The sequence below is a fragment of the Melospiza georgiana genome, chromosome 3, assembly GCF_028018845.1.
Source record: "Melospiza georgiana isolate bMelGeo1 chromosome 3, bMelGeo1.pri, whole genome shotgun sequence".
Classification (NCBI taxonomy): Eukaryota; Metazoa; Chordata; class Aves; order Passeriformes; family Passerellidae; genus Melospiza; species Melospiza georgiana.
Genome location: NC_080432.1, coordinates 52,399,504 through 52,453,069, shown reverse-complemented (window position 1 = coordinate 52,453,069; position 53,566 = coordinate 52,399,504). Strand labels below are relative to the sequence as shown.

The 53,566-nt window shown below is 41.4% G+C and overlaps 3 protein-coding genes across 3 annotated transcripts; all 3 read left to right on the top strand.

Annotated features, from left to right (window-relative positions):
* Positions 1–13,914: 13,914 nt before the first annotated feature.
* Positions 13,915–24,751, top strand: MPC1 (mitochondrial pyruvate carrier 1). Its single transcript, XM_058020957.1, has 5 exons — positions 13,915–14,084; positions 18,985–18,988; positions 21,227–21,323; positions 22,922–23,054; positions 23,750–24,751. The coding sequence occupies exons 1-5, from the start codon at positions 14,014–14,016 to the stop codon at positions 23,766–23,768; spliced, it is 324 nt and encodes a 107-aa protein (XP_057876940.1). The 5' UTR covers positions 13,915–14,013; the 3' UTR covers positions 23,769–24,751.
* Positions 24,752–30,723: 5,972 nt separating this feature from the next.
* On the top strand, positions 30,724–49,774 carry SFT2D1 (SFT2 domain containing 1). Its single transcript, XM_058020783.1, has 8 exons — positions 30,724–30,835; positions 36,892–36,978; positions 38,725–38,807; positions 42,168–42,249; positions 44,655–44,690; positions 45,408–45,466; positions 46,829–46,858; positions 49,066–49,774. Exons 1-8 carry the CDS (start codon positions 30,773–30,775, stop codon positions 49,103–49,105), a joined length of 480 nt encoding a protein of 159 aa, XP_057876766.1. The 5' UTR covers positions 30,724–30,772; the 3' UTR covers positions 49,106–49,774.
* A 2,298-nt stretch (positions 49,775–52,072) lies between these two features.
* PRR18 (proline rich 18) lies at positions 52,073–52,930 on the top strand. Its single transcript, XM_058020707.1, has one exon. The coding sequence runs from the start codon at positions 52,111–52,113 to the stop codon at positions 52,921–52,923; it is 813 nt and encodes a 270-aa protein (XP_057876690.1). The 5' UTR covers positions 52,073–52,110; the 3' UTR covers positions 52,924–52,930.
* Positions 52,931–53,566: the final 636 nt, after the last annotated feature.

The following is a 53,566-nucleotide window of genomic DNA, read 5'->3' as shown; positions in this document are numbered from 1 at the left end:
GGGAAATAAGGAAAATGCATGCCCTCGTTGATGAAGGTGAATTTTGAAAGGAGAGGCTTCATTCACTTGAAGTGCAGAAAATAAAAAACAGTTTCTAAAATATTGTTTCTGATTTGCTACTCAGAGCTAAATCTTGCTGCCTTCATTACTGTGTCAATTCTTTAATCCACATGCACCTTCAGTGACTCTGGTGGGAGAGCTCAAAGTCCTCTTTCCTGTTGCAGTAGTGGAGTCTGGCCATTAGGTGATGATGTGTAAGGAATTTACTTGGCTAGTACTAAATTGACAAAATATGAACCATGATCTAGCACTTTGTTTACAGGCTCCATATTCATGTTTACAAAATGATGATTTCTGAGGCTCATGCTTTTTATGTTTCCTGTATGAAAAGGGCAGCCAGTGTACAGATATTTGTTATGTTTACCAGCGTTTCTGAATCGATTTTTTTTATAGTACATGGTTTTATGAAGTGTAATATTTTTATAGCAGAATGACGATCTTTGGACTTTCTATATTGTTACCTACAGTTGTTTGCAAACAAGCTCTTTGCTCCTTTTTTTCTGTGCACTGTATCCCATGTTGCTGCTGCTAATGTTGCTGGCCTCAGCTGCTGCTGCCCCACCATGACGTGGGCTGATGGTATTGTGAAACTGTGCAAACTAACTTCAAAGAGCTGTGATTGTGCTGAAGGGCTGGCTGCATGCTGGGCTCCTCCTGGCAGGAGGGATGGGGAGCTGAACCCTACCAAGGCAAGAGTTTACTGTGGATGGTCCCCAAGGAGAAGCCTCAGTGCTCATCTTTGTCTGTATTCTGCCATTTTGGTTTGGCATGCCCATCCTTTCCTTTCTTTATAAAGAAATAAAAAGAGAAACCAAAAGGATCCTGCTTGGTTTTGCATAATTTCTTTCTAGTCCCTGAGCACTGGCCATATTTTAATGCCATGTGTTGGTCACAGTAAAAGCACATGGTTACTTGTTCAAATTGTACCTGGAACTGTTATCTCTGTGCAGCCTGAGTACTCAAACCTGTGTTTTGGGAAGCAACAAGTAAGCCTTTAATGCCCATCATTCACACAGTTCACCCACTAGACAAATTTAGGATTTCAGTGCCAGACAAATGAGTGCTTTCACACAAGTTGCCTCAGCATGAATTTCCCTTGCCCCCTTGAGATCTTCCAAGGTACCATTCCTCTGGAAACTGCTGCTCTCTGGCAAGCAGCCTGCATAGCCTTTTCTGTTTGCTGGACTTACTAGTGACCACAAAAGCAAAATCAACCCCTTCTGCTCTGAGGGATTGGTTCTGCTTCCCTGGCATTATCTCTGAGCTTACACACAGTTACACTGATGTTCACATCCAGATTGTCATCAGACCTGGCAGCATCACAAAGGTGGTGAGTCTGGCTCAGGGTCCTTGCAGGAACAGCACGTGGTACCAGAGATGTAGAAACAGCACGTGAATTAGGTCCAAGCAAGCATAACTGAGCAAACTTGGACTTCAGCAATGTTGTTAATAGGATTTCTGCTCTGACCATAGGCAGTCTCGTGCTTCTTTTCTCCTGCCAGCTGCTCCTGTCCTACTCCCACTGCTGTCCTTCCTGTATTTTCTCTATTCATGAAAGTTCCTGTTCCTTTAATCCTTGTGGTCCTTCAGCTATTCCACCTTTCTCTTACCACATTTCTGCCCCACAGGCCCATCTTGTTGGTTTATAGCCTCTTCTGGCTGGAAGGCAAATAAAGCCAGCACACCTGTCTTTATAGGTCCAGCAGGTAAAAAAGGAGGCTTCTCTGGAGAACCACAGTCATATACAAGAGCATGCAAATAGGAAAACTGAAGAGGGAAAAGAAAAAAAAAATGAAAAACCAAAACCAATCTAGGCTTTCTCTTCCATTCCCACTTCTAGTTCCTCTTGTAATATGACCATGACCAGGAATGAGCCAAGTTCATCCATTGCTGGACACACATTAACTTTTCAGAGGACCTGGTTAGGAAGCCATGGGTCAGGCCAGGCCCTTGGGAGGTGGACGATAATTTCCCTCCAATGCTAGAAAATTAATAAATGAGATATCTGAGAGGAAGGCTTTTCAGAATACACTCAAGTGTCTAATCATGACACAGCCCATTTAGGAAGCTTGCTTTGGCAACCATCTTAAACCTCTGCATGTAATAAGAAAATAACCATGTTTTTTTTTCCCCTGAGATACACACTAGTTTAAAATAAAAAAAAAATTTAAAAAAATTTGCCACTTGTAATTTTGCTCTTTAGTCAACATTCATTTCTTTCTTGTATCTTTCCCCTCCTTTATCACATCCCAGTTCACTTTACCCCTTTTGTATGTCCCATAATGATGTACCATGGGAATTGTCCTGAGGCTCAGAAAGTCCTGTTATGTACCTGAATAGCATCATCTCCAAGGACAGCACGACTGCTGGCTGAGCACCTCAGGCAACACAGCAGGGCAAACAAGAGGCAGTAACAATAACAACTAATGTCTGAAAATCACAAGCAAAGATTTTGCATTAAAAGCTGTGACAAAGAGCAGAAGACAAGGATTTTAGGCTATGTCCAACTCTTCAGGTTACTCATAGATAACTTCAGTGCATTGTTTGTTAAAGGTGCTGTACTCCAGCTGTCTGGAGACAAGATAGAAAGAACAGATTATCGGTCCATTCATCTAGATGGACAGGAGCACTTTGGGGTTTTTTCTAAACAACCAAAGCTGGCCTGAGATCAATTCCATTTTTTGTTGAGGAAATTAGTTTATTAAGAGGCTGGTGACTCACAATCTGTGGTAAGTCTGTGCATTGTTTTGGCTTGGCACACTCCTGCCTAATTGATTCTTCCTGTTCTTCAGGGTCTGTGGTCACTGGTAAAAACAGCTGCAGCTGGAAAGCCTAACCCTTTCCCTACTGTAGAATTCTGCAGCTTCAATTTTAATGATAGTCTCCTTGCTAAGGCATGCAAAGGAAGACTAGTGATTCCACAAATTTACCCATATTTTCTAATTGTCACCATCTTATCTGGGCTATTGTCTCTGTTGTAAATTCTTTTAGAATCAGTTATTTACTCATCCATTTATTTATTTCACCTGTTGGTACCAAAAAAATTTACCCTGTAGGAACATCAGCTGTTACAATGGAGGCAAACACAGAGTACAGAAACAACCTGCATTTCACTTTAGAGAAGTGACAAGGGTAACCCATCAACTTTAAGAAACTATTGGCGGTGCTGATCTTTTGCTATCTGGTCTCACTTCAGCCACCAGCCTGCTGCCATATGAAGAGATTAGGAAATGTATGTTAAAGATGAGAAATTGTCATGCAACCCCCACCATTCAGGCCTGAAGTATGATTTTTAAAATGGCACCAACTAATATATCTTTAATATATTTAAACGGTCCAGAGTTCAGATGCAGGGGAAAAAAAACCCAAAATGCCTGCCATGGAGATTATTAAAGACCCTGATCTGTTCAGCTTAGCTTGGAGATGGCTAAGAGGTGACTTGATTATTGTCTACAAGAACCTTCACAGGGAGAAAAATCACATGTTCCAGAAGCAGAGACAGACCAGAGCAGAGAAGCAGGCAAATTTCTGGGTGCAAAATTCGTGCAGCTGCAGAATGGAAATAAGGTAACTGTAGTTTTAAAAGTGAGGCTGTTATTCATTGGAATAAAGCATAAAAGTAGAAAAGAGGTTTGTCATTCCCTTTGTGTCACATTTAGTAGTGTCTCTTAGCAGACAGAAGGTTAGTGCAGAAGCAAGTGGATGAGTTCAATAGCCTGCAGTAATCTGGAAATCAATTTTAAATGCTTGTGATGGTCTCTTTGTGCTTTAAATATGACATGCATTCATATCACCCTACCACAAGCAGTTGGCACTGAATGAGCAGATCAAGACTGATGGATGAACTCTAAAGATTAAAGACTTTTAAGCCACAAATAACTGGAACAATCAATTTTCTCTGTTTAAATCTATCTTTACTATAGTACATGTGGAGAATATTTGCTGTCTTTTGACAATATAGAATATCACTCTGAAATTTTGCGATGTTTATGAGAACCTACAGTGTTAATTTAGAGCAACCTGTTCCCCACAGTTGATGCAATATGGTTAAAACCTGTAACAAGATCAGGCAAATGGTGTTCCCCAAACATAACAAAAAAATCACTGCCTTAAAATCCAAATAAATTATGATAGTATAATTTTATATATTTATATATAAATATTATTTATAATTTTCTATATAAATATATATTTTTATATATAATAAATATATGTTTAAATATATATTTTATATATAAAAATATATATTTTATATATAAATATATATTTATATAGAAATTTATATATAATATATTAATATTATAATATTAATAGTGCATTAATAGTGCACTAATCCTATGAACCACAGGAAGGCCTTACAGAAATAGATGTCAAACATGAGTGATACTTTTGCAAAAAAAAGAGATATATAAGACTTTAACTTGAAATGAGATCTCAAATTATAATTAAGCTTTTAAAAGATAGTGAAAATTAGACCACAAAATCTTGAATTTTTACATTACCAAGGCCTGGAGCAGAGTGGCAACTTGTGAAATAACTGGCTTTACACAGCTTCTGAAAATCTATGAGATGTACACTGAGAGATGGTGCAAAATTCGAAGGAAGGAAGGAAGGAAGGAAGGAAGGAAGGAAGGAAGGAAGGAAGGAAGGAAGGAAGGAAGGAAGGAAGGAAGGAAGGAAGGAAGGAAGGAAGGAAGGAAGGAAGGAAGGAAGGAAGGAAGGAAGGAAGGAAGGAAGGAAGGAAGGAAGGAAGGAAGGAAGGAAGGAAGGAAGGAAGGAAGGAAGGAAGGAAGGAAGGAAGGAAGGAAGGAAGGAAGGAAGGAAGGGGTTTATCAAATGACAAGTATAAATTCTGTTCCTAATAATGCCTAGTGAGTGTTAAAGGTGTTTTTACAGGGAAAACACCACCCCACTCCTCAGCTTCAAGATGGTGAATATTAGCAATTCCCAGAAGAACTATTTTTGCTGAACCTAAACACTGTGGATTACATCTAGTGAGACTTTTTCCAGATCTGTGACAAACTCTGCTGTAGCAGCCTCCTTGAAGAAAGATGTGGCAGAAATTTGTGCAGAGCAGCCACTCAGTATGGAAGTGCTGCATAGCAAACCCCATCAGGGCACCCTCCTGCAAAGTGACAGTCCCTCTTTTAGTCCAAGGAGCATTAAATGAGCCTACACTGCTGGAAGCTTGCGTCATGCTCCCAGGAGGTTGTTGTGTGGGTCTGACCAACCCAGCCTAAGGAAGGAGCTGACCGGGTTCCCTACCCTGATCTTAGCAAGCACTGGGATCACAGGGTTTCCATGTGATGCAGAGATGGTGCTCCCACTGCCTCCTCCTGAGCTTTCAGAGAAAATAAAGAACTGCTTTCAGTAGGTTGTAAAAATGTACTTCTGCACAGCCTTCAAGAAGGACAATCTGAACAAGAAATCAGCACCAAAGTCACTGAGTGGGGGTCACAGTAAGGGCATTGATCTATTCCACATAACTTCTTGGCTTGGATTTGTTGAACTTCCTGCTATGTGTGAGAAGTTTGGTTTCCACTCTGCAAGGGCTAAACACTCCCTCTGTGTGCACGGCAGACACTGCTGTCCAGCCCAGGTGCCAAGGATCAGTGGCATTTGGATAGAGTATTTAACTTATACAGCACTTGGTGTGAAAAACAAGATATCTCTTGTAAAAAACAAGACAGCTGTAGTGAACTGAAGATGTAGCATCACCAGCTAACATTAATGTTTGTTGGAAAGATCAATACCTGTGTAAGGATGAATTCAGACATCTGTGGGACACAACTTTTTAAATCTTTCTAATAAGAAAATATCCTCTCTACATAGTTTAGAGGTTGTCTATAACCACCCAATTCAATTTGCTACATGCATATTTGGGTACATGAGGAAAGTGTATCCGTTCTTCTATAAGTATACACACTTTTTTTTTGTCTGTTAGGCCTTGTGCAAACCTAAATGACTCTGAGTCCTGAATGACTTTTTAGAAGCCCACTATGACCTATTGCTTATTTCACTTTGATCCCAGTAGCTTTGGAAAGGACTTTGGCATGTTTACCTTCCAGTTACTCATCATGTATGCCCATGGTTTGTTTATACACTGTAGCATACTGAAATGTCCCCCTTTTCTTTTACTCAAGGAAATAGGCCAAAGGTGATTTCAGGGTCCCTGTTTGGATATGCATCGCCAATTCAGAGACCTTTGGCTTCCTCTGGTAAGTCAGGGACATCTTAGAGACCATCTTGCTCTCCCATTTTTCCAGTGAGCATGAGAAATGTCAGTCCATTGAGAGGAAAACTGACCTGAAATTTAAAACAGCTGAGGATACTGTAATTATACTGAAGTGAGCCCCGGTGTAATCACGCATTTCTGTCTCAAACATTATAATCTACTTTTTTTTTTTTCCTAGAACAATATTTATGTTCGGTTTTCCACTGGCAGTAGTTTAGGTGGTTGTTCTTTAACTGGGGAAGGGCTTAAAGAGGAGAAAAACACAGAACTGTACTTTTCTGTCAGGGACAATCCCCTGCTCCTGGCCATGCTCCAGCCTCACTTAGGTTGTTTAGACCCAGAAGAGCAAAGGTTCCAGGAAAGAGCATACAGTAAGTTAATTTATTAGTAGCTGTTTAAACTATATGCAGCTCAATAAAGATCCATGAGTCCTGAAGAAAAGATTACATAGCTGAAATGATTGTCATTATTCACTACTGTCTCTCAGCTTTGACACCTCACTTTCTGCCATCAGTCAGAACCCTGACTCCTTTTCCTTATAATCAGTGGGATGTTTGTATTGGTTAAAGCACTTCAGGAAGACATACAAATCTTGGGAGAAAATCAGTGACAAAATTTCTTCATAAAGCACAAGTGTTTCAGCACGCAGATTGCTAAACAGCAATGGAGGAAGCAAATCTCCTCCTAACCTGAGAAGGCCATGTCACATCGCTGATAGTCCCTCCTCAGACACTGGAAAACTTTAAAAAGAGAATAGAAAAGTATTTTTTCCTTGTTTTTTTACTCCTGTTGGATTCATCATCAAGGCAGGTTTTCCAGGATGTGAAAACAAACTCTGCTTTGCAGCCCAGTTTGGCACCTGCTAGGAGGAACAGCCTGCTGAGAGAGCATCACCAGCCCTCCCATTCTGCTCCTCTGGACATGATAATTACAGCAATGAAGTGATTTTATGTCATTTATCTCTAGCAGAAGTTTTCCCAGCTGAGTGAAGGAGGTGAATTTTCAAGGCAATTTTACAAGAAACGGCTCTCTTACCCCAGCTGACCTGATTTAGGAGTATAAAGTACAGAGTGCACCTGACTGAGCAAGCAGCCCTCATTCCTTCCTTCCCAAACACAAGTTAATCCTCCATAATTCCTTCAAGGATACCAGTAATGCAGTGGTGTGGTAGTAGAAACAACAGTTTGGTGCTTCTTCTCACAGAGAAGTGGGCACATGACTATTAAAAATGACCAGTTATTGTAACAACTTCTTTACTTAAGAGAATTTTATGCCTTAAAAACAAAGACGCTTTAAAGGTCCGTTTATTGCATAGTAATCAACATACCCATGTAGCCCAGTACCTGTATGTACATTACCAACTGCAAATAGAAACAATTTGTGAATAAACCCATTAATCAGACTTTTCCCTATGTTTAAAAACCTGATTTCTTCTAAACAACCCTAGCAATATAGCTTTATGTTTAAAATTTGAATCTAAAATTATCTAATTTGAAGCAATAATATTTATAAGTAAACTGCAAGATGAAGTTCAGCCCAGAAAATGCCTTTAAAACACTTAGTATCAGTCTTCATGACAGTAAAACACACATCAATATAGCCATCACTGCTACATGTATTTCAGCAGGAAGTTGGCGTATACGATTTCAGTTTCAGTTTTTTCTGTCCCTTTACCATGCTGACTGAGGACTAAAAGCAGTCTCATCATATAAAGGCCTCATCCTCCAGCTGCCTGAAAGTCCTGCTGCCCTGAATCTATGCAGTGCTACTCATGCAGGGGGCCTCCTTCATCTACAGCTGGTTGACTTCTAGGAAAAAAAAAATCCCATGAGAAAACTTGCCCTTAGGAATAGCCGTGCTGTAAGTTTCAGCAGGGGAAGATACTGCGTGGGATTTTTGTTTCAGGTTGGTTTGGGGTTTTCCCACCCCTCACACAAGGTTTGGAGCTGGCTGTGAGCCCAGCAGTGGGAAGCTGCCCCACCCTTGAGCAGTGGCCTCCAGCCCTCTGGGCTGCTTCTCAGGCACTGAGAAAAAGAACAGCCTCACTACAAACCCAGCTGCCTCTCTGCCACACTGTTGTACTCTGCTTCCCCTTGTCTATAGCATTTTGGACATGAGAGCTTTTCACAGCACAGGACTTGCTGTTTCCCATGCACAGGTGTAATAGACCAGAGCCTTGAGCTTGTGTGGTTTCTACCTACAGAGTTTATAATAACTCTGTATTAGTTAAGGAATAACTATGCTAATAAAATATAGCATAGTTAAGGAATAACTATGCTAATAAAAGTTTCAAGTGTCCAGCCCCACCCACCTGTAATCTAATCACGACAAACAGGTTCTTTTCATGTAAGGCAGGGGACAGCAGTGATAATTGCAACAACTGCCTGAAATGCTCGTCCTCTATGCTGACAAAATACTTTCATTTTTCGTTGTTATAGGTAGCATCCTTGCTTTAGTTCCTGCTGCCCAACTGTTGCTTGGCTTGCCTACAATCATTGTTAATCACAATAGCTGTGAATTTGCAAATATTTGTCTTGGCAACCCAAATTTTTTCCAGATCCATTCTGCACATTTTTTACTTTTTACCTCTTGACTCTGTGTATTGCAATGCCCACATCATAGTGTTCTTTTGGCCATTCATAGAGGAGAGTCTTTTTCTAAGGATTTTGTAAGACCTATTGTCTTATTTGCTGGGCCTCAGCTGGAAATATATGTTTTATTTTGCTGTTTCATCCTACTCCAGATCCTACTAAAACTACAGATCATGAAATGCATCTAGCTCCATAATGTGCTAATTTATCCTAATTGATCAGGCTTTACCCAGAAACTGGGAATCTCTCACATGATATATACTGGTTTTGTGCAATAGTGCTCTCTATGGTCAATCACAGTGAGAACTATTACCTTCAGAAGCTGAAGTTATATTTTTCAGCACTAAGTGCTTCTGAATTTCAGAAAGTGTTTTTTTAAAAGAGGTATCAACTCTTCTTGGGTTGCTTCATTTTTAGGCATTTACTTCAGGTTTTTTTTAGACTAATACTCAAGTCATATTTCTACTAGGATGCCTTAGCAAATGTGTCAGCACTGAACATGCATTTTACAGATGTTATTCATTATTTCTGTAACACAGACTCCCTTCTTAGCATTCTCAGGTGTTCAATCTACTTAGTTACTGCTGTGTGCTCCACATGGAATAAAACTGCTCAAGCATCCTGCCAGCATGTAGGGATAATGTATCCATAATCAAAGATGCAAAGAGAAGTGCACATGTCACATCAAGCTGTGCTCTCACTTGGCTCAGTTTGAGATTGCAGCTGATTAAATGTCACAGTGGCTCCAGTCAATCTTGTGTACCTACCATGGGATTTCTGCCCACTCTCATGAACAGGTATTTCAGTACAAAGTCTAGGAAGACTGTCCAAGCAGTGTATCATTTCTTCATATTTTTCTGCAACTTTGGAGGTACTACAGCAGGGAAGTATTAACTCCTTTAGTCCTGCAGTCACAGTTTCTTCAACAGCTCATTTAATTGTTGTGCCCATGTTTGTCAAACAACATTGCAAATAACTTTTTATTGCAATTCTTTTCACAGATGAGAAAGGGCACACTTACCCTCCCAAAAATATTTGTTAATAATTTTATTAGATACATCCTTTAGCACTGATTTTTATTGTCAAGCTTCACTACTGCATTAGCAGCACTAGTAGATTGCTCTGCAATGTCCATTACTGCCAGCCAGGTGGAACACCACCATGCATGTGCCTGCAAAGGCAAGTCAAGAGGAAGACAGGAGATGCCTGAAAATGAGAAATATTGCAAGCTGCTTTACTCAGCAGCTGGATCTGAATCCACTGAGGTCAAGAAATACTGATTCCTGAGGTGCATTTCTGGGATGACAACAGGAAGTGCCATATGTCCCCTGCAGCTAGGAGGATTGTCCCTGCCACCCCCACACCCAGAAATGGGGAATGGGATATGGAGACTCCCTTCTGAGGGAGACGCAGCATTCATTTGCTGGACAGACCATGCATCCAACAGCTCACCTTCTCAGTGGGCAAAATTTAGATAATACTAAAAATTATTAAAGCTCATCCAGCCCTGACTTCCTTATGTATGTGTCCTGTGGGCAAAACCACCAGCCCTGGGTGCACTAGCACTGAAGACTTGGGGAGCCAGGAATGCTCTCCTGCACCTCCCCAGCTGCAGATAGCAGTTCAGGAGAGTGCAGACATGCTGGCAGCAAGGGATGAGGGGCTGCAGAACTGCTATCTACAGAAAGCCTCTGTTGTTAGAGTATCCCATGCAGAGTAACTGCTGCACAGTTTAGAGTCTATCAGACAAAAACCCGGAGGGGAACTCCAGCACAACAGCTTTCAAATCCAGCCAGGAAAAGTTGCAGCTTAATGACCAACAGTAACAAAAGTCAGTAAGTGAGTTAAAAATGTAGCAACCTGGCCGAAGTGTGAGGGAAAATAAGGAGAATAACGGGAGAGCCAAATAAACTTCAGAATTATCTCCTTGCAAAGGTCAGAAGTACAAGGCTAACAAGAAACAAAAGAAAGCAATGAGAATGTCAGGAAGAAATTCCAGCAAATGCCAAGCAAGGTATTTGTGAAGATAATCAAAGGGATAAAACATTGCAGAGGTCCTGTCTGTTTGAAAACCAAACCAGCTACAATTACTTGCTCTGATTAAAAGAAACACAGGAGCCATCCTTCCACTTACGTGGCTTGTCTTATTCACAAGCACATAATGACCTAAAAATTAAAAGGGGACAAGTAAATAGCCAAAAGGACATATGAAGAGATGAAAATAAAGAAATAGTGTCAGCTTGCAGACAGAATCAGAATCAGCTTGCATAACAGAATCAGAAAGGTTGAGCTATGAAATCAGTTTTAACTATCAGGGGACATAAAAGACAAGTAAAAGACTTTCATAAAAGCATTAGAAAATAAAATGAGACAAAGGAAGTTGCAGTCATTCAATAATGCAGAAAGAGTCCATGACAGATAAAAGCAGAAGTGTGGTACTAATAACTCAAAATACGTATGAATTTAGCATGAAAAAATAGGAAGAAGCATAGTTCAGACTAGGAAAAAAAAACCAGGTGGAATATATTTTAGGAAAAAAATGTGTGGCAAAACCTAATGAAACTTGCTCTGAAATGCACCAGGCCCTCACAAAAGCAATTTGAATCATCAGCTTGAGATGATTAGTGATTTTCCTCCAGGTCATGGAAGGACAGACAGGGCAGTCCCACACTGGAGAAGAGCACGTCTAAAAAGAAAAACTCAGCAAATTATAAGTAAAAAAAAAAAAAAAAAAAAAACAAAAAACCCAAACAAACAAAAAAAAAACCAAACCCAAACAAAACAAAACAAACCAAAACACACCACAAAGAAAAACCTATTTCAACAATTTATTAAACTACGAGTTAATGTTCATTCAGAGAACAACATGCTCAAAAGTACACTTAACATGGACTTCTCAAGAGCAACCCATGTCAAATCCAATCTAATTACTCTATTGAACAGGGTAAAAGGGGTAAAAGAAAAGCTATGGATACATTAAGGGGATCTTTTGTACAGTTTTTTATATCCTTTTAAAAAGCTTTAAAAATTATGCAAATAAAAGATCTATAAATTCATACAGAACAAAAGCAAACTTCAAATCCTTGCTAGCTGGTTTTGTTGTGTAACTGGTAGAGCCTGTCATGTGGGACTGCTTTCTTCTGGACACGTTTCAGGTTAATGATTTTTCCATTAACTGCTTTGAAAACAAAAAAGTAAAGTGAGATACTCTCAAAATTGGAGAAGAGTACTGCACTGCTGGTAAGGCTTTGACTGAGACATGGTGACCCTTGGCGAAGCCTTAAGAAAGCTAAACACAAATGGAGTAGGCAAAAGGTTAAAAAATGTAATAGGCACAGCCTGTGGGAAAAGGCTAAGAGAACTTGTTTACTCCAGGAAGAAAAAATGCCTCCCAATATAGACAGATTATTGTTTTTCTCCCTACATGGAGTTAAGAAAAAAAAAATACATATTTTCAGTAAAGGGGAATAAAACTACATTTTAGCCTTATTATGTAAGGCTAAAAGTTAGTTCTATAACTGTAGCTGTAATATTACTGACTGAGCCTGGCCATCGAAGATATGTGAAATCATACCACATGAGGATTGTTTGAACATACAGGACTGATTTCTACACAGCTTCTTTGTGTCAGTGGATGCCAAATCAACTGGAATAAATGATTCCTTGAGATCTCATTCAGATTCACACTCCTACTTTTAAATAGGAGTCTAAGTAGTCTACAGAAGTATGCTGGGCTCCATTTTGGCTTTTCATAATGCAATATGCCAAAGGGATTAAAATTCTTCCACTCACACAGCAAAGCGAGGCGTTGTTGCGGGGTGTCATGTCATATGCTGAATATATATAGAAGAAGGAGAGGTTACCCAATGCTCTTCCTCAAACCTGCTCCTCTCTAAGCAAGCAATGAGGGAGGACGTGTGAAGAGAAGCTTTTTGTTGGGACTTTTTGGTACAGTTTTTGAGCATTTTGGGTTTGGTGTCTCATGGTGAGTTTTTTTTTCTGTTGTTTTCATGTTTTCGTGTTTGTTTTGTTTTGTTCTGTTTTAACCTGAATTCCTGCAGGGAAGAGGGGAAAAAGAAGGAAACAATGCAGCCACGGCACTGAGGGCTTGTTGCACAGTGTAGCTGTGCCCCAGGCTGCACTCTCAGCCCAGCTCTGGACCTTAAAAACTGAGGCTGCAAGTCTTTGGAAAGCACAGGAGATAACCATCCATTTTCACTATCTCTGGTGCACTGAGCAAAGACATAAGAATTTGTTTGTACGGCCCATATTTTCTTGAGATAGCATTAGCAAGGTTAGAGTTTATCTTCCCTCCTACATAAGTAACCTCTGCTCAGGTATGAAATAGAAAGTGCTGGTCAGAGATGGGATCTTAGACCATTCCAACTAAAATTATCGAAGTACTTGTCACAGAATCACAGGATAGCTGGGGTTGGAAGGGACCTCTGGAGATCATTTAGTCCAGCTCCCCTGCCAAGGCAGGGTCACCCAGAGCAGGTGACGCAGGGACGCGTCCAGGTGGGTTTGGAATGTTTCCAGACAGGAAAACGCCACGTCCTGCCAGCTCAGTCCGTCCCGGAGCTCTGCCGCCCTCACCGTGTCACCCGCTCCCTCCCGCCCCCATTCCCCCCCCGCGCCCCGTTTTCCCCTCACGCCGCGCTCGCGCCACCAGGGGCGGAGCCCCACGCCCCGCGAGGGGCGGCGCGCGCCAATGGGGAGCCACCTGCCGCGGCCCCGCAGCCAATCGCGGCCCGCGGAGCCGCCGCGCGACGCATCCCCGCGTGCTGCGAAAGAACGCCGGCAGCTCGGCCCACGGCGACCCCTCCTCGCCGCGCTTTGCGACGCTCTGCCCCCTCCTCACGGCGCGTTGCTTTACGGCCCCTGCCTTTCCCCCTGCCCGTGACCGTCTCCGCGGGCCGGGCGCGCGCGGGGGGCGGGGCCGCCGCAGCCAATGGGCGGCGAGAGCGCCGCGGTGACGGGGCGGGGCGAGGCGGGGGGGCACGCGCAGTGCCGTAAAGCGGGCGGCGGGCGGCGCGCGGGGCAGTTGTCACCGGCGGCGGCGGCGGCGTCGTCAGGCGGCCGGGCCAGGCGGGCGATCGAGGGACACCGCACTGCCGCCGAGACGCCATGGCGGCGGCGCTGGGCCGCAAGGCCGTGGACTATGTGCGCAGCAAGGAGTTCAGGGACTATCTGATGAGGTAAGCGCGGCGCGGGGGGCGTCATCGCCGAGCCTACCGCCCTGCCCGGTCGGACGGTAGGGAGCAGCGTTCGGTCCCCGAACCCCTCAGCTTCCCGCAGCCTCGGGGCGCCCCGGACGGTTGGCACCGGCTGACCCCTAGCGAGGTCGCCCTCGCCGGCGGCTGGCCGGGGGGAAGGCAGCGAGGAGCCGGCCCGGGGGTGTCATGCGTGTCCCGTCGTTCCCCTTGTCTCGCCCGTCGTCACCTCGGCCCCCGGGGGTGGTCGGGGCTGTCGCTGTCCCGCCCCGGCCCGAGCAAACCGGCCGTGACCTTGAAGTGACGCGGCGCGCTTCGAAGCTGCCGCGGCAGCTGCGCCCCTCCGTGACCTTCCCGTCCCGGCTGCGACAGCCGCCAGGGCCGCCCCGCCGCGGGCAGGCGCTCGCTGCGGCACAGGAGCCCGGCACCGGGACAGCCTGACACAAGGGCAGAGAGGGCTCCGCTCTGCCTCTGGCAAAAGCGAGCCTGGTCACAGATACAGTCTGAAGATCGGGTATTTGAATCTCCGAGTCCGTGTAAATAGGTGTCTCTTTGCAGAGTCCCGCTGTCGTGGGAGCGTGGCTTAAGTCATTCCCGGACAGCTCAGTGCTTGTGTCAAGCGTTGTCTTGCGTGAGGGATATGGCAGTCCGCACTGCAACTATAAGACTGCCTTAAAGAACAGTTTTGGCATACTTAAATCTTGTTGAACCACTGTGCAGGAACAGTCTCGGGTAGGCAGGCTGAAGTTTCTCCAGCTGACAGGCTGTTTGACGAACTGAACAAATAAAAATGGTCTCTTCTAATAAAGGTGGTTGAGCAACCTTTCGCTGTAGCTGTTGCTTGCTGTTTTGCCTACATCTCTTGCACCTTGTGTTTGATGTTGAGCAAGCATGTAGGAGGACATCTGTTTATCTGAGAAATGTAGTCTTGGCTCAAGTAGCAGGAGGTGGTATAAGGCTGCGTGGATGAGGGATTATAATGTAAAGCCTTAGACTTCAGGAGGATAGACTTAGATTAGATATTAGGAATAAGTGCTTTATCGTGGGCATGGTGAGGCACTGGAAAGTTTGCTCAATTTGTTTGGCATTCACAAAATCAAAATCCACAGAAACAGTGGGGCAAAAATATGAGAAGCAAGAGAACAACCTTGAAGCAAAACAAAACTCCAGAGCAGGCTTCTGTGATTCCTTTTGAAAGTCTTGAGGAAGCCGTGTAAGCTTGATAGATGCATATGAGTGTTAACATTTAATTGATTGTAACACTATTCATGTGAACCATGTAGATAGCCATTAAACTAGTAATCTGCTTCATAATTAGAAAAACAAACATCCAGGTGAGATAACAGGTGCTTCCTAATGTCGTCAGTCACTGGAAATATCTCTATCCTTGCCCAAGACTGAGAAGTTTAAAAAAACAAACTTTCAGATGTGTTTCACCCAGTTTTCAAACAAGCTGTGTATGTGGCTGTATCTCAGTAAAAAGAGCATGCCACAGGTTTCTGCCATTGTGGATGGAATGGGTTTTGCCTTGCTATAACCAAGGTACCTGCTTAATTTGTACTCCTGTTACTGGGTGTGTCATGAAGAGCTAAAGCCAGTTGCTCCATCTGCTCTGGCCTTTCAGCGTTGTTTCTTGCTCACTAGGAGATGAGTGTCTAAGTTACTGGCTTTTTGTTGTGTTTAAAATTTAAATAGCTGTCCATAAAGACTTGTCTGTCTTCTGCATGAGAAGAATTGGAGAGCTATCTTTTTGCATTTCTTCCTGAAGGTGATTTCTTCCCCAGACAACAGGACTCTAGCCTGAAAAAAAAGTCCTTTCTTTGCTCATGGAGCAAAGGTGTCCCAAAAGCTCTGAGACTGTGGAGTCTGTTCCAAAAATCAGCATCTAACCACTGCAGGGAATCAAGGCTTTATAAATATGAAACTCGTTTGTCAGAATTAATGAATTAAGGTGCTGTTTGGGAAACCGGTGATAGGCTTTGACCTCAATAGAATGACTTAGGTTACCCAAAGTGGTGGATTAAGTGCTCCATTATTATGGCTCGGGGCAATCAAAAACTTGAAGACATCTTTTGGAATAAGGAGCTTCAATTTCAGCTTCATAACCTGCAAACATGAAAGCAAGCAAAATGATTGCATGCTGCTTTGCTCAGGTGGATATGTCTGGCATTAGAATTGCATTATGTCATGGGTTGGCTTTTAGATCTTGCACAAAGAAGCAGAAGTTGCTTTTAAAACTGTCATTAAAATTAATTGTTCTGTTTCACATCTGGCTTTTCTCTAGAGGTGATTAATAGGGATCTGAATAACTGTAAATCTTATAAATACAAATTTACCCTAACTGCATCCTAATGCTTCAAAATGAGCATAGTAAGAACATAAGCTGTAGGTAGACTTTTCCTGCTTGTAAAATGCAGCAGTAATGTTATTTAAAACTAGCTGATTAGCATATTAAAGCCTGGCAGCTCTAGGTACTGTGAACCTGAAGTTGCTTTTTTTCTCCAGATTCTAAAAATGACATCTGTCACTATAGTCATATTATGCAAGCCAATAATAGTAGGCAACTGCATCCTCTTATTTCCTATCCTATTGATTTAAAACATCTTCTGAAAAACATCTAATAAAACAGCTTCCCTCCTCTTTTAGGACAGAACACATCATTCTAGACAAGCTGTCATCTTCTTGTGGTGGAAGCCTAAATTGCTTTGATCACATAATGAATTGCAAGGAATGCAAAAATCTCCTGGTAACAGGAAAAGAGGCATGGACATTGCAGGGTGCTGAGGCACTTCTGAAATGTCTCTTCCTGATGACTCAGCAATGCAAATGTTAATAGAGAGGGCTTTGAAATAGAGGTAGTGCATTCCCTGGAAAGCCTGAGCACTTAAACTGATGTGAGCTGTCTAGGAATTCTCTTTTAATTTAAACAAACTTCAGAGCAGGTAGCATCGGTAATAGAACCAAAATTAGCTGATCTTCAGTTGTCTTTAGTAAATCTTTAAACATGAGGACATAAAAACTTTAAAATAAAAAGTTCTCTGTGATGCGTGCTAGAAACTGAAGGACACACACCTGCTTGCCTTGTGTGCTCTGAGAACTGAACAATCTGCCCTTTTGCAGAAGGGTAGTGCCCCTTCCACTTAGGGGATGGCAGTATGGGGAAAACACGTGGTGACAGTTCTCCTATACTTGTGGAATGGTCCCTGGCCTACTAATATTCTTATTGCCAGAGTGAGGAAAATACATGCAAAAATTTTAGAGAACTAAATCTTTCCCACTGTAGTCTTTTTGGAATGAACTTAGTAATGATAGAAGGTATTGTCTGGGTTCCTCTTGTCTTGTCTAGACATTTATACACAAAACTGATACTTGGAAACTGAGTAAGTCCAACAGTTGCTGTTCACAGTTCTGAAAACACTAGTTCAATGTCTTCTTTGTCAAGGACTGAATTTAGTTCTTGGAAACTAATTTGGAATGGAGTCACTTCAGAAATAGATGCATGCACATGGGGCAGTATCCTCGCTGTTGGATGTGGTGCATGTGTTGCAACTCTCTTGGCTGCAGAGCTTTGGGGCTGGATTCCTGTTTCCTGGGAGAGTCTATGTGCCCTTGGTTTGCCCTCTTCTATAAGGATGTTTTCCACTCTCATGTGATTGTAAGGATAACCTTGTAAGACCTTAGCCAGAGCTGTCTACTCTGTTAAAGTAGTATCAGTTTGATTCTATTTTAGGCTTTTGCTTCCCCAGAAACAACTTACACTTTAAAAATTAAGGCTGACTTCTGTTGGCACAAAACGTGGTGACAGAAGACACATCTGAACTTGTTTAGTTAAGGTTTTATGAAGAAATTTAAGTTTACATTTGTCTTGCGAACTTCAGTCAACTGTTGCTGCAGGTCAGTTAAAGAGAAAACAAACAACAAGTGGTTAGACTAGTCAAGGGCATTGAAACAAAGCACCTTGAACCAGCTTGTAGTGAAGCCTCACTGAAACACGCATCCTTTGTGATTTCCTGAGTGGACCTGACTGTTCCCTTACCATAGCTATTTATAAAATGGCCATCTAAGAACATGGAAATCATGGTGAGGGAAGTGATGGTTACAAAGTGTTCTGCAACTCAGGCTTTCTATTAGCCTACCTATTTCTCATAAGAAGTGCCTTCTTGTAAGTCATAAATCACAACTAAGTCTTGTCAGTACCTTTATTAGAAAGAAGGTGTTTAAAAGTTAGTAAGCTTTTGTTATCAGCAAACAATATTAAATGTATGCTGTAGTCTATCTTTTGTGCATAGATCATTAAGTTATTACCTAAATTGGTACCTGGATTATCACTGAAATGAACCCCATACATGACAGAAGTGTAATTGCATATATCACTGAGAATGTGTTATAGCTCATGTTTGGTACAGCCACAGTTGGCCCAAATTTAGTGACAGGAAGATCTCTGGCAGTCTTTGGTTTGACCTACTTACAGAGGAATACAGAGAATTCCAAGCAACTTCAAAGCTTTCACTGAAGAATTTTAGCTGTTTAGCTTTGCCATTACAAAGCTTGATGTCTTTTGGCATCATTTAAAGTCGTTGGGGTGGGATCTTGGGTGCTCTGAAGGGTTGAATGTCTTCCACTGACCATAATGGGATTTTATGTAGCTGGGAAAAAGAGCAGCAAACACTTGTCACAGTGATAGCTCTTGTGGGAAATGGGATTTTTTTAAACACCAATGCATTATTTAAAGTTAATGCCGTGACAGCTTCCTGACTTGTGCCTATTTTCTATTTGTGGTATGCTTTTGTTTATGTAGATTATGAAAGAAACTCATGTATTGGTTTTTTTCTTCTTTCTTTCATGTGCTTTTTGAATGGAAAACGATGATGGTGCACTTGAACAGTACGGTAAGAAAAGGGAGGGGATTTCTGACTTCACATTCTTCCTAACTTCAATAACTTGCTGTCTTTTTCCCTTAGTACTGTTATGTACTGCTTGTCTGCACTTGAAAGGCATAATACAAACCTCCAGGAGTGATGCACTAGGAATATTTAATTGCAAATCTGAGGCTAAGATGACCAAGTCATCTTCAGAATGTCTTAAATTCAAGGGGCTTTGTCTTTTCCATGCTCTTTTGCTAAGGAGATCAGAGCAGTGTGAAACCCTTTATTCTACGTAACAGCAATACTGTTACATAACCAGACTACCTGGCTTATCTCTAACAGCCTTCAGGCCAGACCATAAATGTACAAAATAACTCATCTTGCACTCTTCTTCTGTCCTGTACCCTTTCAGTTTGCCTCTGAAACTGGAAGTGGAAATTTTATGCCTGTTGTACAGTGAATTGTAACGCTATGGAAGAGTGGCTCTTCTACCTAGAGAAAAGACAAACTTAGGGATGTATTTTAATTTTTGTGAGACTTCAAAGGGCTGCCTGCCTGGAGACCGTAAAGCCTGATAGCCATCTCAAGGTTCCAGATAAAACTCCTTGTCAGCAGAGAAAACCTACTGCTGCACTACTTTTGTTTACTGATGATTCTTCAGCTTGCACAGCCTGGATTTGAATGGTCCAAAATCTATGATGTGTTATTTGGTTATGTTCTAATGGCAGTTGATTAAGTAAAAATACCAAATTGATTTAATTTACTTTTCAAAACAGTAGTTGTCAGTCATATTCTTAAAAACTGCAACTGTTTCAGAGATTCAATAAAAAAGCTTATTTTTCATAAACTGCAGTTGTTCAAATGAGACCCCTAAAATGACTAGAAAACCATCACCAAGTACAGGTAGTGTCCCTCCATTTGAAGTTTGCTTTGGTGTGGTAGTACATTTTATTTACCATGTAGTCATGTAACTCTCCTCAGTTGTGCCATGTTACCTCTGATGCACTTGAGAGGCTTTAACCACTGCAGATGTCAGTTTTCCTATCACTAGGAATATAGCACACAAATGCTTTTACTCTGATCTTCAGAATACTGTTATATATCTGAATTTGCAGAAATACTATTGCTCTGAAATGGAACTATTGTGTGTGTAACTTAAACTCGCTTTTTTCTATTTAAGTTTCTTCTATTGCAACTGCAGGAAGCAAGTGTGGCTTTTAGTCTGGCTGCACTGTTACAAGCAAGACTGGCAAGATTATCTTAGAATGAAAATTGCAAAAAATTTAAATAACAATAATATAATTCCTGATAACTCCAAATCATTAAACATGTTATAGTTACAGGAAGTGTCCAAAGAATGGATATAGCTGGAATCTGCAAAGCTTTTTCTTGTGAGGTGCATCTCTTTTGTTGTATCTGGCCAAGTTACTTCTGAGAATGAGTTTCTACTTAGAAGAAGCTGAGGCAAATACTGTGTGCATCTTGTGTGGAAAGAATTCTGGTGAAGCCTTTTTGCTCATAACAGAAGCAGAAATTGAACTTAAGTCATTATTTTGCTCAGTTTAGAGTCTTAGATAATTCTCATCAAAATCAACTTGTCAGTTTTTCTGATTTGATCCTTTGCACTTCTTGTCTCTATTCTATCTGTGTACACACCTGTTGCTAACTGCTCTCCTCTGACATTTGTTGAATTACTGAGTTTTAAGTGATCACCAAATAGATTCAGCAATTGCAGATGTAGCTCAGGGTAAAGTTTGCTTTGCTTGCTGGCCCCGTTCTATCAAAAAGAGGGTGTAAGCACTCACAAGATGCTCGCTGAGCTTTTCTTCATCCTCAGCATTAAATGAAAACACCTTCAGTTCTTCACTTCATCAAGTCCTTACATTTTCATTATATTTTTGAGTAGCCTTAATTGAAAGAGAGAAATGCTATTTCTCTGTGCAGAAGTGAGCTATAAATCTGACAATACCAATCAGGTGGTTAATGACTGCTAAGCTATAATTCTATTTCAGTGGCTCTAGATAGTTCCTCTCTGATCTGAAAGAAGATCCAGAGTAGGTTCCTTTACCTTTCCTTCTGAAGAGTAGATGCCACTAAAAGAAAGGTTTAGTTTCTCTCTTACATTAAAAATAGTCTGTATTTTCTTGGAATTTTACCAATAACCCTCCCTTCTAGTTTTGTGTGACCAAGAAAAAAACTGTAAGACTACTGCAGGTGAATTTTGTTTCTGTTTAACTTGATATTTGTTTTCCCTCTTCACAGCACTTTTGGGGGCCAGTTGCCAACTGGGGTCTTCCTGTTGCTGCTTTTAATGACATGAAGAAATCGCCAGAAATTATTAGTGGCAGAATGACATTTGGTAAGACCTGAGACAAACTTCTTGTTAGGAAACTGACTCCAGAACACAGTTTCTGTCGTTTAAGCAGTGATATGTTATTAGTTGTCTGCAAATTTGTGATCAAAGCAGATGTAGATATCAAATATCTTGTTACATAACTTTAGATGCCATTTAAATTGAAGTACTGAAAAACTGCAGGGCTCTTTTTTGGAAAGCTTTCCACTAATTTGGGAGGGAAGAGTGAGGCAGTTCTTGACCCTTAGCAGTTTTCAAGACCAGATTGTCTCCTGAAGTGTAACTTGTATTATCTTAAGCTATTGCACATACTTGTTCAAAATGTATCTTTGCTCAGTTTTATTCTTTGTATAAAGAACAATGATCCTTTGTGGTTAGTGTGAGATTTAAGTATTTATCAGCACTGACAAAGTGAAGAATGGTTATGATTGGTCAGGGTGCAAGAAGCAGCAAAGAAAGCTTTAACTCCTTGCAAAGTAGTTGTCTATAGGAGACTATTGTGACTTCATTTTTAATGAAAAAATTATTTTTAAATGCAATAATAAGCAATATTTTTCCACCTCTCTTTAGAACATGTATAGTTTTTGCCTAGATGTCTGTCTCTATGTTCAAATTATTTTCTAGGATTAGAAATCTTGCAGTTTTAATTTATTAGTTTAACTTTGGCATTATATCTCTTCCTTAATTCACTGAACTTAATTCTGAGTAATTCTTCTTCCCACAAGCAAAATACATTTGGCTTAAGAAATTTTATAGTCCCATTATCATTAGGCTCTGCTTAGAGTAATTCAGTCCCTTAACCAGCTTACTTGAGACAGAAGAATAGTTTAAATAGTCTCCAGTACAGCAAAATTGTTTTGCAAATAGTGTTTTGGAGGCAGCTACCCAGCTCAGCAGTGTTGAGACACTTTTTTAAATTTTTGCAGGTATATATAGTTTGTGTGTACAGAAGCAGGGGGATGAAAAAAGAATATTTGTACTTTTAAAAAGACTGTTTTCCTTGAACAATTAATTTACCAATTTTTCTTTAAGCCTGTCAGAACGGGAATTCTTGGGTTGTAGTTTCCTATATTTAAATTATGGTAGGAGAGCAGATCAAAATAGTTTCTCATCTTTCCGGAAAGCAGATAACAAAGCTTCATGTTTCTGAATGTTCATGATTCCCTGGACACTGAAAGCTCCTGATCTTAAAATGTACCCAGAAAGAACTCTATTTAAGTGATTAGTGTCTTTAAAAATACTTTGTCTTAGAAATTGTCAGAATAGTAGTATATGACAGACTATGTCTCATTGAGGTAAACTCCTATTTTCTGGCTGAGGTAATTTAGATAATAAACTAATAAGACTTCAGTTGCATCCCAGGATAGTGTATGAGTAAAATGAATTTTTATGGAAAGCTGCAGCCATGTAGATTTTTTTGTGTAGTAGAAGTGGGCACTGTTTGGTCTTCTTGCATTGGATCCTCAAAGTTTGTAGGGTGGTTGGAAAACTCATAAGCAGCAAGAAATCTTCTGCCTGTCATTACATTTTACTAGTAGGAAAATTGTGACTCAACAAAATGCAAATATTTACAGTCTCTTAACAAGATCTATCATCCTTTGCAGCACTGTGTTGTTACTCCTTGACTTTCATGAGATTTGCCTACAAAGTGCAGCCAAGAAACTGGCTTCTTTTTGCATGCCACTTCACTAATGAAATTGCACAACTTATTCAAGGAGGACGACTGATCAAATACAGGCAAGTCACATTTTTAAATGGGGAAGTCATAAACTGATGGCTCCTGGAATACTCTGTTAGTGATTTTTAATTGTGGTGCTAAGCTCTGCGTGGTTTCTGAACTTGTTTGACTTCATTACCTTTTGCAAACCTGTTAACAAGCTTGTCAGTAGGCAGAACTTTCTACTTTGCACCTCCTTTGAACCTTCTGAGGTCTGAACACAGAAAAGGCAGGAAGCCCTTGTGGTCGTGAGGGAGTGCAGACAGGGCCTTCAGCAGCTGCTGGCTGTTTTGGGGTTTTTTGTGCAGTCTGTTGGTAACTAATTCCTGAGATGGAAAACATCCATAAAACTGTGAAGGAGGTGTACATCTGGAAGAGAAGTCACACAAAACCTATCAGAGCTGACTGTTCCATACATGAGGTGGAGCCAACTGAGTGTGCCTGGGGAACAGACTGTGATCAGTGTCACACTCTGGTTGTGTAGCAAGCAGTGCAGACACTGCCCCAAGCAATCCTGGTGATCAGGATTATGGCTTTTCTCTCTTCTGCCCCGGGAAACTACTGTGGAGCAATAGAGAATGAAACCTTCTGAAATGTAAATTAAAAAATGAGACTGGTCAGTAACTTATGCAGAGACACGTCTACTTGCAGTTTTGCACCAACAGCAATTGTATTTCAATATTCACTCTTACAAAAGCTGTTTTTCTTTTGGCAGGCTGGAGAAAAAGAACTAAATCTATTACTTGAAATGAGCCAGGGAATGTATTCATCCTGAATGACAACCAAGGAAGACATGCCATCTACAGTTGCTGTGACAATTACAGTGGGGATGAAACAGAAACACCCATTATGAATATGACCCCACCAAGAATTCTTCTAATAATATTTTTATCTTGCCTTTTAAAAAGTACATTCAGTGATGTAAACCATTACATTTAAAGTATTGCTGCCTTACTGATCTTTAATAACTACCCTTTTAATAAAACATTAGCCACCCAAATAACAAGCAATATTTGAACACCAACTTTTTTATCTAACAGTGTACAAAAGTGGCCCATGATGGTTTGACAAAACTCATTTTAAAATCAACATGGACAGAGGTCAGTAAACAGAACTGTAGGTGGTATCATTGTTTGTATTAACATATTCTTAAAAGCCATTTAACTTGAGTGCATTCATTCCTATTCTATTTTTTTTTAACTTAAGCAGTGGCTTGCTGATCTACAAGAACAAATGTGTAGATAGGCAGCCTGAGGTGAGCAGCCATCCCCCTTCCCTCACTGCATGCCTTTTCTCAGTAAAGAGACTTCATTAACATCCATTTTATGTCGCACACTATTTAAAGAAGGCTTGGGAAAACAAAAGCATAGCACTGAATGAAGGAAGGCAACAAAGCCTGATACTGTTCTTTAAGAAGTTCTAAGTGGATTTTATTTTTTCCTACTGTTTGAGTTATTCTAGATGTATGTAATTCTTACACAGGCAAAAACTGAACTTGTTTGGAGTCTAAGATCTGAAAGATGCCAAGTGCCTTTCAGTAGTTTTTGACTTCATTGTGAGAGTGGTTTTTCTGCATGATCTGCCTGAAAGTTACATTGCTGTAAAGCTAAAATTGACAAAGAATGTGAGAACATATGTTCAGATTTTTTTTCAGTGCAGTGTTTTTGAACAATAAACATATTCCAAATGGCAATAAAACTCTTGAATACCTGGAAAAGTTTTGTTTTTCATACTGTGGTAACAGACCCAAAAGTGAAATTTTATTATGGAGTGTCACTTTATTACTGCAACATCATGAAGCAAATCAGGCCGAAAAAGTAAATGGTATGTACTGAATTTAGGTAAGTGTCCTGTGGATCCCAGTACCTAAAACTTCTTCCCCAGCAGCAAAAAGTGTGTGTGTGTACTTAGACTTAGTAGTTCTAGTGTGATAGGCAGGGTTGAATTCAGAGCTCTCATATAACTAAAGTCAGTATTAGCTATTATCTTGTAATTAGAGCAAGTCTTAATTGACCATCTTCTAAATCTATTGTGACGGTAACTTTTTTTGATGGACATAGATGCAAATAGGGCACATCTGCTGGATGGCTAAAACTGGTACTGCCTGCTGCAAAAAGCTGCCCCTTCAGTACTGCTGTTTTGTCACAAAAGTAGTCATCTCCCTATCTCCTGGAATAGAAGCACCATTAGACTTCTGTACAAATGAGTAGTGAGACACGAGCAGATAAGGACAGCTGATTATTTTGGCACCTTATAGTTATTATATTACTTCTGGAGGGAAAAATAAGCTACAACTGAGTTTGATCTTCATTGGTGTGAAATGTTTTATGCTGCTCTTGCATGAAGCTTGCAGTGCAGGCTGTACTCTACTCTCACCTGCTTTGATCAATGTTCATAAGCTCTGATTGTCTTAGCTCCTTTACCCAGAGGATACCATTTGCAGGAGTCCCTTCTCTCATTTTCCTGGTAGTTGCACCATACTTTATTTCCTTCTATCTTTCTCCTTCTTTCTTCCTCTTATCCATTCAGTGATAAGGCTCAAATTCTTTCATACTGGACTAGAGCAAGAGTGAATTGCAGGTGGAAAGTGGGCTTTACCCTGCTTTAACTAGATGTTAAACCAGGGATGCTTCCTGCAGCCCATACAAACTTAGAAAAGGGGGAGGGTGGCAACAAACCATTTTTTGTGGGACTTGAAGGGACCTGGCCCTGTTTGGGAAGGGAAATCCAGTGTGGACTGGATTTCCACTGCCTGTCAGTCTGCCTAGTGACAAAAATAGTTTATATGGGCAGAGTGCCACCAAGTGGCTCTGGCCTGTGTCAATCAAAGCATTAATTGTCAAGCTGTTTACATACCATTTCTTTGTTTAAAGGTGCTGGGTGTAAGGGGATCACTGCAATATTACTAAAAGGAGTTCTTGAAATAATTAATTCTAGGATTAGTCAGCACCCTACTCCTCGGACGCAAAACACTGCAACACATTGGCATATGGCTGTTTTAGGATGGGGCTGCTTGGGATAATCCAAAGAGGAGAACAATAGCTTAAAGAGGACTGGAGATGGTGTATTCTTGAGTTTGAAAACCTTAATGGTACTTCCTTTTGTTCTTTTCTTACTCCCCTCAGGTAGCACTGGATGAAAGAATGGGGCTATGTGAGTTTCACTGATTAATTATAAGTTAGAGCTCAGTATTTGCTTTGGATTTATAAGATTATAGGGCTTGTCTGTACTTGCTATTGTTCTGAAATACCTGCTCGGTTTTAATTTCACAGCTTGGTTTAATAACAACTTTCATCTGTCGGATATGTCCTGTCACTAGAAACCTGTGCTGCTTTGCTCCCAGGCACTGGCCTGTGTGTTCTGCTTCTGTTCCACCACAGCGAGCTGGGAACCACGTGGCCTTTCCTCTCTTGGTGCAGTGGTTACTGCTATAGCAACAGCTGCTGTCTTCTTTCGTGTCTTCAGACAGGAAAGAATTTCTCATCTTTCTGAGCAAGTCCTGCTACACTGCTGGTAAGGAATGCAAGGCCCTTAGGAATTCAAGTGGGAGAGAGTACCAGCTAAGCTCTCAGTCTGTCCCTTCCCCCTTTCTCCCCAGTTTGAGCTGGAGATATCTTCAGTCACTTTCAAAAGGGAAGACTTAAGACTAACTGACTATGGCATCAAATTAGCTCACAATCTCTTCTGCTATTGCAAGATTGAGTGTCCTTGATCTTGATGATTTATGATTCAATGTGGAAATAATTTGGTGGCATGATAATTACATGACAGAAAGCAATAACCATAATTGTGTGGTGAGAAGAGAGGGAATTACTTTGCAAGGATTCTTTAATGAATGTAATGATGTAGTAACACCTACTGATAGTGAATTTTGTTCAACCTCACACAACTGTCTCATGTTTTATAATCATTTTAGCCAATGCTGATGTATATGGGTGGTGGGGTTGTTTTGGGGGTTTTTGGAGTTTTTGTTTGGGGGTGTTTTTATTATTTTTGTTTTATTTTGGAGGATTTTTACTTCTAAGGCTTCTGTATAAAGTGAATGTTCCCTACTCTAAAACCAGCAGAAAAATCTCTTGGCCCCAATGCTACCAATGCAGCCTGCCAGCTCTCAGAGAAAACCCATTTATGGTAAAATGTAGTTCTCCACAGCATTAAGGGTTACCTTTTATTCTCCATACAAAGCACAATGGTGTCATCTGAGTAAGGACAGCACAGCAGAGAATTGGGTGGGGAAAGTCTCAGTAAGTTTAGAGACAGAGGAGGCAGTAAAAAAAGGAGAGTTTTCTCCTTGGGACCAAGACAGGTTTTGACATGGAAATAAAGTGCTTAGAAAATACAGTCCTAGACTAGGACAGACCAGTCTTATAACTACTCCAGTGTTTTCCCTGAGTTCTTGCATGAATGCTGATACAAACTCTGTTATGGTCAAACTAATATGTAGAGCATCAAACTACCAAATGCATTTACTTCAACTGTGTGTGTTTCCAGTGAACATGAATCTGTATTACACTGGTATGGATGCAGACACAAGTAATTTCTTTACATGCCAGTTCTAAGAATGTGAAGGCACTTAAAAAGATCAGGAATAAAAATATGAGATAGAGACAAGTAATAAAATAACCTATTAGAGTAGTATGTTCATATCACTTAGTCCCAAGCCCTTAATGAATACAATGTTTCTTCATGCTCACCGTGACAGACTTCAAAGTTATCAATAGAATATAAAACAGTAATACAGGAAATATTCACAAGCACAGTTACCAGCTCTCTTAGGTTTTCAGGCTGTGTCTCACAGGGTGCCTTGGTCCTATCTGCATTGGGGAAGAAGAGTGCTCACTGCCTGATGCAATATGACTGCAGTTCTGCTTCTGCAGAGCTGGACTATTTCTGCTGCCAACTTACACAAAGGCTAAAAAGTTTGTTCTGATTAAGCAAGACATTGCTGCAAGTTTTACAATCTCTATAAAGTAGAAAGGCAATCAGTCTGGTGTTTAAAATTAGGCAATTTCTTTATTAATTGTGGAGAAATCTGTCTCTCCTTGCCCAACCCCTTTCTGCTTTTGCAGATCTAATACCTACCAGTGCACTGCATTTAGTCACTGTGGTAGCCACTTAAAAATAACCAGTGTCCATTGTATCAACTCAATAGCAGCCAGAAGGCAGAAATATTGGTTTTCTGGATAACCTGCTCTGAGTGTCATCACTGGGGTCCTGCTCCTTCCAGATCATCGCCTCTCTTTATCACATGGTCTAAGCCTGACCATAATATTGCTCTCTGCTTTTCCTACTCTTCATCCTTTCCCTGTCTTCCCACCTTCTTTAACAGCAGGTTTCAAGTAACTATGGCAACAAGGCTAGGAATTTTACGCTTATTCGTTTTGTCTGAAATCTGGGTCATGTCTTTCTCATTAAGTGAAACTTGTATGGAGATAACTGGTCCAAACCCAGCCTTTGTTGCAAGAGAAGGCAATGTCAGTTATGGCAGCACTTACATAGTGGCTATATTTGGTCCATTGTGTTAGGAAAATGTAAAGGTACAAAGTAAGCCACTTAAAATTTGGAAAGTATTTAATAATTTCTAAAGCATTTAGTACATAACTTACTCAGAGGAGAATCACTGCTGTAACTTGCTCTAACTGATGTTGATTTATAGGCTGATGGGAATAATTTCATAATCGTGTTTCTAGTCCTAAGGTATGTGTTAACTAAAGGAGTGCCTTCTCAGAGTGGTATCGAGTGATGTAGATTATATCAGTACCCTCTTTCAAGAGGAATTGTGGTAGTGTGAAACCTTAAAGTTGTCTTCTGACAGGACAAGATATTAATCTCCTCTAATCTGTCACTGCAGTTGGGCTCTGGCTGGATCTGAGATCAGTTTCAGGACAGAAAGATTTCCAGATTTTAACTTCAGTGCCAAGGGAGTAGCAAGATTATCTCAAATGTTCCTATCTTGAAGATTCAGACATACCACATCTCCTTGCACCTAGGATGACTTAAAATCCTTAAACAATTGCTATGTTTGTTCATGGGGAAGCCATGCAAAGCAACAATTACAAAGTACACTTGATTCTATGGGTCATCTGCAAGCAAAGCAAAAAGCCAGCAGTGTGATCAGTAACCTATCCATTACTTTGTGTGTCTTATACTGTAAGTTGGTAAACATCAGCATCAGCTCTCAGCCAGATTACTGTTAGTACCAGGAAAGGTTCAAACATTTGGCAGGGTATCCAGTAGTGTATCAGCTAACCCAAGCATCTGCACTACCTGATCTGAGTGTATGATGCCACACAGAGAACAGCTCACAAGGCTGTTTGGTACTTCCTTGCATATGTGTTGTTTTGGCCTCAGTAAGCCAATAAAGGCTTTTACCTTTCCCTCCAAAGCTTTGCAAAAGCTCAGAGTGTTCTGTGAATCACACACACACACCTGACTACTACCAGGTACCTGCCAAGCACACTGGGTAGTAGCTCATCTGTAGCTGGTTTTTGTATGCTTCAGTTTTCTAGATCAGAGACCTATGAGAGGTTGTGTCCCTAGAGAAGTGATGACTGGATCTGGGAAGGTTTGAGTCACAGCAGAAACAATTACCATAAAGCTGGATGAAGCCACTGTGTGGCTTGTGACTTAGGCTGATCTGCAGACAAATTAGAAGAGATGGGTTTCCTGAACTGAGGTGTAAGAAAGGAGATACCTTTTCCAGCTTTTGCTTCCTTGTTCCTTGTTTTTCCATCACCACTACCTGTCACTGTCAGCAATGCAGGCTTGTTGGAAGATGTTCACAGTTGAATTTTCAGAAGCACAGGATCTCTTCAAAATGTACGAAGGGCATTCATTCCCCACTGTTGGGCTCTGTTCCCTACAGAGGCCTGCAGAAGCTGCTGCTTTGTGTGATGTGAGCTGTTTGCACCAAACAGCAGAATTGAGGTGGGGTCTCATCAAGTGGAATAGGCAAGTCCCCAAAGCAGCTCTCCATTTTGTTTTCTACCATGCTCCCAGTAGGTCTCTGTAGGACCACTTGTTTAAGATTCCTTATAACCCCTGATCTTAACCTTTCAGCAGTATTCATTCAAACATCCCACTTCCAAAGGTGAAGAACACAAGGGTGAGGAGAAATACAGGACATTAGAGCCCTACGTTATGATCAGAGCAATCACAGAACAGGATCACATCCAGATGGTTCCTGGACACATCCACTGAGGGAGACCACACAACCTCTCGGGACAATCTGTTACAGTGCCGGGTCGCCTGCATAGTACAGACGTTCTCGCCCGTATTCAACTGGAACTTCCTACGCATCATTTGAGGAGCCAGGCTCTGCTCGGTGCTTCCAAGCAATAGGACCACAGGCAAAGGGCAGAAACTGATGCTAAGGAAGTTCGGCCTGTACGAGGTACCCCAGCACCAGCGTGTCCCAACGCGGTTCTACCGGGGCCCTGCGCACCCGCTGTGTTCTCTGTTCTATGTCCTGTGTTCATCGCGCTCATGCAAATCACGCTGCCGTGCGAAGGTCTATTCCGCGGGCGGCGAAGAAGGCGGTTCCGACGCAGCCCTTCCTTCCTCCCGCCCCGGCGCTGCACCGCCGCTCCCCGCCGCACCGAGACACGGCCGGCACTCTGCGCAGCCGCGGCCCCGCCACCGCCCCGGGACGCGCGTCACTTCCCGCCTGGGCCGGCGGAGCGCGCCCCGGTCCCGCCCCGTCCCGGCCCCGGCGCGGCCCTGCCCTGCGAGGGCCGGCATGGAGAAGCTGCGGCGGGTGCTGGCCGGGCAGGACGATGAGGAGCAGGGACTGACAGCGCAGGTACGGCCGGGTGAGAGCCCGCTCTCCCTTCTCCTCCCCGGCGCGGGGCGGCGCGGGTCTGTGGCTCAGGCGCTGCCGTGCTCTCCCCGCCGCCTTCCCCCGTGCCCGGCCTGCGCACACGCACTCGCCGCTTCCCGGTGCCTGGCAGAGCGGGGCAGGCATCGGCAGGCAAAGGACGGACCGAAGTTTGCGGCGTGTGCCGAGCCACGGGCGGTGTGGGCAGCAGGCTCTGCCCGGAGGATGGGTTTTGGCAGTTACTCATGTGCGAAGCTTTTGGCTGTGTTGGTGGTGGCTTGGGGTCCTTTCTACAAGTTTTTCTTGTGCTTAAACAGGGAGCAGAAAACATACTGTGCTCATTTCCAGCCCGACTGAGTCTGCTATTCAGTGTAAATTGCTTCTCCATTCCCGCATGCCCTTAAATTTGCACAAACAAAAGTTTTGTTTAACAAACAAAACGTCGTTTTGACTACATTCTGCTGAAGTTACTTTTTGCTCGTTACTCCTTAAGTATGGCTCAATTGTTTTATTTCCTTCCCACTACCTTCCTCATCGCCAGGGAGTTTTTTGTTGTTTTTTTTTTGTTTCGTTTTTACTGTGTTTGGAGACCATACATTCCTGAGAACTAATCTCGGGGTTGAAGCAAAGCTGAGCATGCTTACAAAGAACCATTTATTCCTTTAGCTCCCTCTTAACTCATGTGACTGCAGGTCAAAGTGCCCCACATCGAGGAATATCTTGCTCGCTACTTGCAGGGTGCTGGAGCATGGAGGAGGAGGCTGGAATGTAGCTGGGATCTGAGCTGTGGCTGACAAACCTCGGGGAACCAGCACAAACTGAGCATAGCTGCGGTGATATTAGTTCTGGCAGCTTGCTGCTGGCATGCTTCACTTGGTTTTGCACCGAGTTGCCATTTGTCTTCAAGGTTCGTGATTTTGGCTTCTGCCACAGCAAAGCACCTAAATTGTGTCCAGTGATTCTGGAAGCAGTGTAGAATCTTTGCCCTTTCGTGCCAGAACTGGCTGCCAGCATTTGCGAGGGGTGCTTCACCTTCTGCTCTTCTCAGGCTTATCAAAGAAATACTTACATTTCTGTTAATTTCTGTTCAGTTCCAAGAGAATTGATTATTCTGCCATCACTAGGCACATTTCACACAAGGCACATGTGTGCCTTAGTGTGACATAGTGACATAGAGTTTTTCTTTACTTGGTGCTGTGATAGTTGTTTTAAGGTGGCAACCAGTAGATAAATGCCTACATATTTATTGCTTTCTTATTTGAGCTGTATACCCTGAGGAGAGAACTCAGCTAAGAATGTGTTTAGTTTATTAAATGTCAGTAATTAAACTATATAGGATTTCACTATTGCACATAATAATATTAAGAGAAATCTTAATATTAAATAAGAGAAATCTGCCTATACTTAAAGCCTGTCTGGTACATGATGGAAGAAAACTTAAAAATGTGTCTTTGGAGTGTCATGCTGAGATGAACCAGAAAGATCTTTAAAATAAATAAATACCCCTTGACTTAAAAAAAAAAAAAAAAACAAACCTCAAGTCTTTAGGTCAGGCAGTTTCTCAGCTGTATTTTTTCTCTCAAGGTACCAATGTGTTTGCAGAACAGTGGAAATCAAGCCTCTTTTTAGAGAGGAAATTCATATGTGACCTTCACTAAAGCTGGAGCTGAGTGGTGCTGACTATTTTTAAAGTGTGTGTATTAGAGCAAAAAAAGTATGTGTGCACCCATGCAGAGAGGAACACTTGGTAAGAGGTGGGGCTGTGAAACACAGTGTGAGGTTATGCACTGTGTGTGTAAAATCTTCAGCTGTTTCCATGATCTTTGTGGAGACAAGTCATGTGTTTGGCTGAAAACAAAGGCCCTCTCTTTGGAATATCTGATAGTTGTGCAATAGCCATCATATGGTTCATGTCCATAGATATCTCTGGATTCTTTCCCTTGGTTTTTGCAGAACCATTATCATGCAGTCACAAGTCATTCCTGCTAAGTAGAATACACATCTATAATGAAAGAACTGTGTGATGATTCAGTGAAGGCTTTCTGTACTTTCTAAACTCTTCAGATGACCAGCTGTTGTCTCTTGCTGCAATTAGATCCATTATTCTAAAAATATTTTAAAAAAAAGGAATGAATTACCAAAAGGTTCGATAATAAATGTAGCAGTGTGATGATGTTTTCGGGGCAGCATTGTGCTGTATAGTTTTATCAACACCAAAACTAATGTAAAAGCAGTCCACGTGACACATTAGATGTTGCATGAAATCTGACAGCTGCTTAAAGCACTCAATAAGATTTCAACAGAGGAATAGACCAGATATTTCTTATATTTTTATAAGAAATTGTATATTACGTTTCTTATATTACATTTCTTATATTTAATTTCTTATGTTACGCTTCTTGTATTTTAATCTCAACTGGTGGTGGAAATACATATAAGGAGGCTTGTTAGGGAAAGATGAAAATATATCACTATAAATATTGTTTCACTGTGGTTTAAAAACTGAATTCTGCAAATTTACTCAGCATTTCTTTGCATTTTCTCCATTACTTGGATATTTAACATTGAGAGAAGATGTAATTGTTAATTTCTAGATTAGTAAAATAAAGTGCTCCTGTTTTTCTGTTTGCCCGTGTGGAAAACTGTTATAAGATCAATAATATATGGAAGGAACCTAGGTGGATGCTCAGAGCCACAAGAAACTATTTATTTTTGATCAAAAGCAGCCTTGTGGATTATCATTCATACTGTTTATTGTGTTTCTATTGTAAACTCTTCAGCAGTGATGCTGTTGTTGCAAGCCTGTTCCTTACGTTTCAGAAAGTCTCCATTCCAGATTCTGGTTTCCACTTGATGTTTCCTCCTGATTTTTGGAAGTCTTGGTCATTTCTTTCCTATACTATTAGCTTGAAATAGCCTGTGAATAAAAAGCTTCTTGCCCAGGAGTTTGGCATTAAAGCTTAGCAATAGAAGACTAAGGATTTCCTTTTGTTGATTTCAGTTTAATTTTTCTTTTTCTTCTTAGAAACAAGCTGATAAGCAGTATAGCAAGAAGGGTTATATTTTACAGGAGCTCCCTTGCCACCATTACTGTTGTCCACATGAACTACAGATGTGGAACATGCCTGGAAATTATTTCAGCCTCCTAAGTATAAGCTTTTGCCTATGCAAATAGACTGCAGTGACAACTCTTTTTCTGAAATCTGGGATTAGCTGCATAATTTGTGTTAGACACACAAAAAGAATCTTCAGCACCTTTGCGTTGTTTCCTGCTTTTGTTGCAAGGGCAGCTTAGACTTCCTTTTTCTTAGGGTTCATAGTCTCTGTTACCTCAGGGTGTCCCGTGGTCCCTGGTACAGAAATTGCTGCCTGCAGCACGTGTGGCAGGGTTCCTGCCCTGTCAGGTCCTCAGCTCCTAGAGTGAGCCTGGCACTGGAGCACCAGCTGGTGTCTGGTTTACACAGCTGAACTGTGTATCTGTAACTCAGCTTTTGCAGCAAGTGCTTCTCTGCAGCAGTGAAAACAGGCGTCTTGGAAAGGCAGTGAGTTCCATTGCTTCTGTGAAACCCAAAAATAGAAATTGTAGAATACCCTGACTTGGAAGGGACCCACAAGGACCATTGAGTCCAGCTCCTGGCTCTGCACAGCACCATCCCCAAGAGTCACATCCTGTGCCTGAGAGCATTGTCCAAATGCTTCCTGAACTCTCTCAGGCTTGTGATCACTTCCCTGGGAGCCTGTTCCAGTGCCCAGCCACCCTCTGGGTGAACAGCCTTTTTCTAATATCCAGCCTAAACCTCCTTTCACAGCTTCAGCTGTGAATTCCCTCATGTCATGTCTCTGGTCACCAGAGATAAGTGGTCAGTGTCTGCCCCTCTGCTTCCTCTCATGAGGAAGCTGTAGTGAGGCCTCCCCTCAGCCCCCTGAGGTATTAGGGACTAAGGAAATGCATTACTAGATCCCCAGTTTCAGGATTTCAGACTCTATTAAATAGGTTCAGCTTGACAACATAAATGGTGATATCATTGGGAGTGGTTGGAAGGATGAGCCTTCACTTTAATACCATTTAATGTATTTAGTCTTATTATTACACAGAATGCAGCCCTCACACCACAACTTATCTTCCTGTAGTTCATGTGCATATATTGTCAGCCAGTTTTTAAGAATTAAATCCATAAAATGCATCAAACTTTTTGGGGTTTGTGGTATTTATTGCTCCAAGCCTTTGTGTGATTCTCTTATTTCTTGTGCTGTTTTTTTGTTTGTTTGTTTGTTTTCACCTCTTAACTGTTAGGGATTTAACTGAAGATAAAGCTGTTTTCAAATTTATTTGAAGAATGAGGTCTCCTGGTAGTCACTTCAGGAGCACTGTCAGATAATAAGATTAGAAGTAGAAGAGCAGTAAGTGGCAGCAATGACCTGATGCACCTGAACAAAGGATTTATCTTCATCCTTTCCCTGTTTTCTAGGCAATCTGAAATGTGTGTGCTGGATTTACTGATATTATTGGCCTATCTACACTTCATTTCTGAACACAGATGGAAAGGATTTTTACTCTTTATTTTTGTGTGTATGTGTGCTTGTGATTAGTTGTATGAATAGGTGTAACTAAAGGCATGATTGAAATGGGTATCTTCTGCTGTTCCTACTCTTCTTAAAAATGCAGGCATTCAGGACTCTGTCAAATATGATTTAAAATACTAAACCATCATTCAGTTACTGCTTTTGTCTGTTTCTTTAATGCATGCATAAGGATAAAGTGTTGGACCTAGCAAGGTAAGTTGCATCTTCTGACCTTTGGGTAGTTCTGTCATCACAACACCTTTATGTGTGTGTGCATGTTGCAGTTTTTTATTAAACTAGGTACAGATTCCTCATTTGTATAGATGTGAAATTGTTCTAAGCAGTAACCAGATTTCCTTGGTTAGCTTACCACTGCCTAGAAAGAGAAATTTCTCAGGAGATAAGGAGGAATATCAGATTCATTGCCTGGGGAAAGTATATAATGTATATTTGGTTAATAAGTCTTGATTAATATATCTGTTGACTAGATAACAGGAGAGCAAGTTTGCCTGTGACATCTGAACAAATAGGAAAGTTGTTTATTTAAAGTAATTTTATGTAAGCTGAAGCAACACTTTGCTTAATAGGCCAGTTTAGAACAGAAAGTACATTTAATTGTAGTGACCTGGAGTAAGATGAAATGCATTGTTCTTACAGCGTGGGTGGAGATGAGCTGAGCCTATCTAACAAATCACTTGTGCTGAAAGGGGCCTTTCTGCCAGATACATGGCCCTGCCTCTTTCCTTACATCAGCCCTGCTGCTTTCCTGACAGCTTGCAGAGCTGGCTTGGCTCATTAGCCAAGTCATCAGAATAGAAGGAACACTAATTCTGTTCTCATGTCAGGAGTAGCTCAGCTCATTAGGTCCTGGAGTCACTCTGCAGAAGGAGGAAGGGAAATATTCCCTTTCAGCAAGTTAGCTTCGTCTGATGAGACAAACTGTGTTAGTTTGCCTACACCTTCAGGAAGGTAATTGGAAGAGAAACTGGAGTTGTAATGCTTGCAGGGGATACTGGCATTAATATATGCAAGGGATCCTCTCTAGTAACAGGAGAAGGTGGTAATGTTTATAGGAACCTACAGTGTTGCACAAATGGATTAATTCCTTTGCAAATTGCTGGAAGGTCCATTCATTCTTTTAATTTGGTACAACTCTGACTATTTTCAGTTGTGTGGTGGTTAAAAAAACCTGTTTGAAAATGAAGTAGTGTTGCTTGCATGCCAGGCTGTACCTTCATGGGTTTTGGTTTTTTTGTTTGTTTGTAAATATGTTTCCATATGTTCCAGATTGATAATATGATTTTTGTGATAGGAAAGAATTAATACACAAATAACTGTTAAGCAAGGTAAAATAATTATTTCTGGCTAAAAATTATTTTGTTTGAAATAAAGGGCTTCAGTGGTAGAGAAAAAAATTGTCCTTTAGATTGTTCTAAACTGGGTGTGTAATATCCTCTTTTTCCTCTCTTCTTATGAAGGTCCTTGATGCCTCAACACTCAGCTTTGGAACTCGAGTCAGATGGTTTGCCATATGCTTTGTTGCTGGCATTTTATGTTCTTTTCTTGTAAGTAAAGTTATTTCTTTTCTTGGGCTTTATTATTGTTCTACAGTTAAACCTCATATTCCTCTTTTATGTGTGATTCTGTGTTTGCTTTATCCTGCATTCTAAATAAACATTTTATTTAACTGGACTTTAAATACATAATTGACTATTGATCTCTAAATTATGATTTTGGCCATTTTTCTTCCAATTACAGAAGTGAGCATTTTTACTGTAGCATAATACATTTTCTTACTAAAAGGTTTGAACATGACAAAATATGCTCTACTTTTGTACCTGGTGTATTAGGAAAGAGGTGCATACCCATCCTATTTTTTTTTTCTCTCTAATAAAAGGGAAAGAGACGGGGGAAGCTTGAAGGGTTTTTAAAGGCTGGAGAAACTACAAGTGTAGCATGTCGCACTCAACAAATCAGTGGGTGTGGTTGTGTGTTGACACTTGAAAAACCTGCTGCACTCCTGGTGGTTTTACAGTCAGCAAAGCATGTGTTCATTCCTGAGCTTTAGGGGCTGGCAGGAGTCTGCAGCCTGCACTTAAAAGCTGAGATCTATTAATTGCTTGGCTCTGTCAAAATCTGACACAGCTAACTTGCACAAGAAGGCAGTTTGTCAGCTGCATGGAAACTCCCAGAAACAGCTGCAAAAACATTGGGGAAGTCCTCTTCTTTTCCTCCTTCTCTGTTTTCCCTCCTCTCCCTTTTCCTTCCCCTCCCTTCCTCCCTCTTTTCCTTTCTTTTCACCACAGATTTCTACTGAAATTGCAATTGAGTTAGAATGCAGTTGCTTTTTTGTTTGGTTGGGTTTTTTCAGGACGCAGTGTGCAGATCACAGTTTGTTTTGCTTCTAGTGGAGGCTTTCTTTAGGCTCTGACAGGCTGCGAAAGTTGGGTCTGTACAGCCTGGAGAAGAGAATGTTGTGTAGAAACCTCATAGCAGCCTTCCAGTTTCTGAAGGGGGTCTGCAGGGAGGCCAGGAAGGGGCTCTTTGTTAGGAACTGTGGTGATAGGACAAGGAGTAATTGAGAACAGGGATATTTAGGTTAGATGTAAGGAAGAAATTCTTTATTGTGAAGCACTAGAACCGGTTGTCCAGAGAAGCTGTGGATGCCCCATCCCTGGCACTGTTCAAAGCCAAGCTGAATGGGGCTTTGAGCAGCCTGGTCTAGTGGGAGGTTGTATCTAGGTGGTCTTTCATTTCCCTTTCCTATGATTCCTTTTCTCCCTGATCCTCACAGGGAGCTGTGATCAGCAGAAGGCTTCAGATTTTTTTAAGTTCAGTGAAAAGAAGAGATCTGGAAGAGTACTAAAATGTTTCTATTCAGCCTCAGTGTGTATTTAAGCTGCAAGTCTAAATGGTTGATTGGAGGAGAAAGGAAATGGTGAATATTAGTGCAGCTTTATGACATTTTATCTTGTGTGCAGAGGTGTAGGATGTACAGTGGGGCATTGTAACAAAAGTGGAAGTGTTGTGAAATAGGATGTAAGCAGTACAAATAAATGTGTTCAGTAATATACATGAACTGCCTAGTTGTAAAAATATCCAGCAATCCATTGAACCAACACATTGTTTGCCAGCAGGTGGCAATAGAAGTGTGCTGGGGAGTGATTGCTGCAACTCAGAGACCAGTGTGCTCTGCTAGTGTATACCAGAATTGTGTTCTTCTTGTAGTATGAAATTGTATTTATAGACTATAAAATCTAAATAAATTGAATTAACTAATTGCAAACTTGCCAATAACCTGTCTTTTATAGGGAACAGCATTGCTATGGCTCCCAAAGGGCATCAAACTTTTTGCAGTGTTCTACACCCTGGGAAATATTGCTGCTCTTGCCAGGTATAATTTCTTAGTTATTTGTTTTAGAAAAGTACCTTCCTTTTCAGCTACATTTCCATTTTCTTTTACTCTAGAGTGCTATGTTGTGTGTAAACAGCATTGTTTTATATTGAATGCTAATAACAAAAACTTGTTTGTTTTACAGTTTTGTTGTTTATCAGTTACTTTACACAACTGTTTGTGGCCACATCACAGCTGGTGTCTGGAGTATGAATAACCAATTGCTAGCTAAATGTTTTGTACTTTTTACATCCAAGTCCTTCTGCCAGGTACAGAAGTACCTCAGGTTCCGGAGCAAGCTGGTAGTCTGCCCTCTGTGTGGATACTTTGTTACTGGAAGGAGCTTTTTGCTTTTAACAGAGAGATCATCCTGTTTCCAAGAAAACTTTCAAAAAGGAAACATTCAGGAAATCCTTGTTTTGACTGTAAGGCTGAAAGCAGAATCTAACGTTTGCTCATAGTGTATTTTTAAACACTCTGATTCTTTGAAATGTTCCACATAGCAGTCCTTAAAGATTTGCCTCTAAAAGGGGCCCTCTTAAGATTGAAAACTTTGCTTTCACAGTTTGAAAGACGCATAAGAAACATAATGTCCCTAAGGTATTTTCAATTTCTGTTTTTCCTCCTTCTCTTATTATCTTAGTGTAGTCGAGGCATGGTCATAGGACTCACACCCCAAGTCTGGTCTTGACCTTCATGGACTCTGACTTTAGTCAAGTAACTTAACTTTTGAGTCAAAGCATTGTTAATCTGTTAGAACTCATGTAATGTGACATTAACATTTGAGAAATGTGAAGGTACTGCCTTTCCCCAACAAATATGTTAGGAGACAATAATGTCTATACTGACATGGAGTCTCAATTGCAGAACTATTCCATCTCTTTCTAAAACAAGACAAAAAGTGAATGCTGGAGCTAGGCAAAGCTAAATTTTTGCCTTTCTCTCCCTTAGCTTACTCTTTATTCTTTGGTTTTGGTTTGGGGTGAGTTTTTTTGGTTGTGTTGTTTTTACCTGGTACTTTGAGTGTGTTTTCACTTCTTCAAATTAAATGAGCATTTTAGAAACTTACTACTAATGAAGTCAAATTGAGTTAAGAGGAAAGTTTTTCCAGACTAGTATTTTTTTCAGGAGAATGCTGAAAAACTTTAGTCTGCACTCCAGCTAAAATTAGAAGAAAGAGGAGGCCCATTTTTCATTCAGTACTCCTTTTGGATATAAAAAACAGGCAGCTGTGTTCTAAGAACAGTAGGAGATGACAATGAAGTCCCAAATTGACAAGCAGATTTAAACTTTTCCAGGCTTCTTTGCAAGTCTGTATTTAAAGCAAATGCAGTCACCACTCTTACTAGCCTGGTTAGTCCCCTCTAGCTTGTCTTTACTATTGTTTTCTAACCATGCATGTGAAAACAATGATACTTACTTGATTGTTCTCAGGGATGATGAGTGTGTCTCTACAGAATTATTCTGTTTAATTGGAGGATGTCTAGAATTTATTTCCAGCCTTTTTTTCTGCTTCATATGGAATCTCTTCTCGTCTCTGGTGCAGCTCTTGTGATGTCAGTCTTCTCAATATGAATCAGATTACAAACAATGAATTTTGCTTTCTATATTTTTTTCTGCCTACTTTATGTGGCCAAAATGTGATTCCTTTTTAGCACTTCATTTTCCTCATCACTACCCTTCCAGTAGCTAATATTTTCTTCGAGTTCTTCATGTCCCCTTTTTTTTGGTCTTAATTTAATTTTATGGCTCAGCAGACAAGATGAAAAAATACTGAGAAGAAATTAGTTTGGATTGCAGTGAATATAAAACTTTTCTTTTTCTATTGAATTGTGAAAACTTTTTTTTTTTCATTTAATATGGACATTTGAAGTCTGTCTCCATAAGATAAAAAATGTGAAGGAGATACATGTGCAGAATTGCTGGTAGGAGAACATTTGGATGTAGAAGATTGAGTTTTATTTGCTGCCTGGAATGTGGATTCCCATAGTTCTTCTGTCATAGAAGGCTTAATATTGGTTTCAGGAGGAAACTCTATCAAATTCTTTCCTGCTTCATTTCATATAAAAAAGAATTACTAGAAAAGGAGTTAGACTAGGTTTTCTGCTCTGTAGTAAAGCATTCAGACCACCACGAGATTACAGGCATTTGAACTCTCTCATTAAATTGTTGTGTTTTCTACAAAGCAGAATGACAAGGAAGAAAGAGACTCATCTCAAATATTTGAAGCCAGAGAAATACTCCTGAGTTTGTGAACTCTTAGTTCAGCTGGCATTTCTTTGCATAAAAGGTACAGCATGTGGTGTTGCTGATGGTTTTCATTCTCCCTTCTAGTTAACTACAGAGTAGAAAAAAGCAGGAGGATTAATACAAACTACTGAACTTTTTCTGCCTTTTTGCTTGCTGAGTTTAACTAAAGAGTTAGAACTTCCCTGTAATCTTGATTGTAGCTCCTTGCATTCTGCCTGGATTAAAGTGTGTATTATTAAACAAAAAATTTCTACAGCAGGTTGGTCTTTGTAATCTTGACATTATTTTGGCGAGTCAGTTGTTATAAAAACTTAAACACAAAATTCACTAGACTTCAACTTGATAAATATGCTATACTTAAAATGATTTGTTTTGGTACTGTAAAAAGCTCTAACCACTATATTTGTTCCCATTATGTTTCCTGAAATCGTGCATATGATCTCATTTACTTCTGCAGTTGAGTTTGCTCATCATTTTTTTTCCTTCTTTTTTTTTCTTTTATGGTGCTTGCCATCTTAAAATAACAATCAAAACATCTTTGACCACCCACCCATCTCTAAATTCATGTAGAGCTACTTATAGTCATAGTTCAATCTCCCCCCATTTAGTATCTCTTAACATGGTTTAAATTTAACTGTAACTGCACTGCTTACTTAATCGCCTTTATTTATAAATGGCATTCAGTGCCATCAAGCAGATTATTAGTTGAAATGTGTTTTTTCTTATTTGATGGAAGAGTTCATAAAAACTGATTTGCATCAAAGCTCTTCTGTTATTCCTTAAGTATATCCTTGTCACACTCTGTCCTCTCTTATCTCAACCAATATAAGTATTCTTGTATTTGCCTGTTACTTTTTTTTTTCACTATGGTAATATTTTGGAAAGAATTTCGTGACCAATGGTTGACTCATAGACTGTTTCCAGGGCTAAATTCATGGAGTATTTCACCTTCTGTTCTAGTTAGTCTCTGTTGCTAAGCACTGAAATATCTTTTTTTAAAACCTTTGTAGTCATCTCTCTGTTGGAAAACTGGTTAATTACCTACTGTCTTTTACAAAGAGTTATTTGAAAATGATTTACAATTTGTTTTGGTTTTTTATCTCCTATTAGTACATGTTTCCTGATGGGGCCACTGAAGCAACTGAAAACAATGTTTGATCCGAAACGATTAATAGCTACGATTGTGATGTTGGTAAATATACTATCCTTCTTTCCTTTTCTTAAAAAGTTTTCCTTTAGCTTCAAAGCTAAATTTGATGCTTTTCTAAAGGGAGGTTATTTCTCAGTCTGCCTCTTCCTTCTGCAGAGAAATGACAGTCAAGCTGTTAAGCTCTGTATGTCACAAAGATCATCTAGCTCCTTTCTCTGAACATGTATGTTTTGTTCTTTATGATTTTTTAAATTAATCATTTGGAGTAAAATATTCCTTATGAAATCTTTCTTAGTAAATGATAATGGCAGGTTAATTATTTTTAATTTATTTTCTAAAATATTTTCTTCAAGAATAAGGGGAGGGACTTTTTTAGCTACTGTGGAAAGTCAGTGACCACCAAGTGTAACTTGACAGTTGTTTTTTGGCTGCAGCTGGTTTGTAAAGGTCAGTGGTTCAGCACTTTCAAAGCAATGGAGAAAATTAATTATTTCCCCAAAGTCTGGGAGGCCACATGTTCAGCTTTGAGATTCTCCATTGTGACATCCTTGGCTCCTTTACTTCCATGACCATAATTTCTTCTTCCAGGAGGACGGAAAAAACCTTCTCCCCAGTATCAGAATTCCTATCCCTATATTAAGGATAGGAATCTCTATATTAGGTAGTTAAAATAAATTTCTCCCCTTGCTGCTTCTCTGTTTAATACTTTTCTCTCTTGCTCCTATGATTTGTTTCAACTTTGATTTTTGAAATGTAGTTGGCTTTCCTATTCTCTCTATCATATAACTTGTTTTTCTAGTTTAGTGAGTAAGAAAGTCTTCATAAATTCTTTCTGGATGGCTGTCATATGGAGGTTGTATGTTTTTTGTCTCTCACACCCACATGAAAAATAGTTATAATCTCTTTTGAGAAGCTTACATTTGCCCCTGTCTTTTGGGGGAGTCACTTGATCATTGCTTGGACTTTGCTTTGTTCTGCAGAGATTTGTTTTGTTTTGTTTGAGTGTTCTTGTTTTGTTCTGTCACTATTTCCAACTCATATCAAGTTACAAGTCCTAGAAAGGGTACCTTTGTAGGAGTGAATTAAAAACGTCCAAGAATATCTCCAGTTCTGCTAGAGTCTGTGTTTGCTGAGCATAAATTCTTTAACATTTTACAGCTGTGGGCTTTTTCCAATGAAGCTGAGAGCCTAGGCCAGATTCTTAAAACAGCAGGCACAAAAATCATTTTGCTCTGATGATCCTGTCATCCACTGTGCTCAGACATGGTGACAAAGGGAATAACTTTGAAGGCTGTAAAAACAAAACACATCAGGGAAATGGAAGGAGAGCAGAGCACACATCAGAGACCTACCTCTGCAGAGAGGCTACCAGCAAAGTTGGGAAAATGAGAATGAAAGGTTTCATCTAATAGTGAGTGTGAACATTGGATGAGAGCCAAGACTTTCAGTTTGGAAATTTGAGTAAAATACAGAAGAACTGGTAAATTTCAAGTTTTGAAAACTGTGAATGAATTTGACTGTTTTAATCCCCATGCTGACACAAAGCTAGAATTGTGAGCAGTTCAGGAGTCACAGACGTGTTTGGAAAATTTCAAGCGTATGTTACTTTTCTTCCTTTCAATAAAACACCAACAAATTTTTTTTCAAGTGAAAATTGATTTGTGGTTTTGTTCTGTTTTTTACTATGTGTAATGAAAAATGGAGGGAGCCAGATAAGATCTAGTGGAAAAGTTCTAAGTGATGGTTAAGCTTGCACAAATTGTATGATTATTTGGCATGGTAAACTATATAATTGTAATGTTCCATCCAAAGTGTTTAAGTACCTCGAACAAAGCTTCATGTGAGCTTTTTCACTGTACCTGAGGCAGCTGCTCCCTAGTGGACTCTTCATTAGTGTCAGAAGATGAAAAAGCACTGGCAGATGAGCCATAGCCTGTATTTGCCAGATCCTGTAATTGAGAATGGATGTTTTTAATAAAGGATTGTTGGTAGCAATGCACACATCTTTCTTGTCAGAGACAGGTGTTATGAATACCAGGTTCAAAATGATGGTATGTACTGGAATAAGAGAGTAGCAGTTACCAGGCTTCTTGATTCCTTTCAGTAAAGCTTTGTCATCTAAGCCCACCTCTTAATAGAACCAACAAATATGTGTGCACACACCAGCTTATACTCCTGCTGGTTCCTCAGCTCAGCTCCTGCCTTGTCTTCCTTTCAAGACTTGTCCCAGCCCTTCTGGCCATGTGTACTTCATGTGTGCTACTCATACTGTGCTTTGAAAAACACCATGGAGTTCATCATACAGTCACTGTGAGACAGCCTTTGTTTCATAAGTCAGTTTTAAAGTGCTGATTGCCCATTGAAAACATGGGAGTGATTACTGTACTTTCTTCATTGTGTATTTGAGCATTCATTCTTTTTTTTTCTTTCTCTCCTTCTCACCCCAGCTTTGCCTAATATTGACTCTGTGTGCTGTATTCTGGGTAAGTGAGAATACTTTTTTTTCTAAAAAGCAATCTCAGTTGGTTAGTTTATTAATTGTATTGTAGCTTTAAGATACAGTTCAGGGGTGAAGGAAAGGTGAACCTGTGTGTGGTGTTTTTGTTGTTGGCTGCAGTTGAGCTCAGGTGGAGTGATGAGCCTGCTGGCTGTAAAAGCAAATGCATCCTTCCACCTGCATGTGATGTAGATGAGAATGCAAAATCTAGAGCATTGGGTTCAGTCTGCAAACCTCTAGAATAAAAACTAAGAAAACCAAGCTCAAATATTGTTTTGTTTCAGTGATGCATACTTATGTCAGAAAATAGCAGAGTGTATAGCTGCCTGCAGAAGCCATGGATACAGAATATTAAGCTGGTTAAGATAACGGAAAAGAACCAGAAGTATCTGCAGGCACCTTGGTTGAAAACTAACTGTAGTTGCATTCCACAGAAGTAAAATATCTCACTGGAATGAACTTCCATATTTGCAGAAGTACAGTGATTGTACTGTGAGTGAGTGTTAACACTGATATTGTTAGGTGTTTCCAAAGCTAGAAAAGGTTTACATAACATGGTGCTAATGGAGTTGTGAATAAAATGAATAAGAGTTGTTGGGAAAGTCTCCTCTATTCTTGATTGATCAGTCTGTGCCAAGTGTCAGTATAGACTGGTGTGGTGCAAAATGAGCTAATTTGCAGTATTTGCTTTATTTTTGTTTAGTGGAACAAAAAAGGTTTGGCGATGTTATTCTGCATATTGCAGTTCTTGGCAATGACCTGGTAAGATTCCTAAAATTCCTTTGAATTTCTTCTCCCTGCCCCTACACCCTCATGATTATAAACCTATATATATATGATTCACATATAAGTGTGCCCAAATGCTAGCCTCAATCTGTTTTTTCTCAGCTAGGTTGTGTAACTCCAGCAAAATCTATATTCAGTCGTCTTGCAAAAATGGTAATTTGAAGTATATTCTGCAATGTGTGAACTTATCTGAAGCCTTATGAAAGGAATACATATGCAAAAAAAATTGTCCTCCTTTTTCTGCATTGTAGAAGTATACTCTCCTCTTTTTTGAATTCTAACTAGTTTTTTGTTTTTGAAATGAAAGAAACTAAAAAACATTTTCATAGGGTGCGTCCTGCCCCAGGAATATAGTGGGTAAAGAATGGGTGGATGTGAGAGGGTGAATTTAGTGCAGCAGGTGCTGTGATGACCAGGAGCTTGGGGGCTGGGTTTGGCAGTGTGTGAGTGCAGTCAGGTGAATGCTTGCAAGCCTGGCAGAAGTTCTGGAAGTTACTGCCTTTTCCACAGAGATACACACTTGATGTCCTTGTCCCAGGTGAATTTCTTGGTGTCCTTGTCCCAAATGCTCATTCTCAGGCAGCCCAAGGTGAGCACAGACCACAGTTCTTGCTTGAACTTGCCCTGAGTACACAGAGTCTGTACTGGACGTGGGTTTGAGGACAAGGAACCATTTGTTCAGGGACTGCTGGGCATGGTGCTAGATAGAGGGAAGGCAGATAGCTCAGACCGTGCTCTGTGTGTTTGCAGCAGACAGTTCACATTTGTTAACTGTCCTGGGGTTTGATCAGGCTGGGCATGAGAACACAACACTGCCTGGAGGCTTGTGAGAAACCAGTTTCAGAGAATAATAGAATTGTCAGCTGTCTGAGTGTCACAGTTGTGGAATATTATTCATCCTGCAGCATGTATCTGTATTTAGTTACATAAATAATATGATTAGATGTATATTTGCACAGTAATTTAGATTGTCTTTTCAACTGGAAGAAGTTGTCTCTATCATCTTGAGCGCCATTTTCACACCAATTTTCTATCCCTTTTTGATTTGGCAATAGCAAATCTGTTTTTTAAGTTCATGTGCAATGGAAGTTATGAACTACATTAAAATCAAGACAAAAACCCAACCAAAGAAAAAGTAAACCACCAAATCCATGTCACTGTTTAGTTCTTGTCCAAACATGTCCTTTTTTTTCAGGTAAGCATTAAATTGAATAGGTCATCTTGTTTAAAATTTTGTTACAACAGTTGCTTTTATTAATGCTAGCCTAAAGTGAAATAATTTGGTTCTAGGAGAGAAATGAGCAGTCTGCAAATATACTTTTCTTCTCTTTTTTTCAGGTATAGTCTGTCTTATATTCCTTTTGCAAGGTGAGTCTGCATGATAATTTCCATCTTAACAAAAGTCAGTTACCTTTATGCTGGGGAAAGGCATAAAGTACTTTATGTGTGTGGAAAAATATAACTTTTTAATTTTTAGAAAATGGCATAGCTGAACTTAAAATTCATGCTTAATATAAGCTTTAAATAGAAGTACAATACATAGTAATTCTCTTTAATAAATTTCTCAAGTTTCCACCACTGAAAATGAATCAAAGTTTTGTTTAAATAATGTCTCTAATGATTTAACAATACAGTGATGCAATAGTCACTTTTCTGGTACTAAAATTAAAGGTAACTTATGGATATGAGATCCTAGTTAAAAGCAAACAAGCAACATAGTGACAGCTTCTGTTTCTATTTCTGAATTCCTCCATCATTTTTAGGAGGGGCAAAGGCCCTCCTAAAATAAATGCTTTATTTTCATTTTGGCAAGCTCCTCTCTTTTCTTTCATTCTGGTGTGTACAAAAAGGGAATGAAAGCAGACCAAACACAGTGAAAACACATGCAAGTAATCAAATGTAAGAATCTGTTTTTTCTATGATTCATGTAAAATGCAGTTTGGTCTTCTTGACAGTGGGGTTTTTTTTTAAATTAAGCACTTCCATATCATTTAATGAGGCTTGCTGTTGTAGAGGTGTGAGGGAAAAGAATACAAAGCATTGTCTGTCCCTTTCATCTGGTATTTTCCCATAGCATCACCAAAAAAAATTTTTTAAAGTTTTTTAAAGCTTCAGATTTCATCTAGGAAGGATTTTTTTAAGACAGTTGTTGTTAATTACAGTGAATAAAATAACTGAGCTCCGGCTTCAAACTGTCATTTTACTATTTCTGACAATTCAGATTAACCCAGACAAAAGTAGTATTCTGAATTCTTATAGGTCCAGTGGCCATGAGACAGTCTCAGGAGGCTCATTCCTTTTTTTGGTCTTTTTTCTTTTTTTATGGCTTTCTCTGTAGAGGAAGCAAGTTGAGCTTCAGGGCTCTCTGACTTTTTCTTCCCTATCAACAATACTTCTAAGTTCTGGGCAGAAAAACATTAGGTTATATGCATCAGTTAATTTCTTTGGATTTATTTATCTATTAGATTTTATGAGCCGAAGAACTGAATTTTATAGAGACTGCTTTTAGTAATACCGTGATTTCTTTAGGGATTACTGAGTTATTTGCTCATGTCGAGTGATATGATAAATTTATTATATAGACTGCCTTTCTTATGGGAAGAATGATCTAAACCATGCTAAATGCCAGAGAATAGTATTATGTCATTTGTTTAAAGTATGCATTTCTCTTGATTTCATGAAATTATCATTCCTTGGTTTAACTCTTTCATGGTTTTCTCTTCAGAACATTTTACTTGTTCACGGGTTTGTTGGGGCGGGGGTTGTTGGTTTCTGTTTGTTTCTTCCTAAATTAATGCTTGCTGTCCTGTTGGCCTGGCAACAAAAAGCCCCACCAAACCAAACCCATATTAAAACAACAACAAATGCAACAAAACCAAAACCCATATAGCTAAGTGACTTTAAAGAGTGATGATAGTATGTTTCTTTATTTTTTTTTTGAAACTGACTAGTAACAGAATAAAAATTCCACTCCTTATTAAGTTGGTTACTTTTCTGTGAAAAGGAAAAATAATGGAGACTAAAGGGAATGATCTGAGCGTAACAGTCAGAAAACAGTTTATTGTTGATTGAAAAAAAGGAACCCTCCAGAACTTCCAAACCTTAAGGCTGAACCAGCTCTCTCCATCCTGCACTGTCAGTGCATAATTCCAGCCCTTCAGGCTGTGCTTTATTTCCTGCACTGTGACGGTCCAGCCCCAGTGTGGCTTGGAGCCCTGGCAGCTGTGCCCTGCTGGGGACTGGGCGCTCCTCAGCTGAGCCCTTGCTGGGCAGCCTTTGTGAAGTCGGGCTCTGCCCTTTGCTCAGCCTCCCAGGGAGCTGCAGAGCACCTCCCAGCACTGTGCCTGCCTTTCAGCACGGCCTGCAATGCAAACAGCACGGAAACCCCGGCACCGAGCTGGCCTGAGCCTGGCCTTCAGCTGGGTGGTGGAGTCACTCACACACAGATCCTGCATTTGATCAGCTCTTGATATGTCTCTAGTTTCTGCCGTATTGTAATTTTAAATAGGTAATGGTTTAGATGTTTATAAGCAAAAGAACAAATCCTAACTGACTTTTTCTTTTCTTTTTTAAAGGGATGCTGTGATTAAATGCTTCTCATCCTGTCTAGGGTAAATTAAAACCAGGAACCACTGTCCACTTTAAAAGGCAACTTTTTTCCTCTGTAAATTTTACTCAAAAAGCTCTATACTTTGCCACTTCTGAAAATACCCAGTAGCAGCAGAGTATTTTCCTTGCCTTTTACACTTGGGAGATTAAATAATTTTTACTAGAAACAGTTTTTAAAATAAATTCGGAGAATTATTTGTGTTTACCCTGGAACTTCCAGGCTTTTTTCTAACAAGAAAGTACATTTAAGTACTTCATACAGAGTGGTCTTAACACTACTTTGTATCCAGTAACAGTTTATTCCCCAGTGGAGGCAAGTTACTAAGGCCTGGGTAGTGTGCATAAAGGTTTCATTTACAGTTCTGTCTAAAACTTGCAATGTGCCATTTATGTTTGTATATTATCCATTGTATGGTTTTCCAAAGAAAGTTTTATAAACATTGTAAAGATTTGGAAGGTTTGTAATTAACTGCTCCTTTGAAATGTCTATACATGTGCCTTGTGGAAAAAACTTAATGAGAATGTGAAAGGAATGTTTAAAACCTGTTGGATTTTATTAAAAAAGTTATATTTTAAATGTTTTTTTTTTTAATTTCATACCTAAATACTTTTTACTGCAAGAACTTATGACTAATGTATAAATGGGACTTGTGAAATAAATTCATTTTAAAAGTGCCTTATACATTATTATTTAGGAATCAGCTATAGAGGGCTGAAAATTTCAGCATTACTCTTGAATAAAAATGAAAATATAAATGTTTGTATATGACTGTATCCAAATTTGTTTGATAGATTTTCAGAAGTGACCTTAAAGCTGCTTTTAGTATGTAGACAGACTGTTCATTCTGACTTAATCTGGTAATAGATTGAAGTACTGTAACACTTTGCCTGGCTCCAGTAAGAGATTCTCATTTCTGATTTTTCAGCTACAAACTCTCCAGTTATTCTGGAGCAAAGTTAAATCTTTAATGTTTGGTTGATATTATATTGCAGGAGGTTCTTTTTTGCACAGGATGGATATGCTTATATATGTGTGTTCAAAACTGAGTTGGTTTGGATTTTTTCTTCTGTTCATCCACAAATCTAGAAGAAGGAATTGCTTTGAAAAGATGTGATCTGCAGTGTCAGGAAGGAGAAAACCTCAGTGTTTTCAGTATTCAAAGTTCAGGCTAAAGAGACAAATTGAGGTACAGTATGTTCCTGTTGAGTATCAGTGCATGTTGCAAAATATAGCAACAACTTTTGGGGAAGCTGTGTTCAGGGTGATTGCATTACTTTGCAGCTAGACTTCCAACTAAGCCACGCCCTTTAACTGGTTAGTAACAATAAATTGCCAGGGAGGCATAGTCCCTGCTGGTGATAGCCAGGGGCAGGTAGTCCTGGCCTCACAGCCCGGCTTGCTAGAGCTGTGTGATGTAGGGACAGCTATTCCAGCTCTGCCCACGGCCCTTGGGTGAGTTTTTGGCTCCGTTTAGTTTTCAGCTTGCATTGAAGAGGAAGCAGGATGTGCGTGGGCAGTGATGGGCATCATCCTGGAAGTGACTGCCCCTTCCCCAGTCGCTGCTGCTGACCTCAGCTGACTGGAAAGATCCCGTCCCATCCTGTCCCATCCCATCTCTTGTGCCAGGCTTTCATTTGCTCCAGAGCTGGTTTTGCCCATCACCCACCAGTTCTGGTGGTACACAATCACCTTCACTGTAGTCTTTAATTAGAGTTACATTGGTTATTCAAAATTTATTTATTTATTTATCCACTGTGGTAAATTATGAAGTTACCATTCATGTGTTAACACTTAGATCAGCAGGGGAGAATGGGTTCAAGAACCAAAATCTCCATGTACTGGTATGCTTCCATATGCACTTTGGTCTGTGTAGTTACATCATGTGCCTTCCTTGTTTTTTTTTCTCTCCTGAACTTTTAAGGGTTTACTTCCTCCATCTGCATACAGAGCACACACTCTGTGTTGTTTTGCCTGTATCTTTTGCTCCTTCGCATCCTGTCTTTGTTTACTGTGTATGAGTATTCCAAGAGCTCACAGTTGGGGAATCTTCACAGTATAGTAATAACCATGATGATAGTGTACAACCATAGGCGTGAAGATCTGTCCCTGTGGATTGCATACATGCTACCCATTTTTTGATAAAGTTTTGGTACTGTAATTAAAACAATACTTTGAAATGAATACTGTAGAAATTACATGCCATGACGTCTAAGGCTAAATTTTGGAGTGATGGTAATCATCTTGGATCCATAGGAAATGTTTGTTTACTTATTACTGCACCATGAAACTTCTCCAAACCTCTGTTGGACAGCAACTTCCTGTCTTTTGAAAAGATAGGAAGTTGCTGTCTTGGATATCACAAAAACCCAAACCAAACCCCAAACAAACAACAGTCCTCCGACGGGGGTGGTAGCACTAACTGTCACAGAAGGCATTGACACTAGAAGGATCTCTGCACTGTACTCTTCATTACCAAACCAGGCAGCGTTTGTCCACTAAGTCCGAGGCAGCCAGCCCCTAGGTCTGAGTGTGTCTGTCTCTTGGCCGGTGTGCCTGCCCTTATTCATGATACTTCAAGTAATCAAGGAAATCAAAGTATCATTCTTGGTTTTAAGACGGCAAGAGAATTTAACATGATTCGAAAATACTGCCTCTTCACGTTTGGACGCCTGGGGAGAAATTTAGAGCCTTTTTGCCGTCGGGGCGCGAGCCCCGCCATCCTCTTCTTTAGTTCGGCTCTGCTGTAGGGCGGGCGGGAGAGGACCGGGGAAAGGCTCCGGAGTAGCGCCGCACCGAGCCCGACCAGTGCGGCTCGTTCGGGAGCGCGGCCAGTGCCGGCACGACCCCCGTCCCCGCCCGCACGCCCACCCCGCGCTGGGGAAGGGTGTTCCCGGGGCGGGCGAAGGGCGGGAAGGGGGACGGGTTATCGAGAGGGAAAGTCGGCGGCTGTCTGCGCAGAGCGAACTCGCATTCCGCGCCGGCAGCTCGGGCTCCTCGTCCGCCCGTGGCCATGGGGCTGCAGCCCCGGCGCGCCGCGGGGCCCTGCCCGCCCGCGGGAAGGAGCGCCGCCCTGCCCGGAGCGCGCTCCGCTCCTCCCTGGGCCCGCAGCGACGAGCCGGAGGGAACTCCCGGGCGGCCCGCAGCGCTGCCGCCCCTGCTGCCGGCCATCCTGCCGACCCCCTCCGCTTCCCCCGCTGCCGCCCGGGTGCAGCCCAAGAAGCCGCCGGCGGCCGCCTCGGCCCCCAAGAAAGCAGCGCCTCGGCCCGCAGAGGAGAAGGCGGCGAGGAAGGCGCGGGGGGCGCCCCCGGAGCGGCCGGGCCCCCTCTCCAGCTCCTGGCCCTGCTCGTCCCTGCAGCGGCCGCCTCCGCGGAGAGCGCCGGCCGAGCGGGCGGCGCGGCCCCAGCCCACCCCGCCGCAGCCGCGGGGCCGTCCGGGGGCGCCGGGGGCGGGCAGCCGCTCCTGCGAGAGCCTCGGCGGGGCGCCGGGCGAGGCGGCGGGGCGCTTCTCGCTGAGCCTGCCCCCGGAGGCCATCCGGGTGCTGCAGCGCCGCAGCTTGGAGCGGCAGCGGGGGCAGCCCGCACCCTCTCCCGCCGGCAGAGCCGCCCCGGCCCGGCGCGGCGACCTGCGCGCTCTGCTGAAGGTTTCGCTGCTCAACGACCGGCACCGCTACGACGACGAGGAGTACGAGGAGGAGGAGGCGGGGGCCGCGGCGGACGAGGGGCTGGTGCGGAAATGCACCGAGTGGCTGCGCGGCGTGGAGAGCGCGGCCGGGCGCGACCACCCCGAGCGGCTGGAGACGCTGCCGCACCTGGGCACCCTCTGAGCCCCGGCGGGACCGCGGAGCGGCCGGACCGGGGGGAGCTGGGGCCACCATCCGCGATGTCGTGTTCCGTGTTGTGTTGTCGGCTCCCTGGCAGCCCGGGCGGGTGGCGGCAGGGGCCGGGCAGCGGAGCCCCTGGCCCGGAGCCGATCCTCGGGGCGCCGCCGCCGGGGCGAGGGACAAAGGAGCGGCGCCGGCCCCCGCCCGCCGGTGCCCGGGTGCTGGGAGGGAGGGCACCGGCTGTGGGCGTCCTGCCTCCGCCCTCGCGGTTTTTTTAAAGATTTCTGACTACTTTATAAAATGTGCGTAATGGTTTTGTATATTTGTACATAAAAGTTCATTTTTATTTATTTGAATAAAGGACTCTTGTGTTGCGGTAGCCTTCGAGCCTTGGTGGCTTTGGCGTTGGGCTGCCCCAGCCTGGCGGTATCCGCTGTGTCGGTGTCCCTAAGGTAAGGATGGCGGGCTGGCACGGAGAGCCTGTTCCCTTCGCAGAGCCGCCGGCAGCTCGGCTCCAGGGATAACGCAGAGCGCGGATCCGCGGCGGCGGCGGAGGCAGGGACCGAGCGGGCGGGGGCGAGCCCGGCGCTGCCGGGGCAGATGGCAGCAGCTCCGCTCCCGGGGAGAGGCAGGGACGGCGGGAGGA

Bases quoted from the DNA above. Each gene is read 5' to 3' on its own strand.
- MPC1 (XM_058020957.1), top strand. From the start codon at position 14,014: ATGGCGGCGGCGCTGGGCCGCAAGGCCGTGGACTATGTGCGCAGCAAG. The intron at 21,324-22,921 runs GTAAGACCTGAG...CATCCTTTGCAG, and splicing joins TAGTGGCAGAATGACATTTG to CACTGTGTTGTTACTCCTTG.
- SFT2D1 (XM_058020783.1), top strand. From the start codon at position 30,773: ATGGAGAAGCTGCGGCGGGTGCTGGCCGGGCAGGACGATGAGGAGCAG. The intron at 38,808-42,167 runs GTATAATTTCTT...ATCTCCTATTAG, and splicing joins AATATTGCTGCTCTTGCCAG to TACATGTTTCCTGATGGGGC. The intron at 44,691-45,407 runs GTAAGTGAGAAT...ATTTTTGTTTAG, and splicing joins CTCTGTGTGCTGTATTCTGG to TGGAACAAAAAAGGTTTGGC.
- PRR18 (XM_058020707.1), top strand. From the start codon at position 52,111: ATGGGGCTGCAGCCCCGGCGCGCCGCGGGGCCCTGCCCGCCCGCGGGA.